Here is a 60,919-nt window from a genome sequence, read left to right as displayed (position 1 = left end):
AGGGGTAGCCCAGCTAGTCTCCTGAAGCCCTGCTGGGCACAGGCCGCTGCAGATGTCATCTTTCTTCCTGTAGCACTTAGTGCAAAGGAAAAATGCAACAGTATTAAGTATCTCTTCTGATTTTTCTCTTATATATGCATTTCAGAAGCCCCTACAATAAATGGGGAATTTTGAAATCTTTTGAAATCCAGTCAATTTTATCAGCAGCCCGATGAAGGATTAGAAACAATGCATGATGTATATACATGAGCATCCGAAGTCTTCATCGTTTAAACTCATCAAATGCTATATGCTATGCACAACTTTGTGACTTATCCTTATCTCCAGGATTTGGAATACTTAGCATTTTACTTCTGTTCTCTTCGTGGAGCTAGCTTTTGAAAGCTGTGTTTTTCAGAGGCAGGTTTCTAGCTATGGGATCAACACGGTTCTGCCTATAGCTATCCAAGTTTCGTATTCGTACTCTGTTTCAATTGCATGCTGCAGAAGACTGCTGACCTTAAAGAGTTTTTTGGCAGACACCACTTTTTGGTTAGGGAATGCATGTGTGGAGTGCAGCCATTGGGATTATTAACATTTGCACCAGACTTTGGATGTGCAGGTTGTGCTGTGCGTTACACTGACGCACCTTCGTTTCAAAACTGGGTTCAGCTGGGCTGCCATTAAAGGCGACTTTGCTTGTGCCTTGTTCAGAAACCAGCCGTGTCTAGCTCTGACTGGAGCCTGTTTGTATAGTTTGTTGGCCCAAGATAAGGGAAAACGGTGTGAAAGACCAAGAATGGGGGAAACCAAATGGTAAGGACAGCATTTCATGTGGCAGTGTTTTGTTCTTTCAGTCTGTATAACTCCTAGCATTAGCTTCCTTGTCCTATCACAGTGGCAAGGGAAGTCACTGTGCAAGAGATAACTACTGTTAAATACCATCCCTTCAAAGCAGGAGCTTTGTAAATTAAGTTTGTCCCTTGGCAATGAAAGCCAGTCCTGCTGTTAACTGTGATAGCAGCACTAAGCACTAGCTACCAGGGAGCCATCAGGCAAAATTACTCTCTTTCAAGCTGGACCAGGTGCAAATTACTGAAGGGGAGTCTACTTTACTTCTAAGCAATAGATGATAGCTGAGCAGTGAACTTCTGAAGGAGGCTGTGCTCTGCCTTTTCCAGCATTGTCATCTTACATCCCACCGGGTACATGGAGACATGACAAAGCCTTGGGGCCAAATTGTCTCTGATTTGGTGAAGCAGTGTCTCTAATCTTGATCTACTACTTAATGAAGGACATCTTTAATGAATGATCCTGCCAGTGGGGAGAGGGGAAACTTCAATTTCTTGTTGACTCTGTAAACTTGGTAATGGCAAGTACTATAATATAAAACCTGAAAAGATAATTCATAGGTTGCTTATTTTGCCATTTTTTCCCAGTAAAGATGACAAAGCTGCTCCATCTTTGAGAAGAGGGGGTGTGGAAAAGATTGTAGCATTCCTTTTGATCTCACTTTCCCCTTTAACGCTTTTGCGACTGAGATGTATTTATGATCCAACAAACCTGCAATCTGTTCCACACCTTTAAGTAGGCAGTTTTGCTCTTTCCACCATGCTTTGCTTGGCTTTGCCAAGCCACCATGTGGATTATACTTTGGGGAATGTCATCAGGACTAACTGGAGGGAAGGTTCCCTTCTGATCTGTGCACATGGGATTACTTGGAAATTTGCAAGTTTAGGAGTCATTTAAAAAAATCTAGTTCAGCTTTATTTTGATATGGTTTTTGGTTTGAAACATAGACCAGATCCCAAAGGGTGGAGTGGAATATTCATTCTTGAGGGATAGGTGCATCTTGTAGGACAAGCAGGGAAACTAAGGATTTCCAGGAAGTTAATTCTGAATGCTGTGATCCTTATATGATACAGAGAGAGGGTGAGCTTTTGTGATGGTGTTTGAGTTCTCTTCTGAGAAACGATATACACAAGGGCAGGAGAAAACCTTGCTTGCACAGAGGCATTTTCTTGGGAACATAGGTTTGTCTGAACTGAGGATCCTAGGATTTTGAATTGCAGCTGTAGGCATTTGATAGCTTTTTCTACCAGCCTTAGGTTTGTTAGAGAAATGGATTAGAAGCTCTCTGAACCTTTTGAAATGAGATGTCTGTTGTCCATAATAGATGGGATGGGACTGACTGACTCTGTGCACTGTGCCCAAGCTCAGCACAACAGGGAGAAGCATCTCTGTCCTCTCTTACCCAAAGATTGCCAAGTCTATTCACCTTGTTTCCACTTCTTACCCATGCCTGCTCTCCCAGCTCTCCAAAAGCGGCCATGAGCAGGCAGAGGTCTTACTCCTGTCCCAAGTCTAGCCAAGTTATACAGGTCCTGTTCACAGTTCCAGTGCTCTTTTATCATCAGGGCTTTTACTCCACCATTGTTTTCTCCTCTGCTTAGCTAGTTTTAGCCCTAAGTATCTACTCTATGTCCTACCACTGCCTGGAGCTGATGCAGTGTAAACGATTGACCCTTTCCCCTTGGCAATTTGCCTTTGACTGCACAAAGCAGCCAGTAAAGTGGAAAGAAAGGGCTGGGCAGCCGATTACAGGGATTAACAGGAAGCCATAGAGTTTTACCGTCCAAGGTAGAGGAGGAAGTGTTTTTTAAAAACACGGTTACATTGTCTGTCCTTTCTCTTGTTGCCTGCTTTTGACGATAAGTTCTTAGACGTTGCCTAACTTAAAAATAATAATGCATGTTTTTGCCAGGCATTGCCTGGGCTGGAGGCTGTTAGCTCATTTTCCAGTGCCTGAAGCTAGAGCGTGCAGGAGCAATGCAGGTCATGATCTGATCTGTCTAGGTATTATTTGAAAAGACTTAAGCAAAGCCTCTGCTGAGATTTGCTCTTAGACAAGGCTGGTTCTTACTCACTGCATTTTCTGTCTGTTGGATCTCTTGATCTGCTTTGCTGTGTATGTGTCTTCTAATGAAGAGTATTTCTTTTCTTCACTTCTGTGGATGCTCTCATTCTTTTCTAAATTGCATTTTTACCTCATTGCAACTATTTCCCTCAGGCCTATCTGCAAGGCTCTTCACTATATAGGCTCTTAATGATTATCTTTTCCCCATTTTAAATCTGTGGTTGCCATACACCTGGTTACAGGAGGTATTGCTGATCAAACCTTTCTTTAACCTACTTCCACCATCAGCTTTTCCTTTCTATCCTATCCTCAATGTCCAGTCAGCCTAAGCAAGGAATTGTTATTCCGAGTTCCCACCATCTGTTGTTTCTCACTCCTCTCAACCCTTTAGACAAGTGTTGTGCCATATGGCCATCCAGCTGCCCTATTGCACCTCCCTGCTGCCCTACAGTTAAGAACCTCCATCCCTTCTCTTCAGCAGCTTCAGAGCCTTAAACCCATGGCTAATTAACACCTTGCATCTCCCCATAACGCTGTTTCCTGCCCCTTGGGGCTAAGCACCCACAAACCCAGGAGCCCTGAAAAGGCTTCACTGTTAATGAGGCTGGAGATGATAACAATAAAAAAGAAGTTACAGAAAGCTGTGCCTTCGGGTGCAGGTGAACACAGAGGAATCTCCCCATGTACCCTCCTGCCTGACTCAATACTCTGTTCTGCTGAGTATTAACTACTGTGCCATGCTCTGCTCACCATGCATCCCCTTTCTTGCTGTTACCCCTTTGGGACAGGATCCCTTGGCTTCTCACAGAAAAAAAAAAAAAGAAAAAGAAAAAAAAAAACCAACCACTTCCTGCCCAAAGCAATTGTACAACCAGTGCTGTTTGTTTCTTTTCCTCCCCTTGAATTTGAACATGGGGTTTATATGCCCTACTCCTGAACTGTTAAGGTACCGCTTCGGCGTCTTGCTTGGTGCTAACCAAGGCATCTCATTCTAATATTTTTCAGGTTTTGGAAGCAAGAGATCTCATGGCCATCTAGATGTCATTTAGAAGTGAGATATGATAGCTGATTTCTAGTTCTTGTTCCAGTAAACATTTTTGTGTTTTTAAGTAATCAGTCGCTGGATAAACACAGAAGCAAGGAGTCAAGTGAGTATGTGCTGGAGTTGCTACTCTCATTTGCTATCGGTAACTTACTCGGTTTACTTAACTAATGTAGATTTGAGCAGTCAGTTCTGAATCAGATAAACGTGGACACAACAACAAGTGTAATAATACACAGTTCTGTATTCTCTGTGCTTGGGAGGACAGCCACCAATAAAATACCAGCCCTTGCAAATGCTGTGGCCCTGTCTTTCTCGTATATGTGCTTGATGAGTGTGTAGTTTAGAGAAGAAGTAGCAATGCAGAAAATGTCCTTTGCAGGTGTTTGGAAACAGTCTGATGAAATGTTTTCTTTAAATCTTGCTGATACATCAAACTTGCCCTGTTTCAGTAAACTTCCAGAGAGCTACAAATGGATTTAGAGTTTAAAACATCATTTTTCCTGCTCATTGTGTCAGGCATCTGACATGGGAGCCTTATTTGCTGATGCTGTCAGGACTCCCAGGTCACCCCTGCCACCCGTGGTGTTGACCATTACAGACCTGGAAATTTCTAGGCTTCTTGAATCACTCACCACTCTGGTTGCTAAAGATCTCAGCAATCAAAATTAGAAGCTACTATGTTTTATGTATACCTGTGAGGAGGTAAATGTTTTATGTTTGCTGCCTTGTGGCCGGCTTCTTAACAGCAGCTGCAAAACTGACTGGATTCTTGTGAAGTTGCCAGCTGAGGCTGGAGGCTGGTCAGTGGTGAGCAACAGCATCATATTCTCAGTTAGTTTTCAGAATTTCCTATGTCCTCAGCTAGTGATCCTGGAGCAAATAGTTTCTCTGGAAATGCCAAATTACAGCCTGAAAGGATTCAGATTGTAAAGTATTTTGGTGGGAATTTCAAAACTCTCCACAGGTTGAGGTAGCTAGTTTCTTTTCTCTGACATGTCTAGTCTGGCCAATGAATGGAAGAAACAAAGATATCAGGCTTGATAAACCACTGGACCTGATCCAATCCAGTAAGTGCTTTGCTTAGTTTGGAAAGGTTATAAACCTTTTATTTACTTGATGTGAAGTGCAGGCCCAAGGCTAGTGTGAGAATGTTTGGCAGTGAGAACAAGCAGCACAGGCATTTAGAGAGGCTTTGAGCCTGCCAAGTATTGATCAGCAAGGTTCAGGAATGAGTAGAACATTTCAATTTGGCATCCATGCATGAGTCTCATCTGTCACAGTGAATTAGCAGCACTTTCATTTCCCTCTAGTCCATCCCAGGCTTTTGTCATTGAAACATCCCCTTTGCCATATCTATTTGTTAAAAGACAAAGTGAAAAAAACAAATTCACGGAACTTGTGGCCCCAAAAGCCTTGATTATGTTATGCTAGTGTCCTCTGAATTGTGACTCTGAACAGTATTGAAGCACAACTGCCAAAAATCATTAGAGCATAAATGTAATAGATGATCCAAACTATACTTATTTTGTACAGTCACTTAATCCACTAATGGGGGAAATGGGGAAATAGTTGAAGAAAGCAAGAGAACTGTCAGGATTTATTAAATCTACTGGGATAATTTGTTTTGCTAGTCTCTCATGAGCCAACTACAGCTTCAGCCAGTGCCTTAATAGCCTTAGACTTAAGGCTTTTGATAATTAGAGCAAAATGTGGTGGGTCATCATTAACAACTGCAAATTGAGCATTATATTTCATCTGGAAGGCAGCATCTTCAACTGGGCTTATTTGTTACCCCACAGATCCTCTGCAAGTCACAAGTGGTACCTTGGACTGGTTCATTTGTATAACATAAGGGAGGTATTTTGATATATGCTTACTGTTCCATATGAGTGTTTTCTCTAGACGGTTATCAAACAGAAAATACCACAATATTGGACCTCCCAATATAGCTAGTATTTCTGTGCTTATTTGTGTGATGTTGGTGACTTTTTGTTGTGCAGTTCAGAGATCAGATAATTTTTGGTTTTAGATTTGAAGCGTATTTGTCATATCTGTAAAACTAAATAGTGAAAAGAGGAAAATAAGGCAAGCATAGAAAAATCAGTCACTGGCAGTTTCAGAAGATATAAAGTAAATCTCATACTGCTCAATATTTAGAGAATATTTTTCTGCGGGCTTCCCAGCTCTGCAGTCATATTCAGTTCTGGGTATTGCCAAGATGTGAATGAAGATGAAATGTCACAGATTTCATAAAATTGGAGATGATAAGAAATGCCCAAATCCCCTTGGAAGAATACCAGTAAGTAACTGAGAAACCTGTCAGGAGTGAAGTTCTCAGAGGAGAACCGGTCTGGAGCATGTGTTTGTTTTTGTAGTTTTGGTGGTTAATGGGAAAAAAAAAAAAAAAAAACTTGTGATGGATTTGCTCCAGTGAAGTCAAGATGGGTTGCTGTCTCCCATTACACCACACTGCTTTTACTTTTGCAGTAAGGGCTATTGCCCTTCTAATTTGTACAGTATTTTGCTATTGGTGTAAGGGCCTTTGCTGGATGTGGTATTTCCTGTCTGCCAAACAGTATTCTTTTGATCCCAGGAGTAGCATAATCCAATCCACAGGGACTCGGAGCGGCTTGTTCAGCTGTCATCCTCTGCAATCCCCTGTAGCTAATTCTTGTACTCTTCTTGCTTCCCCTTCTTAGGTCTGAACAAATTATGAATGAGCAGTTCCTTATGGCTGGTGCAAGGAGTGCTCAGGGTTGAGAAAACCTGATATTGGTACTATTTTTGATACTTGTTTTCTTATTTCCATTTTTTTTTTTGTCTTTCACCCCCTGCCCTCTCTTTTCAACGATGCTGAGGGAAAGTTGTTTACTCTCATCAGATGGCAGGACCAGGAAAGGACTGTCGATCAGGACCTTGTACTTAAACCTAAATTAGGACTCAAGTTTAAATATGCTTAGAAATAAAAGAAAAGCCTTGTCCAAGACCTAATTACACCCCCCTTCACTATGGGAGGGGAAGTTGGGGCCATGCAGACCTTCCTGGAGTTGTTTTCCAATAGAAAAGGGTGTCTTATGATATGAAGTGTGTTATTGTGTACGAGAAAAATGACCAGAACTGTGTTCTTCATGCATCTGCCAGCACCTGTGGCTCTGGACAGCTGTCAGAGGAGAGATCTTACAGGTACAAGAAAGTGAGGATATTAATCTCTCTCTGCTTCCTAACAGGCATCTGAGGTTCTTTGTTTGAAAGGAACAAATAGTGTCAGAAACAAAGGAAATTGTCTTCTGTATGTACCCAGAGTTAATGCAATAAGGGCACACTTCTAACTGAGCTAGACCAATGAAACGACTTTCTCCTCCTTTACACACAGTGTTTGGGCTTAAACCCATCCAATCTGGTAGTAAAAATCCTTCCTAATCTACTCTTCCATGCTCTTTCAGATCCTGCCATTAGCCTGGCTTCCTCAGCAAAGATCACATATGCTTCTAAATGCTCAGGTGAAAGATACGGTAGAAGGTAAGTTATGAAGTGAACAAGGATGGGGTAGGGAACGCTGAAAATTGGGGCCTAATCTTTTTCAATGTCCAATCCCACTGGAAGCTGGTTGGAAGCAAATGCCAACAAGTCTTTGTGAACTATCACTAAGTCTCTCAGCAAAAAGAAAATAGAGGATACCCTGGGAGCCATGGAGAAAAGTTTGGTTTGTGGATTCTGGGGCATCAGATGTCTGATCAGATGCAATTGATGTAGTTAGCATCTCACTGTTAACGACCACATGTCATACAAAATAACCAGCAACAAAGGGCCTGTTCTGAGGTAGCACCCACAGTGCTGGTTTTTGTTGGTTGCTGGAGAGTTAATAGATCAGTCAGGGCATCTCAGAGAGTTCAATTTCCAGGGGAGTGGGGGGTGGGGGATACTGATTTTTCTAAAAAGTGGCATTTGCCTTCCCTAACAAGGGCTGCTTTACAGCATGGAATATCATCTCTATCCTCTGTCACTCCCTTCCATGTGCTGATGTACCCTTTCTTCTGAAATCCGCCAACCCTCACTGGATCAATGAGTCCTGATCAATTGTTTTTCCCTCTGAATGATCCACGTGGGGTTGTTAGCTGAGCTGCTGGCAGCTAACTAGCGACAGTTTTCTGTCTGTTTACTGTAAAGGGAGCTAAGCAAGCTACAGGAGGGGACAGGCTGCAAGATATTTACTGTCAATACAGCCGGAGAGAGAGAGGAGCTATAAGGAGACAGGAGCAGAGACTGCAGACTACAACCCAAATGAGTGATCTGAGTGTAAAAATACCCATACAGTTTCAGAAGGAAAGTGGGTGGATTGAAGTCAACAAGGGACAGCCAAGTGCTTAACATGGTTTAGAGAAAGGCTAGAGAGACCAGGGAAGTACTTGTGGTGCACAAAATAATAATGCTGTGCTCGAGCATAGTGACTCTGAACCATACTTCTAGAGCTGCCCAGAGACAAAGCAGTAACTGGGATGTTTTTGTGAGTTCCTGCAAGTCCCAGCATTTAAAAGTAGTGATAATACAAATAGTAATGATTGAGCTTAACAAATAATATTCGGATCTAGTTTTCCTAGGCAGCTGGAATTCACCACTGTAACTCAAACCAGAAGAAAACGGGCATTGCTTCTTCTTGCTTCCTTTCTTCTCTCTCCTCTTCTTCATTCACAGAGGAATTAAATGACCTGAGCTTCACAGAACCAGGAGCAATCTCTGAATGTCCCTCTGCTTCCAGAGCCAGACGAATGAGTGCGGAGTGAATTCACACTTTAGAGAACAGTGAAGACAATCTTGCCATGAAACCAATCACAGATGAGGATGCAGAAATATACATCCACAGTAAGGTAAGATTTATCTGTCCAGATTTCCCCTTTTCCACACTAGGTATTGATTCTGAAGGGTGCCAAGTTAGTTGCTTGCCTGCTGCCTTCCTCTACAAGATGAGACGGGGTGAAATCTCATGAGAACTATTTCTAGTGAGATTTCTAGATCTCCAATACAGAATGTTTTCAGGGATCTTAGCTGAAAGTTTCATTTCTTGGGGCAGTTGTCTTTTTTTCTTTACCTCTCAAATTTTTGCTCCCCACCTTGGAATTCCTTGTATGAAGCTAGCTGTAATTGTAAATGTTTAATCTAAGGAAAGATCTTTGCTCTCTTCCCTGTCCAATGGTCTTGGCTTGATAAAAACAAGACCAAAAGCACAGCAATAGGAATTGTGCCTCAGAAAGACTTAGAAACTCAACTGAGATGGACATAGTTAGAATTCTCCCACCAATCTGTCACTTCAGCTAGAGATACTTCTCTGCATACCAGCAGCATAATAGCATAAGTTTCATTAGCGAAGGCAAGTAGGAACCCCATCTTCTGTTTTATGAAATATTCTGGCAATCTAATGTATTTTTTTCCACAGTGAAATTAAACAAAACACAATAAAAATCTTCAGTGTAGTTTTACTTTTGAATAAAATTTATTCTTAGTTGTAATATTTTATTAAAGTTGATATGCTTCATCACAGTGCTTAGCTAGTTTCTATTTGATAGTCTGTTTTTCCCTATAAAATGCAAAACAGTGAAAAACAGGTCAGTATGAAAATCTGTAGGGCTTTATTTTCTGAAAAGGATACCAGTGCCATGTACCATGAAAGCACTGAGAGCAAACTTTGGTTTGTCTATGGAAATTTTTTGGTTATAAGTCGGTCTGTTTCTGTAAGAACTTCGATTTTCAGCCAGCTACAACAGTGAACTCTTCTCTGATATTTCTAACGCAAGACTACAAAGGAGAGATCAGAGGGAAGCCACACACGCGTAGATGCTCATAGGACTGCCATAATTACAGGGAACATGGACAGAGTGTAGTTAAGTGAGGCTCACTGGTGCCATTATTTTAGGTTCTACCAAAAGTACCCCATCCTAAGAGTATCTTTTCCAGCACCTCTGTGGCTCTGATGGATCCTTAGTTTCTGCCTGCTCCTGAGTCTCCTTCAAATTTCAGTCAACTCAGCTCTGCCTGTAAAATTTTGCCCATTTTTTCAAATTGGGTCAACTACTAGGTGCAACAAATCTCTCCAATACCAGAGATTTCTGCCTTAAACCAGCAGCGGAAAACCTAAATACTTACTGAGTGGAGTCGATAGGAACAAACCCAAATGTTCATTAGAATCCCTAGTCAAGTTTGTTCCTCTTTTCCTCATTTGGAACAAAGTGCTAATCAATATTGTTTTTCTGCTGTTGTTGCTTTGTTTTGTCATGACTTCCAAAGTTAAAGTCTGGGAATGGGAATTACAATAGGTGGCATTAATGGATTATTCTACCTCTTCTCCCAACGTTTCCATGTTGATGCTAAAGAAATTCTAGATAAATGCCTTGGCTTTACTCTGTCCCCTTCAGATTTGTGTGCCTTCTCTTCTGTGGGAAGGATATATTTTAGACTAGTAGATTAGGTGGCATGACCAACATCTGTCATGTGTCATTTGTTCTTTTATGTCCTGAGGAGCGCCTGCAGCAGGTGCAGAAGTTTTATTGAGATACATCCTATAAGAAGTTTTTTGAGAGTCCATGCTCTTAAAAAGAGTTTGTGTCAACTCCTGTAGTCTAGCCAGGAGGTGATGAAGGCAAAATTAAATTAAGACAGGTTGAGTTGAATGGATTCTCCTAGGGAAGCGGAGGTAGTAGAAAGTGTTTCTGGCAGATTCCACTTGAAAAAAACCTTGTGTAAGGAATACAGGGGCATTCCTCTACCTCAGGTTGAGGTGACCTATAGTAGTTGTATGCAGGAAGTCTGTTTTTTTTTTTTTTTTTTTTTTTTTTTTGTCTGCAAGCTATTAGAGGTGGCCCACTCTGTCTTTGACCCTCATATCATTTACTTGTTGGAGGAACTATTTGCAGATTTTTTGAACAAGTCAGCTTCTGGACAAATGTAAAAATTACAGAGGAAATAGCTATTGCTGGAGATGGAGAAGTGCCATAAATGAAATCTGAAACAAAGATACAAGAACAAACCTGAGCTAAAAAAAATAGAATAACTTTTCTTAGAAAGAAGAGAGAGCCATTGCAAGCTATCTAAAACTGGTCTCAAAGGATGAGACTGAATTGAAATGGTGAAATGAGGATGGACAATTGATAGGGATGTTAAATAACACTAAAAACATAAGAAGCTATATATAGATAACATAGCAAAGAATCAGGGTGTCAAGGGCAGATGACCTCAGTGAAGGGAATTTGATGCTGTTCTGATGTATTTCCCATTTGCAAGTACTATTCAGGCTTGTTTAAAATGTTGGTGCCTTTATTAGCTGGGGAGAAAAAAAGCTTAATCCAACTTTACTCATTTTCAAGCCCAGTGTCAGTCAATCACTCTTACTTAGTTAATTGATCTTATGCAAGCACTAGTCTTTTTAGTGGTTGTAGTATGGTCCATTGTTATGCAAAAACGTGCAGCTATTTGTCATCTCGCAGGGCATGAGAATAAGTCTACATGCATTTGAGTGTTTTTTTGTGACGGTTCACCATTTGGCATAGATGTCCAAAATTTCCTAAGTGGGAGAAAAATGTTGTTAGGTGCTGAAGATAGGGCTAAGTAGAAAGGACACAGGAGTTTTCCTCTGTTCTTTGGTAATTACAAAAGACTGTAGCGATTGTGTTTAGCAATGTTTTGAACATTGACTTAACCAAGCTGCCAATGATGTGATGCCCTTGCAAATTGCCCGGTTGGGGGTTTAGTTGGGGTTTGAGTGGATTTTCTTTTTTTTTTGATCGCAAATCTCAGATCTTCTGCATTTCTTTTGCTCTTATTGTGCACTTCAAACAATGAGATATGATGAGGAAAAACCAAGCACAAATGAAAGCAAGAATTGCAAATAAATGATAAAGCATCAGGATGCATAAAAGGACAACAAGCCATCTTCATACATCACCCTGCATGGGTAGTTCTCAAGTAATAAATATTGAGAAACATATTAAGGAACTTATTTAAGAGTAGCTGAATCTTGTCCGCATTTTGGTAAATGTGTAAGGATCATTTGGCTAATATGTACATGTGCTTTGCTAACATGGTTCCTCCATGTTCCTTCTATGGAATGTTCCTGTTTGGATTGTAACCCTTCCCTTAGGCTCCATTCATTTCCTGAAGGTTCAGGTATGTGAAGGTTCAGGTTCGTATTTATTTTTTGGAGGTGTCCATCATTTGCCTCAATCCTTCACTAAGATTTTCCATTTAATTATTTTTAATAAGCAATTATATTGCTACTGCTCGAATTGAAGATGTATCCAGCAAGTAACGCAACTACCTTGTCCCCAGTGGGACCAGCTTCTCACCACTGAGGAACAGCCTCTCACCTGTGCTTCAGATATGAGGACTAGAGAAGATGGGTACTTTTGACACATTATGTAGGCATCTAGATGCTGCCACATATATCTGTGATCTAACGCACGGAATATCTGTAAACTTTGACATCCTGACAGCTCTTAGAAAGTAACATATCTGGGGCTGTGAGTGACTAGTATATGCAGGGGAATAGTGGGACAGTCTGTCCAAAATTGTTCAAGAATGAGAGTATAGCTGCTTGTTGCCAAAAATATCCATGTAAAAAACTCCTTCCTCCATCCAATGGTATCGACATAGGCATATCAATTAGTACCTGGCATTTCTGAGTACAGGCCCCTCTGTGTTCACCAAGAGCAGCTCTGTCTCATGGTAAGTTGGAAGTTGGTAGGGAACAACACTTTTTTATTCTCAGTGCAGGATTGTTAGGCACAAATATTACAGTATGCTGTAGGTTGAGTGACTGTTTCCAGTTGGAGATAAAGACTACAGTTATCTGTAATGTGAAGTGTCTTGCTTGGAACTGACAGGTCCTGCCACGGCATTATCTGGTTTCCAAAGCAGTGGAGGAGGTGCAGAAAATCATCCAGCAACTGACCAAAGAAATCAGCCGTAAGGCCTCACGATTCCAGGCTATCTACAACTCTGGCATTCATAATGAGAATATTAAGGTATGAACAAGAGCTTTGGTAAACTTAGCTTGCAGGCAGAGTATGTGTTTTTTCACTGTCTAATTGTAATGAACAGGTACATCTATCATTCAAGACAGCACAGATAATAAGTTGACACTTTATTGTGGAAGGTCCAGTGGGTGACTGGGTCATAGAGGCTTACCCATGGACATCTTACAACTTGAGGAGCATCAGAGAGGGCAGGATAAATCAGGCAGAGCATCTTTTTACAACTGCTTCTTTTACAAAGAGTTTCTGTAGTGAGAGCTGTCTGTGTGCAGGCAGAAGTTGAAGCCTTTGGGAGAGGCAGAAAAAAATATATAGCAATAGTAGAAGGGGAAAAAACATCTTATGCTTTTATGAGCTATAACTCATAACAGGTGGAAAATCCATCAGCTTACTAAAACTAAAAAGAAAAAAAATCTTTGCCACTGAAAATATTAGAAAGCTCCTTCAGGGGAAAAAAAAAAAAAAAGTATTTTGTATGTTTTCCTGATAATGGACTCAAATTTTTCCTTTTTTTTTCCCTTGTGAAGGAATATGGTTGCTAGTGGGAAAAGTGAAACATTTCCTCATTTTAAACAATCAGATCCAAAATAATAATGCCCTGTCCTATTGTGACAAGAGGAAGCCTAGTTATTTCATGTGACTACTAAGATAGGAGTGACTAGTATAACAATGTAAGAACAAATCGTAGCATTGATGAAAATGATGTTTTTCACCTGAAGTAGCTTACCTACTCTAGCTATGCCAGTCCCTGTACTGAAATGCAAGCAGTTGGGGAGCAAGACACAGCAAGCCTGTAACACACAGGGTGACTTTTGCAAGTCTTGATCTGAAAGGAAAGAATTCTGTGTGCATCAAAGTGCCGGAGGGATATTGAGGTGGGTGCAGAATGTGATCATCCAATCTGGAATGTAGTCATTGCTTTGAGCTATTCAGATTTACTGAATAGCTCAAATATAGCTTAATTTATTTCAAATAGGTTAATTTATTCAGATTCAGATGGTATTCTGGAATACCATGAATGCTACGGCATGAACCTTACCAGTAGGAGTGCCTACACTGACACAGAATGGTGCCACATCCTGATCCATGTACAGTCCTTAGAGCTGTGCTCTGCATCCACTGTTCAAATTGGATTGATCCTGCTTGTCTTAGGAGCTCTGACAAGATAAGGGTCAATGTAAGATTACTTGGAATCTTTGTTGGAAAACAAAACAGAATAAACACACTGACTTTTCAGTTTCCACCTTCTGGTTAAGAGGATTTAATCTAGCAAGCTGAGGGTCTAGATCTGTTGCAAAGCTACAAGCCTGCTTTTAAATATACAGGGCCAGATGGAGAATTAGAGAAAAAATCTTTAAGTATTCAGAGTTTTTCTGCAATTCTGGGAGTCAAAATCAAAGCCAAAATCTTTAGTGAATGCATTTACGACTTTTTAAAGTGTTAAATATGTCGAAAGTATTTATTGTGTATTAACTTACTCAAATACTGTGGCCCTTCTCAGTGAGAAACTCATCCAATTCCTTTCCATGTAGGTGTTTACTTTTTGATGGAAGACTATTCCAGCTTCAGTAAGGAATCATTCAATTCAAGTGTATTAAGGGATACTACCAAAGAAAAAGGTGTATGCTCCTCTACCATAACCGGAGATGTATTATTGCTGCCCTCAATGCCTAGTGCTTCTGCTGTGTACAAAAAAAGGAACATGACATCTATAGCGTAGTCTGGAAGAAACTAACCTTGCATCTGTGCTATCCCACTAATACTCTCAGAAGTATTAGTATTTGCATTTTTGCTTGCAGTGCCTCTACAACTAGCTTCTATTCTTATGATACATGTAAGGAGAAATGAAATGAGAATAGTACTGTTTTTAATTTATAAATGCTGACAGATTAAACCAATCCTGCCCCCCAGAACTAACCAAAACCATTGCTCACACCTTCCTTGTGAGTATTTGATGGCACACATGGGAGATCTATTATGGTCTTCACTGAACGGGGAGTTGCAGGGCGACAAACTCTGAGATGGCTTAAAAACCCCAGTCCCAGCGGCATCACTCAGGAAGCTGTGCTCCAACCAGCATTTTTGCAGCAGTGGTTCATGCAGAACTGAGGCAGAAGCTGTAGGGGCTTCAGTAAGGCATAGTAAGCAGGTTAATCATCCACAGTAGTTACCTAGCATATGCTTTCTCTCTCTTCTGTGTGTCTCTTGTTTTCCCATTTCCTTCTCTCAGGATCAGCCAGCTTTACTGGCCAAGTGGTCAGCTATGCTTCAGGGGAAGCGCCCATTCCACTCCTCCATCCAGGTACAAATTCTTCATGCCACTTGGCTCCTGCTGATTAGTATGTCTGCTCCCTCCTCATCCACCCTCCTTTCCAAACAGATTCACCCACCCAACTTAACCTCCCATGACCATTCAGCCTCTCCTCAAGACTTCCCTATTTGCTCAAAGCATACATGTTTTGTTTCTAACCTAGTGCTTCCACCTCTCCGGGATAGCCTCGTCAGCCTTGTCACAAAAACCACCCTGCATTTAATTTGCCCAAGTTACTGCAGGCAAGTTTTTAATACAACAGAATTAGCCATAAGTTGCATATCCCAGAATTCGAGACTCTTGTTTGCTACCACTGGCTCTGTTCAATACTCTGTGACTTGTTGGGACTTGTGGCCTCTACGGGGTTCGTAACACTGTTCTGTGAAAGAGCACAAGTGTGGGACAGGGATTTGTTTAGCTCAGGACACCACCTGCTCCACAGTAAACCAGCTTTACAGCTCTATCACCGAAGTTGTGATTTCTTGTGTTTCCTTGTAAACAGGAAGCCTTGTGATCCTGAGCAAAAGTTTTTAAAAATAACATTGAAAGAATTTGGTGTTTTTTCTATTGGCTAGAGCAATGGAGAAAAAGGTTTTATTTGGTTGGATTTTTTTGAAGTGAAGATTTGAATGAATATTATTAGCTCAGTGAAAATTGTGTGTAAACAGCAAAGTGCCCCAAATATTTTCTATTTATTTTTAAACCTCATGTTATTTTGAACTGTACTCGTATAGCAGCTGCACATCTTCCCTTTAAAATCTGTTGCGCGGCCACTACAAACCATTTTTCTACAACAGTATTATTTTGTTGTTCACTGTCACTTGATAGGGATGTGGCTTGGTCTTTTTCTTCCTTTTAGCTGTATTTGGTACAAACACAGCCTCTCAAAGCAATGTTTCGGCTTGGTCAAGCAGGACTTATGCTTATCTGGGTCATGTCCAAATTCATGTTGTGCCCTGGGGCCTTTCTCCTTGCGCCTTCAGCTGGGATGGCCACCCATGCAAATCTGGTTTCTAATTGGACTGTTGCAGCATGTGTAAGTGAATATAAGTCAAAATCTTGATATGGAAAAGAACTGACTTTTTTCTTTGCCATAAACATTGGTCTGTTAGTACCCTCAAGGCCTTGGCACCTCTACAATAATGTTTTAAATTAGCAGAGTTACCAGGAAGACCGCAATAATGTATTGGATTTTTGCTGGTGAATGACAAGAGTTTTTAATTTACTTTGAGGTAACCACCTTATAGCAACTGCTGTTCACATCCTGTTTATGAAACAGCTTCATCTTATTAATGCCTGTGTAAGCTAGGCTTGGTAAGAAGTGAAGTTGAAAAGCTTCTGAATCAACATGATAAAAGTCTGAATGAGTTTAAGCACCATATCTGAGCACTTGGAGCTAAGATTGCTGAAGACTGCAATACATTTGGAGATGTCTAGTGATGTTCTAAACCCATACGAGGCTTTAGAACGTTTGTGTGTCCCCTGTTTTTACTGGAGAATGGTTATTCTCAAAAAGAAGCCAATGTTGATTGCAGACAAGCCTACTCGTGGTTTTGTTATCCACTGTTTACTGTTTCCATCTTTACAGTGTTTTGGGCTCCCACTCCACAGAAGAAACAGTTTCATACAGCACTGCTGGCCAAGACTTGCATTTATATCTGACTGTGCCACTGCTGTCTGTGCAGACGTAGGAACATCACTTACCTTGAATGTACCTTATATCTCTTAAATATATATAAGGACAATATTTCAGACAATATTTCCAGTGATGCAGAGTGAAACACTTACTAATGGCCCAAAGTATTACTTTGCAAATATCTTTAATGAATTTTGAAGGAGAATAGAAAAGTGCACTGTTTTCTAAAGTTGTTACTAGTAACAAACTCAAGACTTATCTTTAGTAACAATTCTGATGTAATAACTGGCTCTATTTTGTCTCCCATTGCTGAATCTCAAAGCACGTTCTCCGAGGCTCTTGTGGTTCTTGGAATTTGCTAGTTATTACCTCTTATGCAATTGCACACTAGAAGTAACAAGGAATGAGGGGGAACTATGTCAGCAGTGGAGGTGAATCATCTGACTCTGCCTTTGTCTCATATGCACCATGGCTGTAACATCATAATCCTCCTAGGACAATTTTCTCTTATTCTTTGTATTTCCAAAGTAGCCATCAGAAAGGCAACGAGTAGGTCCTACTCACTGCGTGGAGTAGGTCCTATTCAATTGTTCCCATGATACCTGGCTTTTCCGTCTCTCCAAAGCCTTCCACAATTAACCTGTTGCTGCTTTAATGCCCCCCTCCCTGCTTAGGGTTCATGGATTTGCCCTTGCTTCCTCTTTCAATCTCTGTGAACTCTCCTAGGTCTTAGCACCCAGCCAATTCGTCATCACCGTTCCTTTGCGTGGCCTGTTTGGGTACAGAGAACACCAGATACGGCACTGGCGTTATTACACCGTGCAAGGAGCCAAGCTCCACTCCTCTGTGCGAGACCCTGAGGAATTGGACCAATGGCTAGAGGTGGAGCAGTTCGCAAAAAGCCTTCCACAATGGCATGAGACTGACGTGAACATCGAAGGAGATCTGGTTCCAGCCAAAGTCCTTATCATCTTCCGGGAGCTGGTGGAGAAGTCAATTGTCTCCTGTAACCTTTCTGGTGAGTTTAGCGGGGACAGGTATAAGGGGAACTGCCTGTTTTATGCAACTGATGGAGCAGAAGCCACCACACGCACAAAGTGGCTGGTGGGCAAGTTCATACAATCAGAAATCAAAACAACCCAAACCCCTCCAAAATCAAGGAGCCGTTACGCCATTGCAGTGATGTGAATGCATACCTGCGTTGAATATAGAATTGAGTAGTGGTCAGGTTTTGCATACTCGAGAGTTTGCTAATATCTTAAGAATTTGAGGAAGTTCTCCAGAAACATTGATTTCACAGTCCTATTAAAATTCAAATAGATTTTTTTTTCCTCCTATAGCAGTCACAATATGTCTAGACTTGCCAGAAAAATAGTATAAGAAATTTTGACATGGGGAAGGTGTGTGAGTGGGAAGGAAGAGGGAAAAGTGGGAATATAGGGAAGATAAGGGAATCCTGAGCTGTCCATAGCAAAGCTTGTTGGGAAAGCACTGTTTTTCCTCCAGTGCCTGAGTTGCTGTAGCATTATCCAGCAAATGTCATGAAAGTTTACTTTCAATAGTGATGCTGATCCCTCTGCAAGAAATTCCACTGTATCAGTTTGTTTCCTGTCTCTATTCATGCTGGAAGTGCCTGTCGTTGACACACTGCAATTAGCGCTTCATGTAGCATTGCTTCATAGCTGTGACATCTGCAGCAAGATACTGCCTGAACAATGATCCTCATAGTTATTAGCATACTAGAGGCATGTTATGGAGTTCAGCTAATGAGATTTGGTCCATGGTAGATAATCTATGCCCATTGTTTCATGTTAAGATACTATGGTATGGTCAAATCCAAACTTTAATGCCTCTTCTGATGGGATGTTTCCAGGATGACTGTACATGGCAGCAGCATGATAATGAGACTTCCTACATTCCAGAGAGATAGGACCCACTGCTTCTCTTCTGATCACATTCTGAATTTTACTCACAGGAGGAAAGATGCATTTAAGTCAAGCTCATCATTTTATTCTTCTAGGAATTATTAGTGATCACAGGAGAGGAGATTATGACGTGAATGATATTTCACCACTGAAATGCACAGAAAAGATCAGATGGAATGAGCTTACATCTGAAGCTTTAGTTATGTGGAAGTCGTCATGCTGAGGCGAAAACCTGCCATTGTCAGCAGTTCATCAAGCTGTTGAGTCAGAATAGGCACTTCTAAGGGACTCAAGGAGTGATGTCTGGGCTGGTGGCTCTGAAGCTTCTTCTGCTAAGGCCAGCTGGGAGAAGATAGACATATAGTAGAGATGAGCTGAGATGAAGTCAGGAGGAGTAATTACTGGTTTATTATTATTATTATTTATGAAGAGTGAATTTCCTTTATCCAACAGCAAAGCTGAAGTTATATATAGTTTTTCCTGATGTCTTTGAGCACCAGCAAAGCCAGATTCTTTTCAGTGTCTCACTTTACCATTTTGTAGAAAAACTGGAAGCGAAGTTCTGTGATTGTATTTTCATTCTGACACAGTGGTGGCTCCAATGCTTTTTAGCTTCCAGAGATCCCTACTGAGGATTACAAAGTTCTTGTGGGGATGAACTCTCCTGTTGCAAGGTAATTCGCTCCAATGCCCACATAAAGTCATGTTTTCTGGAGGAGCTGCTAAATCTGCCATTGGTAGTAGGCAGACATTTACTCTGTGAAGACAGAAGAGGTTGTCACCCTAAATGTTAGTCACTGTCCCTTGAAGCCTGTTATGTGAACTCCTTCTGGAATTTCTCCCCAGCCTATGTCAATCAAAATTACATAGGTTAACACACACCTACTGTTTAAATTGTTTATGCTAATTTGCTCCATCTTTTAATTCAGGGGGTTAGAGCCTGAATAGAGAAGTAGTTCAGATGGCAGAGCTGAAGGGACAGCAATCCTGCCAGAGTGACTGAGAAAGCTGGGGACAGAAACTTCTTCCATTAACACAACTGGGCCAACAGGAAAGATCCAGTCAAATCCATTCCTTTTTCCTTGCCTTCATTCCTTTTTGCTGTCCTTCTCAAAGAATGTTGTTCTTGGAATTTTCACTTCATCTTTCACTGTGGAAATCTCTTTTCTCCAAGTCAACATGGAACTAGCTCTTTTTTTGTCATCATCAAGCAATCCCAGTCAGGCAAGCAGTTAATCCACTTTGTATGGTTGCTCTGCAAACAAGGAACATCAGCCAGGTGTGCCTGTGAATTCTGTCACCAGCTTTTGTGCAAATGCATCTCCATAAACAAACCCATACACACCCCACATAACCTCACTGATCATTTGGGATGTTAAAAGTCATTTGGTCTGATCACAGATTTTCTTAGACAGGAAGTGAAAATAAATTAGGAACTTAGTTCTTCATCTTCTTCCTATTCTCATTCCTGTTGTTTTCTTCCATTCTGCTTATGTTGTTGAAGGCAGAGTGCTTGGATAGACTGATGAAACTGCAGGGTCCTTCTGCGACCTGGGCAATAGACAGGCCCTTGCTTGGCTTGTAGAAAGCTTCTTTCCCTTTATTATCTTAACCTGTTGTTCCTTCACAGATAAAGTGACAATGCTGGAGAGCTTCAGTTCAGTGGTCCGGGTGGCTGTGGAGACATCAGAATTGCAGGTCGAGGTAGAGCTGGCCCCTGCTGTGGAGATTCCAACTTGCTGGCCCAAGAAATCCAAATGGCCCCGTTGCTTTAAGCGTTGGCCTTCCCAGGAAAAAGTACAGTGCATCAAGGTAAACAGTGTTTACTTGTTAACTGTTAACTCTGTGCAGGAACTTATCTTGCAGGTGTCTCACAGTGGTTCCCAAATTTTATTTCAATTAACATTTATTTTATTAAGAAAATTATTTAAGTTTTTTCAAAATTTCTTTCAATTGAAAATATTTATTTTCAATTAAAAGTTGTGTAATAGCTTTCACATAGTGCAGAGTAACACCTTAGAAATGTCAAAGCAGGAAAGTGGTGCATCAGTTAAAAAAACATAAGAAATGCTACCAAAGTGAGCTAGATAGTAATTTGTGCCACCCATGTGTTTCCAGTCATCTTTGATGCAGAGTTTTTGAATCAAACCATTTGTTCCCAGGCCAAATAGTAAAAGCCAGTGCTCCTTCCTGCCCCACAGCATGTCTGGGAGATGTATTATCTCAAAAAGGAATATTTCAAAGTACTGAGATGCATTTTACTGGGATTTTCTTTTCCCTAACAATAGTGAATTCTGTGGAAGAAAAACTGAGCTGACTCTCTTGCATCTTGTGTCTCTTCCACATAATGTAGCTCAGTGCTGACCTGGATCATTCTTCCTGTTCTGGTTTGTCATATGTAGATGCATGCAAATGGGCCACACTCTATCTTGCAGTTTCCTCTCCTAATCCTCCTAATCTCATCTCTCCTACAAATCTTGTGGCTGGATTCTGGCACTCCTGTTTAGCCCTATTTGCCATGTTCTCAGCAGGTCTATTTCTTCCTTTGAGTCCCACTGTCCTTTCATGCCTGACGTGCTGCTCTATGGCTCTGCTTTAGTAGTTCTACTTGTGCTGCAACCTGGTGCCTCTAGGGCTGGATCTCCTGGGAGCAACTGATGTCAGAACATGAGGAAACAAGATAAATTGACTGTTCATCTAATTAGGAATTAGGATGGAAATATAACCCAAGTTTGCTGCCTCAGCTAAAGCTGTTTAGAATACAGTGCTCCACTTTGAAAGATTTCACACAGCCTCCGCATAACATCCTGTTGCATTTGTGTTCTGCTTTTGTCCATAGTCACTTGGTTTTGACCTTCTGGCCCGCTCCAATTACCACTGGCAGCTGTGCTTCTTCCGTGCTGAGCATGTGCTCATGCAAGGCCTCGATGAAGATGGTGGTTGTCGCATGAAGTGCTTCCGGGTCATGAGGCAGATGAAGGAGGATGTCTGGTGCGCTGGAAATAAACCTGTCATTACAGCCTATCACCTTCAGGTAGGCATCACCAGAATATGGGGAGGGAGAGACTCAAGGACTGCCATCCAACAATGTCATAATATCATGGCAAAAAACACTGTAGTCTCTCCTATGTAACTTCTAAGGTAACTTCTAAGGTAACTTCTAAAACTGCAGTGCCACTTCTTTGCTTTACCGTGGTAAGAATTTTACTAAAGATGTATTCCTAACTTCAGTGAGAAGCCTGTAGGAACATTATGGTGGCAGGAGTGTGAGTAATGTCAAAACTGAGGAACCAGCTCTGATTCCACTTCACACAGGTGTTGTGAAACAGTCTTTAACTGAATGGTGCCATTCTCCCTGACTTTCCTAGCCATGCATAGCCAACAGCAGATGGATCCATCTCTGGGAAACTTGTTTATTGTCTTCCTGGGTGTGCATCAAGCAAAATTCTCTTAAATGAATGTGGTTTTATAAATGAACTGCAAACTGACATATCGGGTGTTGTTCTATGTAAGATGAGAGGTGAAGGAGCAGGTTATGGGACAGTAGCATCCTCCTCATGCATACTTTAGGGTTCAACATGGCTTTACTCTAAAACAATGTTTATGAGGAATGTATAGGAGATTGTGTCCTCCATATTACACCTACAAAAACAAATGGACCAAAAGCAACACCATTTGTCTGTTGCTAAAGCAACCCTGTTTTCAGGGCCTTCATCTTCCTGGAGTTGCCAGGAAGAGGCTGCCCTATCCCGTCCTTCAAGCCTCAAGCCACCAGACTTCTACAGTAATTACTTATATTTTGGTGTCCAAAAACCTGTATAATGCCAAGCAGCTACTTAGAGCTTGAGACCATCAAATGCTATAGTAGCCATGGGACCAATCTAAATCAAGGTAGAGTTTAAAAAAAAAAAAAAAAAAAAAAGGCTAGGCTGGTTATGGTGGTTATGGAGACAACTGATTGAGCAGATGGAAGGAACATTTCAATATCACTTACAAAAGAAAGCATGAGGAGGTGTAGTCCATGGTTAAATCAGCAGCTGAGGACGGGCTGTGTTAGATTTTCTTCTTTATTAAGTTTTTCCCATCTAAAGTATCCAACAATGGTGACGAAACAAGACTTCATCTGAAAAAAAGACCTTCTATTACAGAATAAAACCTTCCCCTAGTAGTTAGAAAGTCTCAGAGGACAGAGTAAACACACTCAGTGTGCTTACCTCCATAGGAATAAAGTTCAAGATATGACTGTCCGAAAGACCTACATGATTTTGAAAAGCAACTCCATGTCTCTCATATACTACAGCAGTTAAGTAAATGCTGGATAGATAATCCGTTTGTGACCTGGCTGAAAAAGTAACGTTATTTTCTTCACCTCCAAAACCTTCATTGTAACTGCTGTCCCTGCAGTTTGCTGAAATAGTTTTAGTATTGAGGAAAGGTAGCTGGTCTGCAAACCTCAAAGGAACATCTCTCACTGAGTTTTATCCTGAATTCTTCATTAAGTCGTTTGTTACCTGGCAACATTAAAGTCTTTGTCATTATTGCAGCTACAAACCAAAACTTCTTCACATTTGAAGAGCTGTCTGAGAAGAAATTCCTCAGTACCACAGCTACTGCAAGGCTAGCTGGAGGGAAAATATAGGCAATCTAGAAGCATGGGAGTTATTTGTATGGAATTATAGTTATAGACTTGACCACTTCTCACAAGGACTGATAGTCTCTTTGGAGTACCAAATTTCCAAAATAAAAATGGAATTGGGAGAAAGGCAACTTAATGAAATTCTTGCACCCACGACAGATGAATTTATCCTTTTAAAACTGGTTTGCGGGTTGACAAAAACAGTTGTTGTGGCAGTTTTGGTGCAGTAAGTGTAAGTACTTCCAGAGGATTCTTCTCAGTCATATAAATGTGTGTAAAAATGTAGCGTGGGCAGTGTAAGAATAATACTATAGGTGCAATGCTCATGTGCATTTCATTATTGTAATTATGGATGATCTCAAGTATAAAATTCTGTGAAACAAACTTGGAGCGACAGGGAAAATATCATATGCTATAAATATATAAAAAAAACAGACTGTGTTTGGCCAGAAAACGTGCCTTATAACTGCAGGAGTTTCTTGGGATCTCAATCTGCTTGGGACAGAGTTCAGTGTAAGTGCATTGAAGCTAACAAGTAATTACATTAGTCTGATTCTTCTTTCCTCCTTGCACATATTGACTTCCACACCTGTATAATTGGCCATTTTCTACAGTCTAAAATACCTGGCATTTGTACTGAGGCCATTGCTGGGGCAAATAGGCTAAAGTTAGTTTAGCAAAACAGGAGTCCTTGGGCTCAATGTAGCTCTGAGGAAAGAAAGCAGGAACGTCTCAGGGTTGCCCTGCTTGATCCCTGGAGGAGGCTTTCTCTCTGCCTTAGCAAGGTCTCAAGACAAAGGGAGCGAGGAGAGAGCCATGGAGCGGTGGGAAGGCTTCGCCTCAGGTGCTATTTGTGATCCTTTTACTGCAGGAACATTCGTTAACACAGGAAGCTTGCACTGCGAGGCTCCCAGTTTCAAAGCCTGTCAGCCATCTACCAGCACTGCCTTAGTAAGCTATATGAGCCCTCAACAGAACCTCTAACACTTCTTCTCTCCCATCTGCTTCTTACAGACAGTGCTATTCTGGACGTGTGAAAAATACCCACGCACCAAGGATTGGTGCTGCTTTCCTGAAGCTTTTCTGAGACTGGTACGGAAGCTGCACAAGTGTGTAAGCCAGCACTTCCTCAAGCATTACTTTGTCAAGAACACCAACCTGCTCAAATATACCAACACCAGCGACCTGGACGTGGTGGCCAACAAGCTGGCAGTCTTCTTGGAGAACCCCATGCTCTGCCTAGACTAAGGCAGGACAACCTTGCCCCTATTCCCTACCATCTCTCCCCACCTGTGATTGTTCTTTGCATCCTTCCAGGAGACATTGCAGCTGGCTTGGTGACACATTTGGCACATGAAGCATGAAGGAGAAGAGTCAAACTGGCAGCAGTGGGTGGTGAAAACTGATGGGAGAACTCGCTCAATGCCCAGACAATCCAATCTGCTTTCTACAGTGACAGCCTACATGGAAGCTACTACCAGTGCAAACCAGCTCTGCACTGCATGGCTGCATCGATGAGGCAACTGCCTTGTCCTCTGTCACTAGTCCTGTGGCTTTTAAACAGAAAGATCATGTAGAGGAGTCTCCCTCTTGTTGCTGTCTATCTGTTGAGTAGCCTAGGACATATATTCTTGCCACTCCCTCTTCTCTCGCAAGGACATTAAGTTTAATTCCCTGCCTACCTCATTAGGCCAGCTCTGCGTAACATTTCTGAGGTGCACTGAAGCTGGAAGTCTCTTGTAGAGATAATCTGTGATTCCTTCCATCTACAGTTGAGTAGGAGCCAGCACCAGTGTGAAGATGGCCATGCTACAAAGTGTTGACTAGCTCAAAGAGAAGGAGAGTTGGTTTGGTTTGGTTTTTGTCTCCCCCTACTTTTCTCTCCTCCACATCTTTTTTTTCCCCCATTTTTTAAAGCTTTTTCTTCATGTTTGCCTTTGCCATTTCTGTTGACACCATACAGCCAGGGAGGCTTTGCCAGCACAGATTTCACTTACACCCCTGGTTCTGCCCAGCAGGCTGCAGAAAAGCAGATCTTTACCATGGTTGTTTTGAGGTGGTGTATGGAGGGGGAATATTTTTCAATAGCTCTTGGTTTCAAAACCTCCATGATTTTTATATAATATTTAAGAAGAAAATAAGTTTTAGTGTTTGGAAAGAACAGACTCCTAGAACAGGTGTAAAGAACGTCCTTCTTAATGTTATTAAATTAGTGAAATGAAGTCAAAATGAGTTATTTTTTCTTATATCAATCCAGGAAAGTAATACCCATTCCTAAGGGAAGTGGCAGATTTGGGATTTGCAGCCAGCACTCCAGGGAGCTGCTGCAGCCGAGGGCTTGCAAGATGACCATCTGTGGCAGAGCATCTCCCCCTTGCGTCAAGCTGTGGTCTAACCACACATCTTCACCATCGTCTTCACTTCCGGGCTTAGTTTTGCAAGCGAGAGTAGCACCTGTGGCAGTTTCCCTGTCTCATATGCCACTGTGGCAGTTGCTGTTTTGTTTCTCAGAGTCCAGGCTCTGGATCACTGGGGTCTGGCTTGTGCTTTTGAAGACTGTCCATCTCACTGGTCAGTTCCCCTTACATTTCGGCATGCTATTGTGTGAGAGTGTTGGTCCAAGGCTCACAGCAGGTTACAAGTCAGAGTAAAAGACTTAGGAATGGGAACAGAAGAACCTAATCCTCTCCACCTGTGAGAACACCTTCCAGAAGGCCTAGGACCAATATTCCAAACTCTCTCCCTCAGACATTTACTGTTAAAGACTGATTTTGCAGCCCTGTACAAGCTAATTTCGGTGGTCTCTTCTCCCTTCCCCGCTGCTCACAGTGTAAGAAAGACAGTAATTTACACAGGCAGGGCAGAGTGCAGGGTTCTACACAGAGCTCTGGGGTCAGCAGTTCGTGTGCTGGGTCTCGTTGAGTTACTTTGCATTGCTCTGTAGCGCTCATCAGCCTGATGCAGGAGGATCTGGCTGAACTCCCTCTGACAAGCTCTTACCAGACTACAAGGGTTGAGGTACCTCAACTGCACCTTTTCTACAATAAGTCTCCAGAGTCTAGGAGACAAATCTATAAAGATTAAGGGTGAAGGAAATTTCTTAAAAGTTGGGAATTGCACCCTCAGTCCAAGTGACCCTGAGAGGAAAAACAGAGAAGACACAAAACCTCAGACTCGAAACAGAGTTTGCAATTTGGCATAATATGCAGTGCTGAGGATCTTGCATGGTATTCCGATTCCTGCCCACAATAACTCTACAAAAAGCAACTGACTTTAAACATCTAAGGTGAGCACCTTGCTTCTCACCACTCCCAAGAAGAGAGGATTCCCCAATGTACTGTAGTGATTACACTGTGGTAGAAGGAGAGCCTGTACTAGGGCAAACCTGGGAGGACTGGGTGTTAGCGCAGAAGGCTGGTGGCAACTCTGTATAAAACAAGGAGGGCACGTAAGTGGGTGGACAGTTACAATGGACAGCAAATCCCTGTACCGGGTGGCCATGGCTGTGCAATTTCAGTGCTGGAACAATAAGAGCTAGAACAGCTCATCTGCAGGGAGTTGGAAACGGACCTCTCCAAACTGAGACCTCTCTCACCTTGAACAAGGAACTGGAAGACAGGAAAAGCAGATTGCTGGAAAAGGGGAGGATGGTTGCTACCTCCCTCCTTCACCACTCAAGAGCTTTGTCTGTTTTTTTCCCAAGCCCAAGTTATTTTTGTGTCTCCTATGATTTGTTGCTGTGAGTAGAAAAATACAGCAAATCTTGAGCTCTCAGACAGTGTAATCTAGGTTATTAGATTCCTGAACAAGTACGTGCATTGGTGTTAATTAAGCATATTTTTAGAAAGAAACTGCAGGTGATCAAGTGCTGGACTTATATGGTATCTGGCAAAAGGGTGATTTTCCAGATATACCTGAAGAATGTACCCACATGCATTATCAGCCTGGGTATCAGCACCTATAAATCCCTAATGAGTGCCAAAATGAAGCTCTCCATGAATTAGTTCCACTGATGCTGGTATGCTGCCCCATTTATAGCAGATGGTTTGGATGTTCTCCCATTTCTCAGGAGTCAACCCTTTGCTCAAAGAGATTTTCCTTTTTGCTTCCTCATCCTTTGCTTAGGTATAGCAGAAGGTTTTCTTTTTAATTCATTAAGAGGAGACAGAGATTATGATTAGACAAATATCAGTTACTTGTCCCTTTTTTCCCTGGTCTGCTGTGTCAGACCCCACTGTGTGCAGACCTGACCCTACTGACCACCATGAAACCCACACTTTGTCTACTCAGGAGCTGGGAATACCTTCTAAATTGCCTTTCTACATCAGCAATTGTGTTTTGTGCAGCTATTTTGAAAAGGTAGCTTTTTTTGCTACGACTTTATGCTCCAAACTGCTCTACAAGCGGAGCATGTGCGGAAATTTCTTAATGACATCAGGCATGGCTTTTTTGATTCCTGTGAGCATGCTGTTTTGGTACCTTCCATGTAAAGATCAAGAAGATGCCAATCTGCCAGGCAAAGTCAGACTCTTGTGACTATGAAGTAACGCCTCCTGTTTCATCTCAATTTTGTGATCCATTCAGGATTTAACTGTGTGTTTTGACAAGTTTCCCTCCCTCCATAGTTGGGGGCAGAAGTGTTTCAGCTGTGGTATCCCAGCTTGAAAGTAGCTCAGGATCAGTGCCCTCAGTTGATGGGAGGTGCTGCTCTCTGCCAGCTTGGCCATCTCTTAAGCAACCGGAAACAAATCAGCAGCACTAGTGAGTGAGCCTGCAATGACGGGCCCTTGCTTTGAGCAAGGTCAGTTGATTTGTTCTTTTTTCCTCATTGACACACAGGGGAGTGCATCAACCAGCATACGCTGCTCTAGGAAATAGAGTGACTGTATATGACTAGGACCTGCCCCAGTAGCTGCTTGGTACTGAGCACAGAGGTATAGAACTGCACCCAACTTTTTCTCCAGACAAGCACATCATTAATAAATGTGAGAGAAAAGGCTTTGAAGGAAGAACTTATTTATTTGTTGAGGTGTTTGAATACAAGAAATCTCAGAGCTTGGTGAGGAGTATCCTGTGCCCTGCTCTATATAATCTAGTGTAAGTTGGGTCATGGAGCAGGGGACGTAGGTGATGGGAGAGAGCTGTATAGGAGGTCTCTGAAAAATGGCTTTGCCTCCGAAATATACCTGTTGCTTTTCATTGCATGGTGAACTCTCTGCAAATAGGATTTTTACTGTTACATTTTCTGTTAGTCTGGTTAAACTAACCAGACTAACTTAAACCGTTAGTCTGGTTAAACTTTACTCCAAAATTTTCCTCCAAAAGGGAAATAAAAAGCTATATCTTTGTTCAGAGCATCTGGTAGAAATGTGCTGGCCACTTCCTCTCTCTCTCTCTCTCTTTTGTTGTTGTTGTTGTTGTTGTTGTTGTTGTTGTTGTTATTGCTTTTATGAATACTTGCTAAGGTTCTTGAAGACTTAATCAAGGAAAGAAGAGGAATTCCTGACTTTCATTGTTTCTTTATGCTTGGCGGTGACTTGTTGCTTACCTCTAAATTCTTATCTTGATTTCCTTAACTGCATTTTTGTCATATTTTTACACCAAGGAGTGAACAACATCCAAAAGGGATGTTGTAGCAAAAGTCTTGTGTGTAGCTGAGACAGAGCACTCGAGAACAACAGATATTTCCACAGTATATGCAAAGGAGAAATGAATTAAAATATATCTCTGTGACTATAAATGGGGTGCAGCAAGTTTTTGCAGAAATCCTGTTCAGACAATGTGAAACAGCAGCAATGAGAGAATTTGGCAGGCTCTGGGCTGAGCTCTTGGCCCTTTCTGCCTTTATGCAAGATTAGAGATCTCAGGCTGAGTGCAACCTGAGGGTGTTTTTCAAGTTGCCCTCACAGCTTAGCTGATAATTACACAGCATGTGTGACACCCATGTGTGTGTTATTCTCATAATCCCTCAGTATACTGAAGCCTTATCTGGGGCTAGATGTGCATTTTGTGATTGCTCATGGAAGTTGCTCTGGGCTTCCTTGCAGCTATGAGGCACTCTCATTCCCCTCACCATAGACTGGGCACTGTTATTCCATATATTAAAACTCCAGTCTGGATTTTGATAGTCTGTTAGGATGCAAACCCCCACAAAACTAGTGATGTTCTAGTATTTCTACATTTTCTGTGTTTAAGTCACTAGAGGGCAATCTCTCTCTCTCTGATATGTGTGCATATATCCAGTATGTTACTTGCTCTTGAAATCAGTGTCTTGTGCATTTTCATTGGACTGAATGAGGGGCAAATTAACTCGATTAATTTAATTGTAAATTCTACTGCCAACAAGGAGGGAAGTCAAGAGCCAAGAAAGAGCTTTCTAACAGATAGGAAGATTCAGGTAGAAAGTCTTTATAATCTGGGAACCACTCCAAGTGCCAGATGATGGATTTATTGTTTTCTGCAGCAGTAGATGGGTTGGTAGCAATTCCCAGCAGCCTTCTTTTGGGGAGAACACAGACAAGCCAAGAGCTGATGAGAGTTGGGAAGGAGGAAACATTCAGGAGTAGCCACTGCCCTGCTCTTTTAGAGTGTATCATGTACCTGTGCTGTTCCAGGACAGCAGGCCTGCTGCGAAGGCAGTGTGGCCATGACCTTCACGTGTGCCCAGCTGTGTAGCTCTGTCTACCTCTTGCCCCACTCCTACCCGCTGAAAGAGACTCTTCCTGAACACACTTTTTTTCCATGTGTGTAGGAATGGTGAGTTCCCACTGAACATCTCTTTTCCTTTAGTGAGTCCATTGCTGATTTGAAGATTTCATCTACCTCTCCTTCATGCTCCAACTCTAAGGTCTGATGCCTAGCAATAAAGTTTTGAGTACCTGTTAGACTGTATTCCCAGTAGGAGGAGACTTGCCCCTCTGGGTAAACTGGGATACAGACAGCATTAGATGGATATAGTAAGAGGGTAATTCTGCCCCCCCGCACCAGATTGTTTGCTTCTCTACCATTGCTAATATCACCATCTTTAAAGAAAAACAATATATACATACATATATTTAAGAACTCTCATCTGATACCCTTACAATGCCACGTGAGTTTAACTCAATGCTGACAACATGGTGAGAGATCCCACTTGTCCTATGCAACCTCTGCCACGTGTGTGTGCAACTCCCCTGCATCACAACAGGATGTGTGTGGTGCCCTTGGTCTCCTTGGGGTCTGACTTCTCTGGTTTGAGGAAGATGTGTGGTCTCAAAGAAAATTATACAACTCCAGGTAGCAAATATATTTTAGGCTCTTGCATCATAAATAAATGCAAAAAGCTCTTCTCGTGATGTAACTATTTATCAGCTCTGCTCCAGGAAACATCTTTGGTCAGAATGAAAGGACAAGATTTGCTCAGGAGGATATCAGGCCTGGCTTGGACAATATCTCCTGCATGGGTTAAGAGGGATGCACAGATCCTAACAGACCAGGGCTGTTGAGTGAGCAAAGAATATCTTTTCCACAGGAAAGAGTCTCTAATTTACCCTTAGCAACCTCACAAATAGAAATAACAAGGAAATACATCAAGGAAAGAATTAATCAGATTGAAAGGCTTTGTAGTAATTAGAAGAAGGACTGGCATATTCTCAGGCTCCCCTGGGTGGTGGTAATTACCAGCTGCCCAACTGCTGTGCAATGTAAAGCCTTCTGGATTAAAAAGCTTAATATCTTTTTGTTTCTTAGAGAAGCCATTCTTGGAATCAAATAGCTGGGAGAAACTTGCCCTAAGTGCGCATACCTGAGAGAGGCTTGAATCCATCCCCCTTCAGCCTGCCAGAGCACTGCTTTGCATGCAAGGTCATTCAGAGCATGATCCATGCATCTGGCTTGTCACTTTTTTGCTGTTGCCTTGGAGGAGACTGAATATTTGCTGAGTAACAAATGTTATCCAATAGCCAAATCCTTCTGCTGCATTTGCAGGCTGCTTTAGAGCAATCTGCAGCTGGACCGTATCCCAGCAGCTAAGGTCATTTTCCCTTCTTGTGCCCATCTTGCCACTGATGGGCACGTCTGAGGTGCACAGTTGCATCTACTGTAAATGAAGAGAGCTAGATCACACTTTCCAGGGAAGGAATTTTATTAATTTAATTAGCGCCAAAGAGATTTTATGAAAGTCCAGTTCTAAGCTCTGAACTGAAAAGTAAACACAGCACATGGTGGGGAAAAAAATTCTCTAGAGGAAAAGATCTTGAAAAAAAAAAACAAGCTGTGACTTCCTCGCATTTGAGATGCTAGACGGACTATTTCCAACCTGCATAGATAACTAGGAACTTTCATGGAAACTTCAGCGTTTTTAGCCATTGTCATCTTGTTTTCCACTAGTACAGACTAAAGTTGCTGCTTTCCCTCCATGAGGTTTGCTGTCTGTACAGCCAATCATAAGCTCCCTTGACTTTAGCTGAGCATGATCAAATGTGGCAGAAGGTCTCTTTTTCTCTGCTCTGCACCTTTCCCAACTGTACTTCATCTGTGCGTAAATAACCCGGATTGTGTGCAGTGTCCCAGATGAGATCCCATCAGTATCTCCTGTAATGGCATTTCACATATGTAGTGTTAATTGATGCAGCCTATCCCCTGTGCTGAAGGGCAAAGAGCACCACAGGTTCAAGTTCCATGAAAAAAAAAAAAAAAAGCAACTTCAAAGGAGGATCAACGACAGTCAATGATTTCTTTTAGCAAATCAGGTTAGGCTGGTTGAAAGGCTTTCTCTGTTCCAGTTATCTCTGAAGTGAACCATATTCCCACAGACGGGAGCCAACTGATTCACCATCTCCTTAAGATCTGAGCTCAAGACAGAATCAGTGATTTATGAGAGTGTCCTTTTTGCATTCCTCAGTTAATAGCCATTTTGGAACTACAATTCTCCGGTAGTTCGACTCCTCAAGTTGATGGTAGACAGCATCCCTCCTTACAATACAACTTGGCTTTTTAGAACCAAGCTGAAGAGCTTGTCTGTTTTTTAGTTGTGTCATTAAAATACCATAGACTGGAGAGGCAACAGATCAGTGACCAGAGCTAATAGCAGCAAAAAGGATTAGATGAACAATGGGTCTTGAGTGTAATTTATGAATGCCATTAGCCGCTGAGAGGGAATTACATTATGGCTACAATTCTGAGGGGGAGAGGGTTGTTCTTATTTAGACAGGAAGACAAAAAAAAATAAAAGTGTCTGATTGCATTTGGATTAACAATGTTATTGATTTGTCATGAGGTACATCTTGGGCTATTATGTTTAGATTAGATCTAATAACATCTGAGCAAAGACAAACTGCATTTCCTGTATTTTGCGCTCAGATCCCTCTCGACCAGCAAATGTTGTGTTAGTATATCCAAGGTAGCAACCCACTACCCAGCCTGACAAAACATATTTCTCTATCAAAACTCTTGCAGAAGGGTGGGTTTTTCCTCCTGCAAGACCGATGGGTTCTACAGGACATGCCATTAGGTTATGTGAGGGTTTCCTTGCAGCCTGTGTACCGTGTTCCGCGGATGGTACTGAGCAAACAATTCCTTTGTTTGAAATATCTGCTCTATGCTTCATTTTATAATCAATGCAGTATCTCATTAAACTGCTTAGCTTGGCAGCTGGGACCATTTGTTATAGTGTGATATGGAGGATCATAATCAGATTAAACCCTGGGATCATATTGTGGAAGGAGAGATTAGATTGGAGAATAAAGTGGAAGTTTAATTTTGTATGACAGTGTAAAGTTGAGGTGGGAGAGGAGGTGGAAGACGATTGTGGAAGATGAAACTATGGCTTTTTTTTTTTTTTTTTTGGTGTCTTCCTCAGTTCTTGACAGAAGGATTTCAGCACCCACTTTGAAACACATGGTAGCTTCTATAGCCATCAGCCCCTCTGGCACACTCTGCTTTTCTTCTTGGATGACTACTTGAATAAAGGGCATGCACTGGAATGAAAAACTAAGGGAGTGTAAGTGATGCAAGAAGCCGCAACTTTGTGTTCTGATGTGGGGTACTTTGGAAGACAGATGCCCTTGGCCCTAGCTATTTAATTCTCATCATCACTGCAATGAAGGTCTAGATCCTGGAGCTGAACTGCTATTCTTCAACTCCTTTCTGGTCCTGTATATTTAGCACTTGGCATCCTATGAGTGCTCCAGCAGCTTGGAGACAGGAGGCCCCCTCAGAGAAAAAGCAGATCACCACAGCCTGAACATAACAGAAAGGATGTCTTCTGCGAGATTCTTTGAGTAGAGTCTTCCTCTTTTGACTAATATTAAAAGTAGCAATAAGAGAAATGTTGGCAGGTTGGAAAAGGCTGTATGTAGGTGAATTCCTGTTCTCTCTGCAGCAGAGAGAATGTGCAATTGTGTGGGTCAGAGGAGCCTCAGCCTCTGTCCTGGACCAATCAGTTACCATGATAACAGTCAGTTTTCACAGAGAGATGCAGTTACCACCATGTCAGAAAAGAACTGGTGTCTTCACTGGCTTCTCCATGGATATTGAACTGGACAACAAATATCCCAAATATCACCAAAAGGATTATTTTTAATGTTGGCTACAGCTTGGGAATTTCCTGTCTTTTCTCCTTAAGCAGTGGAAGTTTAAAGCCAATTAGGGAGCAAAGTCTGTATGGAGAACTGCTTCAGACCATGGGAACTCCAGGTTTGGAGGAGGTGCATACACACATAAACACACTCATGTCCCCTTGTCATCAGTGGAAATCTGTAAAGATACTCCCATTCAAAAATAGTGGCTCGACTGAGTCCTCTCCCAAATATAGTGAATAATTGCCAAAAAATTGTGATTAAAATTAATGTATAAATATTTTATAAATAACTGTAAGCTCTACTCCCACACTCCCTCTGTTACTTATCATGGGGATGCACTTAGTGAATAATATAATAATCTTTCATTAGCTTGGTCTTTTGCTTGGATGTTTTACCCTCTTCCTTCTCCATTGTCTTTTCTTCCGTTCCTGGAGATTAAGTATTTTAGGGCATGAGCCTGGCATAGACAGACCCTGGTTTACACGGAAGGAGCAAGTCCAGAGACCTTCTGGACACCCACAGTTACTTCTGGTGCGATGAGGACACACTGGGGTGAGCAGATAGACTCTGCATGAGCTCTACCACCACACAGATCACTAACAGCTTCCCTTGTTGTGTGATGATGAAGTGCCAGCATGCGGGAGATGGTAGGACTAGATGCTCAGCATGTGGCTTAGGGCAACAGGCATCCAGCAAAGGAGAAATGGCGATAGATTGTCTTCCACCCTGTGCTGGGCAGAAACCAAGGGCATCCGCATCGTATGAAAGCAGCATCTCAGCTGTGCCCCCTCTGGAGTTTGTCCCTTCATGGCACTCCCTACGCCTGAGAAACCCTTGCCAGCAAATGAGATAGGAAGTTTTAATGAGATACAATGATCATGTGCAAGATGTATAAGATGTACATTTTATGATGCACATACAGTCATGAAAGACCTAAGCTGTATTTTCCTCCTTCATTTGCCTTGTGTACCTAGGCAACATGCGGTAAGGGCAGACCCCCCTGCAAGCTCTTCCCCTTGCACCAGGCTGGACTCGAAGCCCTGTGGTCCTGTAAGAGCAGTACAGAGCACGAGGCTGAGAGGAGGAGACCGACCTAATCAAATGTTTGCCTCCTGTTGCCCTGGTTATTTCTCAGATAACAGAGCCAGCTCCCAGGCACTGTCTTTTCTTGCATTAAGACTCTTTAAAGCAATGATCCTGCTAGAGCCCCAAACACAGAGGGGCCCTGATTTTTATTAAGCCTCCTGAAGTTGGTACAATACAGTAACTTTTTTTTAAAGATGGCTTCAATGAGTTTCAACACCTGAAGGAAAAAAAAAAAGTTTGGAAACTTTTTGGAAGTATTTGGAAGTATGACTGGTGTAAGAGGACTAGAGAAGAGGGATATATCTAGGAGCCTTCACAGAGGACGTAGAGTGAACAGCCACTTGTGTTCAGATGTTCAGACCACCTCCACCAGTTCTAGCTGCGGAGGGCTCCAGGAAGGGCCTCTGCTCTGGAGAAATGCTGCCTTAAAAGGGCAAGAGAAACTCCTAGAAACTGCCGTGCTTTCCTAACCACAGAATCACAGGTTGGAGGAACCTCTGAAGATTGTCTAGTCCACCCCCCTTGCGCAAGCAGGGTCACTCAGAGCACGTTGTACAGGGTCACATCCAGGCAGGCTTTGAGTATCTCCAGGGAAGAAGACTCTACAGCCTCTCTGATAAACTGTTTCATCACAGGCAAGAACCTTTTCCTCCAATTCAGGTGGAACTTTCAGTGCTTCAGTTGGTGCCCATTGCCTCTTGTTCTGTCGCTGGCCGCTACTGAAAACAGTTTGACTCCATTCTCTTGACATCCCCTCTTAAGATACTTGTATAACTAATAAGATCTCCTCTCAGTCTGATCTTCTCCAGGGTAAACAGGCCCGCCCTTTCAGCCTCTCTTCATAAGAGAGATGCTGCAGTCTCCTGATCATCTCTCCAGTAGTTTCATGTCTCTCTTGCACCAGGGAGCCCAGAACTGGGCAGGGGGGGAGCATAACAGAAGCAAGACTCATCAGTACCACAGAGATGAGGAAATAGCATAGCACAGGAATCACTCTGTCTCTCCTAGCAAATTCTTTCTGGAAAACAGAACCACTCACCTATGGACCAGTGGCAGGTTGCATAGGGCATCAGAAGATGGCTTGTGGGGCAAAACTACACAAAACTACACAGAGTCTTTTAGAAAAACTTCTAACATCTTTGCTGTTAACAGAGTCCAGACAGAAGTCTGAAACATATGACTGAGGCATAAAGGACCTGGCACCCAGCAGCACCAGCTCAATCCTAACAAAAGGTAGGCACAGAAGGCACACTGGTGGGTCACCAGATTTGATAAAACCAAACCCATAATATCCATTGGACTTGGGGCTGGTTTATGAAGAAGAACATTTGGAAACCATCTAAAAATATGGGTATAAACATTCCAACAAATAGAATTACTTCAGGAGTTGTTAAAAAGACTGCAAAAGATGAGCGAATGCCCGAGATGATCTCTTCTCTCTGCCAAGCATGTGTGCAACAGCTGTGTGGTGAGTTCTTGAAGCCTCTGCTGGACCAACAGAGGTTGGGATGTGAAGGATGTGAAGATATGAAGGTGACAGCAATCCCAGCAAACAGCCTGGGAGCAACTGTTATGTGATTCCCGCTTGCAAAAAAAAGCTAGCAGTGGATTACTTTCATTTGCTGGAATTTAACAAGGGCAGAGATCTTCCACATGAAAGAAAGAACCACATCCCTGTTTATGATGCAGTATTTAACTTTTCTCATTGACTTAGGAAACCACAGCAAAAGCTATGCTTGGAGTTCTCAAAACAAGTCCCTTCAAACCTTCAGTCTTCAATTAAATAAATTTAGAAAAAAAAATCAATAAATGCTCATCATCTATATCCCCAAATGGACATAATTTATTAAAAACAAGCTGGAATCCAAAAGAAGTGTCTGAGTATTGAGCTCTGTATAATACAAGCTGAATAAATCAGAGAAGGCTGGGTTTCATAAATATTTTTCTAAACAGAAACCATCTCAGAAATCACGTATAAGTCTTAGCAATCCTTAGTCGTTAAAATACAGCTTAAAGGTCCAATGTGAGAGCAATTAGAGCAAACGCAGCACACTCCCATTTTATCTTGTCACGGGCAATGCTGACATACTTCATTGAGAGGTTGGTTGGTGATTGGTCAAACTTTCTGTGCTGAGCCTACACCAAGATTTCACATGTAACACTGAGCGATGCACAAATGCATCCCTTTCCCATTCATAGACAGACAGATACTTGCTTGCCACTACTAAGAAAGGAAAACTCTAATATGTGCCAAATTCTAGGGCTCAGTAGAGAGAAACACTAATGTCAGTCCTACAAAAGTTTTATAAAGCTGACAATGAAACTATATAAGAACAATGTAATAGCTCTTACGTGCACACACTGGACAATGGCTCAACCCAAAATCACTTTGTAAATTATTTCAGTTCAACCTTAGCTTGTATTGATTTCTTTTTCAGTGGTCTGCTCTTACAGACCTGGAAAAGCCCTATACCAAAATCCTGGACAAATAAAATTCATGTGCGGAAGTCCTATTTGAAATGCTTGTTATGTAAGACACATCGCCACATTACATTGTTTTGAAATAACATGATGATTATTCAAACCATCTTGATGCCCTCTTTTCTCTCCACTTTGTTTCAAATTGCCAACAGAACACCCTCAAAGATATCCTCAGGCCCACTCCTTCCCCTTGTGGACCCTCCTGGACAAGGCATGAAGACATCCCGGACATCAGCCTACCTCAGAGAGTCTGAAAAGACTAGGCAGGACTTTGAGTAGCTTTTGTAAGGCATTTAAGGGGGAGCGGTAGTTCATTTTACCTAGAATGTGCTGCTGAATATTGTAAGCTGGTCCTTTACTTGTGTGGGCAAAAGCATATCAAGTAGCTTGCCCAAAGTGACCTGGCAGAGGGTGTGAGAGACAGACACAGGCCAGCTCTCACAGCCCTCTGGATTGCTGGTCTCTCTAACTCCTTACTGTGTGCTGAGCCAAGAAAGTTGTCCTGGGTTCCTGAATGCAGGAAACCTGCCACCGTTTGTTAGAGGGATTCTGTGTTGCTCCCATGTCTGCTGGTATTTAATGTTCTTAAGAGGGCTGGGCTTTTTACTATTGGACTCGATGATCTTGAAGGTCTTTTCCAACCATAATGATCCTATGATTCTGTAATACTTTCTTTTCTGCTGATGTTCTTTTTTTGATTCCTTCTTGGTAAATATAGAGCAAGGGTAGAATATACAAAATATTCTGACACTTAAGATCATGCACAAATTGAATGCATGATTGCAATAGTTGTGTTGCAATAGAGATGTAAAACAGTTCTGGGTAAAAACAGTTCTGGGTGGTGGACAAAGGACAACCAGCAATACTCTACTGCAAGCTAAGCAGCCTAGTTCTTTGCAGAATTAAGTTACAAGTTTTTCTTTAATTATGAAGCCCTAAGCTGGAGTTTAGATATAGGGTGCTGGCTGAAGGGATAAGTTGGCACCATGGACATGAGTTTGGCAAGAGGGTCATGCTTTCAGCCAGGTGGGCAGTAAATGCCCCAGGGTTTGTGGAAGTGGCCACTTGGGTGCACTGGAGCTCTGTGCTACTGCTGCTGGCATCTCACAGCTCTCCTGTCCTCAGCAGCCTCCTTCCTCTGCCCAGCCTGCGCTTGCAGGCAGCAGCATCCGGGAAAGGGCTACTTAAGATCATTTGTGAAGGGGCTGTGTAATAATTACAGGCAAATCTGTTTGTTGGCCTCATCTCCCACCGCAGCCTGCCTGTACAGCCATCTCCAGGCACTAATGCAGGAGCCAGATCTAAGTATTGCTGACAGCAGTTTGAAAATAGTTAGCCCTGGGGTCCTGCTAGCCATGAATTTTGCAGTGAGCTCCTGGTGTCAGGGCAATTCAGCAGCTGGGACATGCACATCACCACAGTAGAAATGTCCCAAGACAAACCTGGGCAGAAATTAAATGTGAAGAGCAGAGCAGGTTGGCACCCTATGCTGAATTTGCATTCATAGGCAGATAATGCAAGGATACCGCTTGGGCTTTCAGCAGCTGCATAGGACACCGCCTGCAAAGCTTCTCATGTATTCTGTCATTTTGTCCAAAGTTGCACATATTTTTTCCCCACCTGCTCTGATCCAAGCTTAAATTTTCTCCTGCGTTAGCACCGCCCACATGGACAAACAGGCTCCTTTTGTGCGATGAGCTCTCCTGTAGCCCAGTGCCCTCTCCACTGCCCCAGCTTTGTCTGAGAACATGATGTACCTGCTTGCAGTGAGTGGTGAGTGCCAGTGCCTTCACTGTGCTGTTATGTTCCTCAAGCCATCACCAAAAGCCTTTTTTTCTCTCTCTTTTCTTTTAAATGTGTGTGTTAAGATTTATTGGGAGAGTTGATGGAAACTTTCCATTCCAAATGACTCAAATTACGCTGGAAACCAAAATACTTCTCAGCAGTCTGTGTTATGTGTCCCTCTCCTGATCCTTCTCTCCAGAAGGGCTTTGAAACAAGCAGATGAGTATGAGGTGGCACTTCTTGTTCCCTCTTGCTCCCAACCACAGTGCAGGCACCAGGTTTCTGAGAAGCGTGGTCTCACCAGCGTAGGCTAAGGCGCTGATTTGCCCTCAGCAGGCACAGGCCCCGATGCAGCCAGGCACTTTGACCCTTTTGGGGTTGCTGATGCTGGACTCTCTGGTGACAGATGAGGCTTACTAGCATTACAGTAGCTGAGCACTATCATTAACAGCAACGTGGCGTGCCGGCAGTCAGATCCACAGAGTTCAAATCCCTCCTCCCCAGTGGTAGGGAATAGGGGGCCTGCTTGGGGGCTGCTTAGGGGCTGCTCCGAGTTTAGCTGCTCCCAGGTAGGAGTCAGTCAAATTCAGGGGTGATGCAGTATGAGAACAGTAAGCAACAGACTGGTATCAGCTTTGAGCATCATCTAACCCGAAGAGCTTGTCTAAAAATGGAGCTATTTCAAAGCAGGGGAGAAGCACTCTTTACTATCTCAGGCCATTATTGGCATTTTAATGCTCAAACGTTACTTGCATCAAAATTAATGGCTGAACAAGGATAGGTGCTGTGCTGGTGTATCAGCAGCCTCATGTGCCAGCGGCCAGCCCTGCTGGGTGACAGAGGCCACCAGGCAGGAGGGTTGTTGGTGGTGCTCTATCATGGGCTTGTCATTTCCAGCAGGGTTACAGCCACCTGCAGGGACAGCAGCTGAGCTAGACACACGGAACTGGCAGGTTTTGGCACTGATGTGACAAAATGATTCACGTCATTCTGGTTTTCCTAAGAATAAGAGGGCTGCGTCAGGCCAGAGCACGAGTGAGTCATTTGGCCCGAGATGGTGTGTGTGAAGTGCAAGGGGTCATCTTGAATCGGTGCTGCGCAGGAGCGCTACCGTCTCAAACTCACCCTCACGGCTGTGGCTGGGGTGGGACCCGAGAGCAGGCTTGGCACGGAGCTGCAGAAGCAACCGCGCCGCCCGCTGCAGCGCGGCTGCGGACTTGGCTCTGCCAGAGACCTTAAACTAATCCCTCCCCATCACGCGGGGGGGTTGGATTTCCACCACGAGAAAGCTCAGCTTTAATGGGAGATTTCTGACTGACTTGCAGCTTTGCTGGGGCTGCATTTCTGCAGGGAGATAAAAGAGAGCAAGTCATGCCTTTTTTTTAATCTCTACCCTGGCCAGCTTAATCCATGTAATTCCTATCTGCACTCTCTTGATATTAATTTCATATTAAACATTACTGGTAACTTCTCAAATCCCTTGACAGAAGATGAGAGACCTTCATCTTAAATATAGCTGAAACCTGAAGATTCCTCCCAAGTAGCTGCACTGCTCAGCACTGGCAAACAGTAATTTCTTCAGTAAAGCTCCAGATCCTGGAGCCACGCAATTATGAAAAACACCAGTTTCATTTAAAAGAAACAATTAAGTAAATTCCCAGCCCCAAGGGGATGGGGTTGGGAAAGCATGAGGAATGAGCCTTTGAGCCTCTCTCTTCTCAAATTAAGTGGCTAAAAGCCCTACAGACTCCTTTTTTTTAATTATTTATTCATCTTCATGACACTTTGCAGCCTCACTTGTGATTTTTCTGAAAACTTAAGAGCTGGCAGTAAAAAAAGAAATGAGGCTGTTAACCCACCCATCAAGCAGTTCTGAACACACAGACTGTGGCAATGCAGCTGACCTGGCTGTTGGTGCCAGGATGACTGTGTACACAGCAAGGGAAGAGTCTTTTGTATTTAAACTAATATGGAGTTTTTGAGCAGAAACTAAAACAAGTGAGTCCGTTAATTGGGAACAGAAAGCTGCAATCCCTGCAGCTCTGGTACATATCATACTTTAACACTTGGCTTTCTCTGCAGCCTGATTATTTCATTTTTTTCTTGTGTATCTGATTATGAGCTCTTTGAGCAAAGATTTTCTTATCACTCCACCGCAACATAGCCATCTGTAATCCACTTTCCTTGTCCTCAGGCCCCTAAAATTGTTGCTCAGTGATACCCATGGTAAATTACAACAACTTTCACAATGATGTAGTGTTATGCTAGGGGCTTTTCATATCAGGGTACCATTAAATAACAAAGCATCACCTGGCCCTGGTGTTAGCAGACAGAAGAATAAATTTCTTTGAGGTATCAACCTCCAAAATTTTCCTATACACAATGTTATAGCAGTATTTTTATCTAAGCAGCCTTAAAGTCAAAACATCTGACCTTAAAGCAGTTTCACAATTTATGGCTCCATGTGGGAGTAAAGAAGCCATACCAAAATTTGGGAGAGCAAGCATTGGTATGTTGTTTTTGGCCTGTTTTTTTTGAAGCAGGAAGTGCCTGAGGTATCATCAGGAAGTCACTTTCCACAAATCCAGCCCAATTTTGGCATATTCATCAGCCTTAGAAACTACAGACCACTTTTATGACTTCAGTCATGTGGAAGCAGAAGGGTGGGAAGAAGCTTAGTTCCAAGGTATTTGAGAGTTTCCTCACTGCTTAGAAATGACCCAAGTTTTGTAGAACAAGTGTTGCACTATCTATTTATCAGACTGCTAAGTCTCCAGCTCTGCATAACACCATGTGTGTATCTCTGAAGGGCAATGCAAGGCCATGGCTATTCTCCCATATCTCAGTGCCAGGTTTCACTGTTGGCCTTCTCTGTTGCTCAGAAAGACTTTCTTCTTTTTCTTCATATGCTCTCAGGGCTTAGGAAGGGATTTGCTAGGGCTGCTAGGGCAGCTACTTTCAGAGAGAGATTGTCATTTCTTTTGATGGCCTAAACTCTTTCCCTGGCTTGTATCAGTGGCAACTTTTCATCTTCTACTAGCAGTCTTGTGCTGGCCAAAACATGATGAGAAACATTCTATTTCATGGGGCAATGCATCATAAGCAGCCTCACAGTGACTGGGCACTGCGGAACTGGACTTGAGGACCCGGATGGTCGCAAATACTTGGCCCAGCTCACATCAGGGAAAGCAATTTTCTCCTGGTCTCTGCTCTGGCTTTCCCGACAGGGAGCATTTCGACCACCTCCTTCCAGTTGCAAAGTTCAGAATAACAGGTTTTGTCATCTAATACTGCATGAGTGACTGGGGTGTCATGAAGACACCCTAATCCTGCATCTAGCAGAGATGGTTTGCCAGCAAAAGTCCATTACACTTAGTAGCAGTTCCCTGAAAAGCTCTCTGCTCCAGCTACAGGCCAAAGATATCTCTTCTCCTTAATAATTCAGCACCTCTAAATGTGCAGAATAAAGATTTTGCTGCTTTCCACAGGGACTTTGCCTCCAAGGCAGCCAGTGGAGATTCTCAGCTGCTCCTGAGGGCTGCATGGGTGCGAGCAGGAGAGCAGTCCCTGGGCCAGGCTAACCTTTCCACCCCTTTGCCATGGTGTGGGGCTGGGTTACATCAGTGGAGCAGCCGGCTTGTGGGGCCTCATAGTGCCAGATTGATTTAGTGTCCATTATTCCCTCCCTCCCATGACTGCTCCTGGCTAGTCCAGCACACAGGGTTAAAGAGGCTCTTGTTCCCAGCAAATCGTATAGTCTTGCCAGGTATATAAAGCCCTCGTTAAGGAGGGCTGCTTATCGGCCAACCTGTGACGGAGACTGCGACGTGCCCTTGGTTATATCTCTGTCCTGCGACTGCTTCTCAGCCATAAAAAGCAGCTGGAGCCAGAGGGCTTGGCCGCAAGGAGCACGCGTGTACGCATGCAAACATGCTCCTTGCCGGAGGCTGGCCAAAGGCTCTATCACTTACGTACCTCCCACAGTCAGGCTCTTGGCCTGAAACGCAGTCATCTGAGGAAATTTAATTAGATCGCAAGGAAAAAAAAATAATAAAAAAAGCAGGGAGCACAGAAAGTTACAGAGTTGTCAAGGGGAAGAAAAGGAGTTAGATGTTAACTTTCCTCCCCTGGCTGCAAAGACACTTTCTCTCACTGCTTTCTCTACATATAAGCACTGGCAGCTTTAGTGTTCCTGCTCTTGAACTTTGTCTCCATTCTTATTTATTTATTTATTTATTTATTTATTTATTTATTTATTTCTCTCAAGTTAATCCAGTCACACACAAGGAAAGTCCAGAAGTAAGCTGAAAATCCAAGCTGCCCAAAAACTGGCGTCTCCAGCGCAACCAGGAGATCAGGAAAGGGCAACACGGACCTGCTCCTTGCCACTAGCTGCGGCCTCGGAGCTGCCACCAAGCGCTCTGGGTGGTTTCACTGCTCTCATGAAACTGCCATAAAAATCAGCAGTGCCAGGAGGGAGATGGAGGGAAGGGGGGAAGGAGGCACCCTAAATCAGCGCTGCAGCTAAAGGAAAGGCCAAGCTTCATTTGTGCCCTGCCCAAGCAGTAGGCTGGCTTCCATAGAGGAGAACACTGCTCTCCCCAAACCCTGGGGGCAGATAGGGTAGGGTAGATATGGGCTGGAAACCGTTGGCTCTGAATGCAATTGCACAGGGATGGTCTTTCATCTCAGGGGCTTTCCCCATAACTGAACTTGAGGCCAAGGAGGGCCTGACTGTACTACCTGGCTGCTCCCAGGTAAACTGGGCTTAAATAGGGTGGCTCAAGTGTCTGCAGAGGGAGAGGGTCACCTGGAAAGCTGCACCAGGATGGGGTGCTTGGCATGCACAGAGTACTGCAGTCCTGGGGTCATTTCTGGGATGCTTTGGGCTAGTTCAGGTCTGCCAGGTTTCTGCAGGAAATGCCTGTGCAAAGGGGCTGAGCTGAGTTGCTGGGCTCTTGCTTTTGCCTGGGGGCAGCAGTAACTGCTCTCTGATGGGGCAGCTCTCACTCAGCTCAGCGCAGAGATGGGGTGGGTGCTTGGCTGGGTATTTTCCAGAAAGAGACAGAAATGTTGATGTCTTCTAGGACCCCCTAGTCATCAGCTGGTACAGCTGAGTCATTTTTATCTTGTTTTGAGGACCACACCTGCCTCTATGCTTCTCCTCTCCTTTCTTCCTCCTGCTCTTCTTCTCTCCACGCTCCAGCATCTCATTCTGGATAAATGGACCCCTTTTGTCCATGCATGTACCCATACCACCTGGCATTGTCAGTGCCCCCACGTGGCTTTAACATGAGTCATTGAGTCTCCATCCTGCTTTCCAGCAACATCTCCAGAAGCTTCCCATGGCCCCACAGGGAAGTCTTCTTCACCCCCACAATCTGCTCCTTCCCCAGTAAATGCCTTATTGCTCTGTCTCCCCTCCTCTCTCAGATTTCTTGTCTAGCCTCCTTCTTGCCCTGATCTGACCCATCTCACTCCTGGTCTCCCCTCTTTTCCCTTTCCTGTACTCTCCAAAATCCTCACAGCTGGCATGTTTCTTTTGCTGGTGCTTTGTCCCTCTGTGCCTTCACCACAGCATGCTCCCTCCTCATCCTCTCCCCCTGCCCCACCATGCCTGCAGGCGAGGCAGGAAAGCATACCACTGACTGGCAAGACGACCAACCTGGAAATACGTAGAAAGCGTTTTAATAAAGGCTCTGCTGAGGTACCTGCAAGCTAGGTCTTGTAGTTGCATCTGGGAAACAATGTTATTACCCTCATTTTAAATAGTCTTAATTGCTCCCTCTAACTTTTTCTGAATTAGGAATGTTTTTGCTTGGTTCCTGCTTGTTTCAGCCCTCTGCATCCCTCCTGTCAGAAGGGCTGGATGAGGCAGCCTGGCTTGGAGCCTGCTATGAGCCCCCTTCCGTGTTGGCTGCTCCAGAACAACTGGAGCCAGGAGGCCATAACAGGGATGAGAGAATTCCAGTGCAGCTGGGAGTACAGCTATAGTTACTTCATGTGGCTCCTTTCCAGAAGAAAAAGGAGGGGTGGGCTTTCTGCTGAGTTCTGGCACGTGGCTGCCCCCATTGAACTCCATGAGCTGTGGAGAAATGGCAATGGGGAAAACCTTTCCAGAGAGACCTCGGGGTACCCTTGCCCTTTCCCATCCCTGTGTTAATGGCGAGAGCTGCTGCAGCCTTCCAGCTCTGCAGCTGGTGGGTCCGCGTGTACCCGGCCTTATCTTAACGAGCACGCTTATCACAGAATCTTCTCCTTGAGAGCAGCACACAGGCAGCAGGAAGGCACACTGTCCCAAAGGCTTCTCCAAGAGCCTTTTCACTCCTCTTCACGTTCCCCTCCTCCTCCCTGCCCCTCCACCTCAGCTCACTGGCTCTGCCTCAGCCGCTTTGGCTCCAGACGGCTTCTTACGTGCACATGGCTTAGATAATCCTGTTGTCTCGTTTACCACATTTTTTTTTTTTAAAAAAAAAAGAGCAAATGGAGGAAGAGGTACAAACACAGGCAGAGATGCAGGCAAACCCTGGAAAGCAGTCATGGGGAGAGGCAATTGAAGAGAGAAATACAAACGCATACAAGTGTGCATATAGGCACTGTGCACGCTAGGCAATCAGGCAGAATCAGGCAGGCTTTGGTGCTCAGGCTGCCTTGCAAATGAGCATGCACATGCAAGCAGGTGCATGGGCAAAGGACACCTGCAAATGCCTGTGAAGCAAGAGACAGATGGACAAACAAACATAGGCAGAAAAAAAAAAAAACCCAAAACAAAGCAGGTAATGTGGCACGACAGGGAGATGGGGCAGTTGCATGGGGCAAGGGAAAGTGGGCAAAGCTACTGTGTAGTGAGGGCATGCACACAAGACAGTTTTGTGGTCCCCGTTCACAAGGGAAGGAGCAAGTCACCAGACGAGTCTGTCCTTCCCGCCTCCTGCTTGGCCACATGCGGATTCCAGACAGCAGTTGCTTTCAGCACTGAGACCCACCCAGAGCAGTCGCACTCATTTACAGCCAGTTTCCTGCCCTTGGCTGCCTTACAAAATCCTGCAGCAAAACTTATGATTGAAAGAAGCTTTTCAGTGCTGACCTGCACAAGCCCAAAACCAACGGCCCAGAAACGCAGGCTCATTAACATCCCTTCATATAATGAAGAGAGAAAGTAAACCCTTTTCTCAGTGAGAAAACATTAGGCTGTCTCCTGGCTGGAGCAGTTGCTTGGAGGCTGGGCTCTGCGCTCTTGTTACAGACTTGACCAGCCTAATCCTTTTCCTCTTGGCTCCTCGTTCACCCCCAATCATATCTCCTCCCTCCCGCAAGAGTGAGAACAATAATGTCCCAATCGCTGTTGAGAACATTGATGAAGGCTCCTTGTGATGGACAAATGGGTTTGACGCCGTGCGGTTCCAGCTCGAAAGAGAGCAGCTACTACTGCATAGAGGCACCATGCACGGAGCTCACCTTGGCACGTGGCCTCTTCCTTTTCTGGCCATGTGGATGGGCAGTGTCCCTTGCTCTGACCCACGAAGGTCTGCTAGTGGTCACTTCCTGGACACATTAGTTTTATGCCTTGGAGCAGTGGAAGGTTTTTGGCACGGGAGCCAAATCAGTGAATGGAAACATCCTCCCTGCAAGCTACAGTGACATCCTGCTATTGTTGGCACCCCTTGGCAGGTTTGTTCAGCTGCTTTGTACCAGTTGACATCTCCGGACTTTCATCAGTGGGTCAGTATCGCCATAAGGCAGATGGGCTTCCTGACGTAATGCCTAAGGAAAGTCCTCTTCTTCTGTTTACGATCAGGATGTGAAAGTAAAGGAAGTTGGAATGCTACTCAGGAATCAACTCCAGGCTTTAATCACTATTGTCAGTGCTAGAGGACTTTGAAAATGTTGGAAAATAATCACCATCACTGTGTAATAGGATGCAGATGTTCAGGTTGTAATTGATCCAGATATTATTACCTTCTGGCTACTGGAAGACAACCCCTAATCAAGAATCTGGAACTGAAAAAAATTGCTCCCACAAGCCTCCAAGAAATTGCGATTAGCTTTGTGCATGATGATTAGATATGCAGTGGCTCAGGCCCGAGTGTTGGCTGGAAGCGACCAGATCTAGCTGCTGAAAGCACGGAAAACCCACGGTGACTGCTCCGTGCTGTGCTATCCCACAGCTCAGGTGTGCTGCCCTGCAGAGCAGGCATCACCGCACAGAGAAGACTGGACTCAGTCACTGCTTGCAGCTTAAGTCCCCCACTAATCCTGGGCTATTTCAAATTATAAATGCAGGGAGGTCTGAAGCCCACAGTCCAAAGATAAAAACTGAGCAGATTCCTTTAATATGGAATGTGAAGTTGTTTAACAGGAAAGTAGGCACTGTTCTGTTTTATAAAGGCAAGGGAAAAATATTGTCCCCTGGGTATCCATCTCAGTATAACAGCTGCCTGTAGGAATACTGAGGAATTTCCTCCCATGCTGCTGACGTATCCCTAGGACATCTCTGTAGGCTGAGTCTTGGCAGCAAAGGAAACCCATGGAGGTGCCATTCACACAGTGCTGGCTCCTTCCTTTGGTGCACAGAGCACCATCAGGCACAGCACGCTCCACGCAGCGGTCCTTATGAACACACGTGTACCTATATGTATGTGTATACCCACATCTCCCTTTGCAGGGGAGTGAATGGGTTGAGTCTCTTCCTGTCCGTGCATGCTGTCTCTTCTTACTTGTTTTCTTTCCCATGCTGGAGTGAGTTCTCTGAAAGTGGTGGCTTTGGAAAGAGCAGAGGAAACTGCCTTCTTCAAGAGACAGTTACAATCCTGCCAAGTCCCTGGGGAACGAGGAGGTGAAGCTGCACCGTCCCCTCCGGCTGTGATGATCACCCTTTCCGTGGCTGCAGGAGAGCTTGGGCAGAGGGAAAAGGTGCAGAGAGCGTCTCCTTGGCTGGTCCTGCCTCCTGCCCCAGCCTTTTTCTCTTCTAGCTTAACTCAACTGCTCACTTCCGCTGGTGCCTCCACTGGTGATCTTGGGTAGGGGACCATGAAGCCACTGTGGGGGCAGAGCAATGCTGGAGACAGCTTTGCATGCCCTCTTGGGAAGAAGATGAGGAAGAGAGATGGGGCAATCTGGACTCACTCGTGCGTCTTCCTCATCAATTCTGAAGATCCCAGTAACGACTGATATGTCAGTCAAAAACACCAACTACGCAGTACAGACACCTTCTCTCTTCTGTACACTCATCATCAGTACAGACAACTCTTGCAAAGCCAACAATAACAGAATTGGCTTTGGATTAATACAGAAAAAAAGAGCTTACAAATTTCTGAGATGATGATGAACAGCAGTGCTCATTAAGAAGTAGTTTTCTCTTTTCTTTTCTTTTCTTTTCTTTTCTTTTCTCCTTTCCTTTCCTTTCCTTTCCTTTCCTTTCCTTTCCTTTCCTTTCCTTTCCTTTCTTTTTTCTTTCCCTTCCCTTCCCTTCCCTTCCCTTCCCTTCCCTTCCCCTCCCTTCCCCTCCCTTCCCCTCCCTTCCCCTCCCTTCCCTTCCCTTCCCTTCCCTTCCCTTCCCTTCCCTTCCCTTCCCTTCCCTTCCCTTCCCTTCCCTTCCCTTCCCTTCCCTTCCCTTCCCTTCCCTTCCCTTCCCTTCCCTTCCCTTCCCTTCCCTTCCCTTCCCTTCCCTTCCCTTCCCTTCCCTTCCCTTCCCTTCCCTTCCCTTCCCTTCCCTTCCCTTCCCTTCCCTTCCCTTCCCTTCCCTTCCCTTCCCTTCCCTTCCCTTCCCTTCCCTTCCCTTCCCTTCCCTTCCCTTCCCTTCCCTTCCCTTCCCTTCCCTTCCCTTCCCTTCCCTTCCCTTCCCTTCCCTTCCCTTCCCTTCCCTTCCCTTCCCTTCCCTTCCCTTCCCTGGCTTTTTCTTCCTGCAGATTCTTTCCCACACAAAATAAAAGATAATTTAAATTAAAGTGACCTGAACCTTGATAATCCTTTGACAGACATAATACAGAAAGTACAGCTGGGAACTGTACTGCAGCAGAGAGGAAAAAAGCAAAATCCACTCTTTCCTTTGTAGCAAGTACATGACTGTAAGACAGAGAACAGAGTTTTATATATATATGTATATATACACACACACATATATACATCCATCACTTTCTGCCTGCTGAAAGCCTGAGTGACTATTTGGGAAACGTACAGGAAAAGGAGCAGGTAATCTCACCAGAGCAGGGAACAGAGATGCTTTCTTTTCCCAAAGTTTCTGAAAGCTTCCCATGTGGGCCGGTAAATCGCATTACTTTGACGTACCTGCTTAGGTACAGATAAGAGCACTAACTTGGCTGAAGTCAGTGAGGCACATTCACCTGCTGTCAAAAGCCAGCAGCATCTGGAAAGCATTAGCACACTGCAAATGGAATATTTTAAAATCAATGTTTGGTGCTCTCTGTAACATCTGATCCCTATGCCATATTTTATTAAGAAACTGCTCTTTGTTTCAGAATCTGGCAGCAGGAGAAATAGATTTTTTTTTTATTAGTGCTGCTGGAAGCTGCAAAGACACAAAACCTCTGCTAAAACAAGAGTCCCCGTGGAGTATGCACACTGGGGAGCAGGCAGAGGAAGCTGCAGAGAACGGGCAGGTTGTCTGTGGGAGCTGAGACATGGTGTAACTGAGGAAAAAAGGTGGGAAGAACAGCCGAAGAATGAGGAAATAACACGTCCAGGTGTTGCCTGCTCAGGATGCTTGATCGGCTGTGGGCACCGGAACAGGGCAACACAGAGCCAGGCCTTGCAGCCAGGGCCTTTGTTTTACCGACAAATAGAGGCTTGCAAATGCTACGTGGGAGAAGTAGAAGCTCCTTTCCAGCATGGTTGGGTAACCAACTGCCCAATCCTACGCAGCATGACTCGAGGGCAATTTGCCGAATGGAGCTCTATCTTGTCTTTCAAACTAGATCTGCTGCACTGGGTGTACTGGAGACCCTGCAGGTGCCCCTTGCTGAAAGAAGCATTGTTATTCCACGGAAATGACCTTTGGATTCCAGAAGCCTTTATTTAAAATGAAACAAAAACAACTTTAACCATGCTCCGAGCAAAAATAAATTAGATGTTATTGCTGCACATCTCTACATACACTGAAGTAATCTTCCACATTTCTCTTTTTCAGAGGTCAGACAATAAATGGTTCTGCCTTAAACTCCTCACTACTGTGTCTCCCACGCAGGTGAAAATGGTAAGGAAAACATGGTAAGTGGTATGTCTCCACCCTCAGCTTGTATTTATTTCCCCCTTAAAAAAAGAATCCTAAAATGATTTTAAGAGAAGGGAAAGAGTCGTGCAGGTTTCAAGCTGCAGAACAGGAAGCAAAAAAAAAGAACCACTGTAAGTTTGAAATAATTTATTTGATATTTTAAAAAAACAGCTGCTGTTGACTCACTTGGGCTTTTTTTTTCTTCTTTTCCTTCTATCAGTTTCTAATTTTTCTCGAGGACTGCTCTGCTGTCACTCCTTCAGAAGTTCTCAGGCTCTCTGCTTCCTCTGCTTTTTGTCGGGGGGTGGTGCAGATGAACTGTAACAACAAATTTAGAAATCACTTGGGCTGGCTGCATTTTGTACTCACTTTCCTTTTTAAAGCTCTTTGCTCGGACCCTTGTGCACTATGAGAACAAAGTGGCAAGAGTCTCACAGCTGAGTATTGTGCTAGTAAAAAAGGTGTGTTTTTCTGCTTTCTTTAATGACATTTGTTGCCGAGATGGAGCCAAGGGCTGGTCTCGTGAATTCGGCAGCACTTGCTAGGTATTTTTTGAGCCTTTCAAAGTCAAGCCCAGAGACTGTGTTTCCCCCCAGAACTTGAAATTTCTATCAAAGACTGGATAACCACAGCACAGAAGTGGGCACTGTAATATGAGCTACGCTCAGGAATAGCGTGTTTCCTGGACGCACAATGTTACGGAAAAATCCTAAAAGCCATCAGAAGGACACGTTGCTGGCAGCACAGGTGGCAACAGGTAATGGCTTGGAGCACCACACTTTGCTTTAGCATGTGGGTGTACCAGTGGCTGTTTTGGGAAGCACCAGAGAGTTTCCAGCGTGGGAGGAGGGGGTGAATGTGCCTGGGATGCTTGGAGTGCACAGCCACAATAGCTGGTAGGAAGCTGCACTGTGTGACTGTCCCCAGCGCAGCCGTGATCTCACTGACTCCTGTGACACTGCTACGTCATCCCAGGCTTCCTGTAAAGATGCTGGGATGGCGCTGGCACCAAGTCACCAAACATAAACAAGTGCCTATGGCTCTGATTGCAGGGAGGATTGCGCCAAGCTGCTGCTCTGAGCCAGCCCCACTGCCTGGCTGCCTGACTCAAGATAGTGCTCGGCAGCATGTCACCCCAGGAAGTGCTACCCGCATGGTCAGGCAACTTCTCCACACCTAAAAAAGGGTAAAAAGTCAGCTAATGACTGACCCAAAAAGCAGGGGAGAAACAAGAGGATCGCATCCCTAGTGTGCACCAGCAATACTGAGGCACTGAACATGCAGCAATGAGCTCCTTGCTAAAGGTGGCTCCTTGCGCAAGGTGGGATGTCACTCTTGAACATCCCAGGAGACATCAGCCAAGTCACTGGGGGGCAAAGGGGAGGTCCAGTCTCCTGCCCAGACACCATCAAGGCTGGGAAACATGAGTAATATGGCTCTGCGTAGTTCTTGCTGCAACACTCTGACCTCCTCCGGAGGCTCCCACGCCACCAAAATGTGGCCGTGTTGCTTAACTCCCCAGCAGCCCGTGTTGGTGGCAGCACCAAGCTCCCTGCCCTCTCTGCAGCGTCATGGGGCTCCCTTGCCCCATGTCAGGGTGCAATGGCGGGAGTGGAGAAACCTGGCTCAAGGCAAGGCATGCTTGCTGGCCAGTGGTGGCCCTCAGCCTCTCCAGGGAGGTTGTGACTGTGCCAATAGCTCCCGAACACCAGCTGCGCCTGGTGCAATGGATCAGGGGCACGGCCAAAGCCCTGGCCAGACTTCACCCGCACACTGCTAATAAGCTGCAAGATGAAAGCTGGGCAGGAGCTGCCCTGCCCCTCACTCAGTCTCTTTTAATAACTGCAAATCCCTCCTCTGCCCCTTGCTGGCCTAACCTAATCCCTGGACTTAGGTGCACTGCTTTACGGTGTCGTACAGAAAGGACGGACTGTTTATGCACCAGCCCCGTCAAATGCCGCATTGCAAACAGCGCGGTCCTCAGAATAGCAAGGCGTCCCAATGCTCGCAGACACCCCGTCTCCTCCAGCTAACTGCAGCGCTGCACAGGGCGAGCGGAGCCCTGAAAGGCAGCAGGCTCCTTGTCCTTTGGCAGCACTGCCTCCTCTCCCAGACCAGCTCCTGCGGGGTCACGGACCTTCTTCCCCCCACCAGGTCCCTCCCTGCTTTACTGACAGGGCCTCATGTCACAGCTCAGCCTTAAGTCCTTAGGCTCTCCCTTCCCCCACCTTGGGTTTTCCTTTTCCTAAGCCACCCTTAAACTTGCAGGCTGGCATTGCTGTGAAAACCCCTAAACCACTGTGGTTTAAAGGGGCAGAAAAGATGCCTTTCTCCCCTCGGAGCCTGTCCTGCGGCACTTTTCCATGGCGCCGCACACTGCGGGCCGTGGAGGGCCCAGCAGTGCCTGCCACACGGCCGTGAGAGGCGCCTTGTGCAGCGGGTGCCGCACAATAGCGGCCCTGTGCCGGAGAAAGCGGCTCTGTGCAGCCGCCACCTGGCCCCAACGCGGACAGCAAAGGGGCAGGCTGGTGGGAGCAGGAGCATTGCAGGGCCTTGCCTGCATGGGGACACCTGCAGCTGTGTGGCCTTCATGTTGCCTCACCTAGGAGAAGCAAAGGCAGCGCTTTCAGGGCCTGCTTGTCACCAAGAGGGAGAAATGGCGATCTGCTTCCTTCTGAGCTGCCCCCGAAGTGCCGCTTGTGCCGAGGCAGGGAGACACTTTAAAAAGAGACTGTCCCATCAAAGCTATAACCCACCTTGAAAGCTTGACTCAGAAAACACTCGTAGTTATTTTTCTTCCTTTAAATTTCCCTCTGTTAAAAATATAAGTAAATAAAAATTAAACATACACAGAGTTTGCTGCTTCCCAGCTCTGTTAGTTAATGGGGTGCTGGAGTTTTCAGCTCATGAAGGTTGATACCTCATTTTGTGTTCTGGGCCCCCATAAGCATTGGGTTTTGCCACCGAAGCACTGGCTGTTTTGGTGCCCAGGAGATGACATATTGCTTAAATTATCATAGGGTTGCCTGAGACTCTCCAGACCGCTGACCTGTACATGCAGGTTTATTATTGCAGAGTTGCTCCAGAGCATTAGTTTCTGCTAGCCTGTTTATTTACTGCAGGGATGAGGATGGTCTGATGATGGCTGAGTCACTGCGACTGATCTCCCACATCTTCCTCTTCCCTTCCCACCTCCTGAAAGGCATCAAAAGCGGGAGAAGAAAAAAACGCCAAGGGCTTTGCAAGCTTGTGGTGAGGAAGGAAGGAAGGGCCTGTCTGGGTTGCTCTGCATGCCCCGACTCTCTCCAAGCTTGTGTGTGTGCACACACACATTCCATGGGCATCGTGCCTTTAAAAAGCCTCCTCTGAAAGAGGGTCTTCCCAACCCTGCCCTGTGAGGGGTGGTGGAAAGGGTTGGGAGTCAGCATCCAGGGGAAAGCAGGACCTCCTCGCTTCTGTCCCTGCGAACACTGGGGTGCCAGGCACCCCACATAGCAGCAGCTGTGCAGGGATCTATCCTAGGAATCTAACCAAACAGGTCTAAAATGCACTGGTTTGCTGGCAGTGAAGCTAGGAAGGAATGGAGTAACCTTCTGACTCTCAAGAGTTTGCAAGGGAACTACATCTGTAAATACTAAACACTTTTTAAAAAAAAAAAAAAGAGTAGCTCCCGAAAGTCAAAAGTTCAGAAACAATGGGCCGGCTTCCCACAGGCTGGAGACCCAGTGGAGGTGGCGTGCTAGGGCAATGGCAATAGAGCACGCAAGGACTAATGCGGGCCAGAGGAAGCTGTGCTCTGGCTGCTGCACCGTGGGACTGGGCGATACAATAGTGAGAAGGAGAGCAGAGGCCTCTCTGCTTTCTCAGGGCCTAGGTAAATAATCCCCTTCAACAAGAGGTTTTATTGGTTCCCATAAAATTGAATAGTGAGAGCGGTTCCCAGGCTTATGGATAATAATCATTGTTTCCCAGGCCACGTAATTATTATTTTGACTGCTAGAAACCTGGGGGAGAGAGAGAGAGAGAGCAGACACAATATTTTCCCCATCAGCTCATGGTGAGCTATTTAACTCCGCTTAAAACATCCCAGCTGTGAAGCAGTAAGCACATCCCAACCCCAGCAACAGGATCATGGCCAGTCCCGGGACTTGGACCAGCCTCCTTGCATTGCCCCCAGCGCTAGTGTGGACCTGGGGTGAAGAACATGTGACAGCAACCACATTCCTTGAATGTGGTTGGTCTCCAGATCTTGGATGCCGCAAAAATGCACTAGAGATTGCAGGGGAGGAACGCACTTGGTCTCTATCAAGCCTTGTAGGGGGAAAGCACTGCTATTTCTGTAAAAGGGCTAGGAAGAAGCACAGTTTAGGTTTTTCAGCAGCCAAGGTACAAATATTTTGCCTGGCTCAAGCAAGAGCAAGAGCTTATTGGCGTTCCTTTGCAGGCCAAGCTGGCAGGATGGGAATGCAGCTCTCTTTTTGGAGATGGAAAGGCAGCTAAAGGGAGCAGGCAACTCAAAGGCTGTCAGTGAGCAGAGAGGAGGGGAAAGGGCTCTGAGCAACTCTGACGTGTAGATATTGCAGAGAACCAGTTAGAGCGTGTTTCTTGGTTACAAGGAAATAAATTTGCATGGCTGGAGAAAAATGAGGCTGTGGGCAAAATCCTGCCCTTACAGGTCACAGCTTTTCTGTCAGCAAGAAGCAGGGTCTGGGGTGGTACCCAGCACCTGCAAAGAGATGGGATAGCTGAAGTTATCATCATTGGTGGCATTTCAGAATCAGGAAAGTCTGGGCTGTCCCACTTACCCCTACTGCTTCAAAGAGTTGCCACACCTGCGATCCCAGCTGAAATCTCCATGCCTTATGTTTAGTAGCAGTGATGTGGCTTGGAAAACAACGGGGATCTTGCGCAGCCACCTGCACGTGCATTGCATCACGGTGTTTTTTGAGGTGATGCTGAAGTCTCTCAGCCTCCTATCGGCAGTGCAGTCCCCTTCTTGATTGGATTTGTCCATATTGCATGGCAGAGATGGCTTGGGAGAACAACAGCCTGGAGGGACACAGTCACTTGTGTGGATTCTTCCCATTTCCTCTCTCCCGTGCTCCTTTCTGAACATGTTGGTATTCGCCTGCCCAACTGGAGCCTCCTACCTGTGTCTGTATTTGCACCCCCTTGCCAAAAAGGTTTTACCTGATGAATATTGTGCAACCTCTTTCAAGTGCCAGCACCTGCTCAGATTACAGGAATATTGCAAGAGTATTTTAAATAAAGGAGCAGCATTTAAAGGGACCTGATCACAACCCCAGAGGGTCTGCTCATAGCTGCATAGTTGTAAAATCTGCTGGCTAAATGCAAAGACGGGTGTGTGTTGACCTTATATAGGAAACCACATTCCTAAGAAGGTCTGGAAAGGTAACTTTTAGCAGGTTTGAGGTGCAGGAAACTGAGGCAGGGGAGGCACAGTGATCTGCCTGAGATTACGCTCAATGCTGCTTTTTGCAGCACAGTATACACACATTCCCCCTTGCATTAGGACTGAGGTGCAGCCCTTTTTCAAGGTAGGTCCTAATGACTTTTGCTTTCGAAGTCACACTATAGGAGTAAAGAAATTTGGGCTTTTTCTTTTTCTGCATCCGGGTCTGAGTTGATGCTTTTCTACCTTAAACCATTTTGTTGCAGGGAAGCACAGGACCATTCTGAGGCTCAGAGGGCTTGTAATTCCCTCAGCCCTAGCAAGGGGTCTGACCTGTGGCCGTTGCCTAGGTGGTAATGTTTCCAATAAAAGGCAGAAAAAATGCCTTTTTTTTTTTTTCTGGATCAGTTCTAGGGTAGATCCACCATTGTAGTCTAGTAGGTAACATTCTGGCTCAACTGGGAGTCTTCTCCAAAGAGACTCAGAGACTCTTTCCTGGCACCAGGTCCCACACAAACTTTTCTCTGCAGACCATGACGCTCAGTCATGGAAATGGGCAGCTAAAGTTGCTGCCTGGTTTATTGAAATAGACTTCCTGCCAAAAATGGAGCAGGGTGGATCAGTTGCTAGGGGCCCCTGCCTTTAAGGCAGGCAGGTGCCAAAGGTTTTCAGCTCCTGCCAGTGAAAGAAAGACAGTTTTGAGGTGGTGCCACAGGAGAGGGCACTTTCTAGTTTTCAGTGTCCTTTGAGCAATGGCCTTGTCAGCCCTTCACAAAGAAGTCCTGCCTCTCGGAGCAGCCAGAAGCGGTGTGGGATCCTGGCTGCTTCCAGCAACACAGATGACAATAACATTCCTGTTCCTTCAATTGCGGTAATATTTAGGCCATTGTATCTGTTGACAATACGCTCTGGGGAGAGCTGAGGCGCTTCCAAAAATCTGTCCTCAGGGCTAGCCTGCAAGTGATATAACTCTTTGTCTGCTGCCCATGCGAGGCACCAGAGTAAATGTCAGCTCAGTGCCTTGAGTGGCAGCAGCAGTAGGATGCTGGAGAGAAAGCGAGGCCAAGGAGATGAAAGACAGAACAGGGAGTGAGTGGAAGGATGGAGACTATAACCCAGACCTTTGTGTTTTACTCTCTCTGACAGCGCTCCCCTCCTGTAGTATTTATGTTGAGAGAATCTGTTTATATTTCATTTCTGTTCTGTTTCTCTCTTTGGACGTAATAGAAAAAAATGCAATAGATGCAATGGAAAAATGAAGTGAGAACAGCAATGCTCCTAGGTCACCCGCTTTTTCCTTTCCATTGTGCTTGCCAAGCACAACCCAATTTGGTCTCTGCTAACAATGCTGTGTGCTGCACTACGACATGCTCCAGACCTCCAGGGCATGAGCTGAAACAGAGACTGTTGAGAGCCCCAGTGAAGCAGTGAGAAGACTTGTATAACCACTCTGAGGCTTTCCTGATGAGGCCAAGCTGTGTGGTGCTGTGACTGTGAGACCTGTACATCAGGATGCTTGTGAGGGTTGCAGATGGCCTAGGAATGCGCCATGTCCAGCATGAAGTGAAGAGCCAGCTACATCTTTGAGTGCTTGAGAAATGACACAGCTGTGATGAGTAGACTGTTGATGAGCCCCTCGGGGTTTATGGACTGGCCTGTCATTGCTCATCAAAAAGATATATTCTTTTTCCTTGGTCTGTCCACAGTTGTACTGTTGCTTAACCACTTGCTCTTTGGACTGTCCCAAGAAAGACCTTCAGAATACAAATTGTTCCTCAGTAAAATAACCTAAGGTAGAGTCCCAGGCAGTATCACATTCAGATGCCCGATCTGTTACAGTTAAAGAGCTTACTTCTTTTTTAACTCTTTTTTAACAAAGTGACATTTAGTCTATGGTCGGCGAACCTCCGGTAGTCCCTGGCCTATTTCTGAGAGGTCTGTCACAGGTGACAATGCCTTTTGCTTACAAGCTAAATTCACTGTATGAGGTCTACATTGTCACTGGAGTAAAATCTTGTAAAGATCTGTGATCAGAAACGTTGAAAGTCACTGGTACTAGAACTAGAGATACTTCTGGAAGATATGTTCATGCTGGCTGTGGTGTATCTTATATTTCCCAAAGAAGTTTTGCCTGTTTTTAAGAAGTGCTGCAGGTCCTGGTTTCTTGCACAGTCCTTCCTTATGCATTAGCTATGAAGTAAATGGAGGATATTTTCCTGCCCTTTGCAAAGAGACATCTATTTCTTTCTTAAATAATATCTATTTTTTTCTGAAATATCTAATTCTTTCCCAAATAAACCATAGGTCAGTCTGTTTTTTTTTTTTTTTTAATGGAAGAAACACAGCTCATTAGGGATCTTGCAAAGCTTTTAATAGCTGCATTTGGTCCCTGGATACTAGGAGGATTGATGAGATCGTTGGATGCAGAATAGGAAAGGACCTTGGGATCAGCTAACCCATCCCCCCTCCCAAGGCAGAATTAACTAAAGCTAGCCCATGCTTGCCAGATGTTTCTTTAATATGTCTTCAACAGCCTTTCAATCTGTTAGCCTCCTCAGGAAGTCTATTCCAGTCATTCTTGTACTGTTTATCTTATATTGTTAAACTTACATTGTTTAACTCATCTTATATTACTATTGACCTGGAACTCCTCACTGAATTTAAGGCACATCAGTTTTTGACTCTTTCCCAGTGGAAAAAGAAAGCAGGCTATTCCCTTCAGTGCTGCAGTGACCTTTCACATGTTTGAAGGCTATTACTGTGGCTCCTCTCAGTCTCCTGTAGATTGGACAAAAACAAAAGTCATGTATTCTAGGGTTTCCCATTGTAGTCAGAGGGCTGTGATGGGAAAGCAGCTGGGCAAATTTTTCATGCAATTTTTCTACTGTCCAAGATGGTGATAATATAAAGAAAGGAGAATAAAACTAAAATAGGTTGAATACAACTATACTATGTGCTCTCAGAGCTCATCTGAAAGTAACTCATGTGCACTAGCACCAGGACAAGATGTCTTTTTGCAGACTTTGTCCAGAGGCCTGAAGCTATCACTCTGCAAAACAACCCTTGTCCTCAGGAACCACAGGATTAAGGAACTATTGGATTTGAACATTATGTCTCCAGGTTTGCACCCTCTACTGACATGAACTCTTTGAGGTGTTTTACTTCATATCTTACCTCTTGCACCACTGAGTTTCCAGGAAGACTCCTGGGCTGAGACTCAAACACCTTCTCTATGTGGACAAGTTCAGACCTAGGTTTTCGCAAGCAGGCCTTTGCTTCACTCATGGATAATTTTCATCTGGACAGTTTCCCTCCCAGATCCGTCTGTTTTTGTGGCTTCACACATGCAGCTCGTGGCTTGTTTTTGTCTCCTACTTCTTGACCTGTCAAAACTTCATCCCTGTTGCAAATACCGTATTCCCGCAGCAGAATGTTATAATGCTTCCTAAAAGGCACCGGAAGCCAGATCGTCTTCATCCACAGACTACATCTACTAACTGCATTTAACTATGTTCTGGATCAGTGCCATTCTTGAAGCCAATGTTGATAGTTGGTCCATGGTTTCTGAATGGTAGGGGTTTGCTATATGGTGTTCCTGTATGGTAAACCTAGACTGATCCTTTCTATACACAAGGCCAAACTTTGTTTATGTGACATTCCTCCATATCTAACCTATTGTACTGACACATTTCCAATCTGCTGTGTTATTGTCTAACCCCCCTACACACCTAAAGCCTGGTGTCATTGCATTAGTATTGCAGAGTCTACTGAATGATGAGATAAAAATCATGTTTGTAGATGAGATTTCAAAAGCACTGTTAAGATAGACTGAAGCCTGGAGCATGTTTGAGGTGTTTGGCTAAGGAAGAATGGATAGCTTCATTTTGACACATTGATAGGACTTTACAGTATAGTCCAGTCCTCCAAAGACTTTAACTATGCCACCAATCAGGCTGGATTTCTCAATGCTGGTTGAGTGCACCATCTCACCAACATATTTTAGTTAGCCATTGGCCATTGGCATAGACGTGGCTACAGTGTGCCCTCAATAACCAATGCAGAGGTACATCTGGCCCCATCGGAATGATGGCTTAGCCCCTCTGAACTCAGAGCACTCAACATTTCTGCCTATATCTGCAGAAGAAGCTTTTTTCACACTGGCCTTGGAACTGTGGCTGATCTCAGGGGTCTCCACTCAGGCTGCATGGAAAAGAAATATCCTTGAATTCATAGGTGATCCAGGATTAATTTTGGAGACACCACAGCTGAGATACCTTGCCATTGCATCAGTTTTACAATAGAGATCTGTGCAAAGAGACATGCTCTTATGCAGACTCCTATACCAGTCCACTTTCTGAGGGATCCAGATGGAGTCATCTCTCTACCACAGAAGTGCTGCTGTAAAGATCAACTCTCCTGAAGCATACAAGCCAAATATTGTCTGTCTTTTGAGGTCTCTATTTCCAAATTATGACCTTAAAGTCCTTGGCAAAATTTATTCTGATTTCATAGTCTGAAAAAGCAGAAACTTTTCATGGATTTAACCTATTTCAGAAAAGCTGGAAAAGCTCTTCAGTTATGACCTACCCTTTTACATGCTGCTGTAGTTCAAAAGGTTTTTTAACACTGAAAGTCTGCTCTGATACTTGCTTAGCTCCTCTGAAGAGTGTAAAAAATTTGTATTATGTGGTTGTCAGATGAGGCTTGCCCACCTGGGAAAGATTCCTGTCATAACTTCTTTGATTTTGTGAATGATGCCAGCCAGCACAGCTAAACAGTATGACCATATAATATGTCAGTGGTTCCCTAGCTGACAACACTGCGTAAGTAGCATGTTTCAAGCAATACCCACTTTGATGTTTCTGGACTGCACAGACACTGGCTTCTTCAGACTGT

General features: G+C 44.2%; 1 protein-coding gene across 2 annotated transcripts; it reads left to right on the top strand.

The window, feature by feature from the left end:
* Positions 1–8,758: 8,758 nt before the first annotated feature.
* On the top strand, positions 8,759–24,737 carry MAB21L3 (mab-21 like 3). Of its 2 annotated transcripts, XM_010213746.2 has the most exons (7): positions 8,759–8,806; positions 12,812–12,952; positions 15,192–15,263; positions 17,635–17,926; positions 20,464–20,645; positions 21,673–21,867; positions 24,484–24,737. In XM_010213746.2, the coding sequence occupies exons 1-7, from the start codon at positions 8,759–8,761 to the stop codon at positions 24,715–24,717; spliced, it is 1,164 nt and encodes a 387-aa protein (XP_010212048.2). In that variant the 3' UTR covers positions 24,718–24,737. The 2 variants fall into 2 exon arrangements, with proteins under 2 accessions (XP_010212048.2, XP_010212049.2); XM_010213747.2 differs by lacking the exon at positions 15,192–15,263.
* Positions 24,738–60,919: the final 36,182 nt, after the last annotated feature.

This window comes from Tinamus guttatus, unplaced genomic scaffold (assembly GCF_059628265.1).
Source record: "Tinamus guttatus ecotype Peru unplaced genomic scaffold, ASM5962826v1 Tinamus_guttatus_pri_ptg000408l, whole genome shotgun sequence".
NCBI classification, from domain to species: domain Eukaryota; kingdom Metazoa; phylum Chordata; class Aves; order Tinamiformes; family Tinamidae; genus Tinamus; species Tinamus guttatus.
The sequence above is the reverse complement of the archived record's forward strand: the minus strand, read 5'-3'. Positions and strand labels throughout refer to the sequence as shown.

What these genes read in the sequence shown, in the direction of transcription:
- MAB21L3 (XM_010213746.2), top strand. Translation starts at nt 8,759, where the DNA reads ATGAAACCAATCACAGATGAGGATGCAGAAATATACATCCACAGTAAG. An exon ending in AAATATACATCCACAGTAAG is followed by an intron (nt 8,807 to 12,811) that starts GTAAGATTTATC and finishes TGGAACTGACAG; the next exon opens with GTCCTGCCACGGCATTATCT. An exon ending in TTCATAATGAGAATATTAAG is followed by an intron (nt 12,953 to 15,191) that starts GTATGAACAAGA and finishes TCCTTCTCTCAG; the next exon opens with GATCAGCCAGCTTTACTGGC.